Source organism: Chiloscyllium punctatum, chromosome 18, assembly GCF_047496795.1.
Source record: "Chiloscyllium punctatum isolate Juve2018m chromosome 18, sChiPun1.3, whole genome shotgun sequence".
Classification (NCBI taxonomy): Eukaryota; Metazoa; Chordata; class Chondrichthyes; order Orectolobiformes; family Hemiscylliidae; genus Chiloscyllium; species Chiloscyllium punctatum.
The window spans coordinates 78,176,244-78,248,332 of NC_092756.1; the positions used below are offsets into that span (position 1 = coordinate 78,176,244).

The 72,089-nt window shown below is 43.2% G+C and overlaps 1 protein-coding gene across 1 annotated transcript; it reads left to right on the top strand.

Moving 5' to 3' along the window:
• Window positions 1–20,954: 20,954 nt before the first annotated feature.
• Window positions 20,955–51,712, top strand: gcat (glycine C-acetyltransferase). The gene is made up of 9 exons (XM_072588512.1): window positions 20,955–21,177; window positions 26,415–26,545; window positions 27,214–27,315; window positions 31,364–31,510; window positions 32,400–32,554; window positions 33,426–33,508; window positions 38,146–38,317; window positions 48,154–48,275; window positions 49,301–51,712. Exons 1-9 carry the CDS (start codon window positions 20,976–20,978, stop codon window positions 49,450–49,452), a joined length of 1,266 nt encoding a protein of 421 aa, XP_072444613.1. The 5' UTR covers window positions 20,955–20,975; the 3' UTR covers window positions 49,453–51,712.
• The last annotated feature ends 20,377 nt before the right edge of the window (window positions 51,713–72,089 follow it).

Below are 72,089 nucleotides of genomic sequence, written 5' to 3' on the forward strand. Positions count from 1 at the left end.
TGCAACATCCCCCTTAGCAAAATGTAAATTCAAACACAGGTTCTTATAGGCTGGAGAGATTGCAGGTAGGGACCATCTGCTGAAGCATGGGACCCTTTCTCCACTGCAGCTTCTGACTGTCAGCTACCAGCAGTTTCTCTGTAACAAATAAACTAAACTAGAAAAAACCTGAACTGTAAGAACTGGCTATTCCCCTGCTATTGTTAAACTGGGCTCTTTCTGAGACATTTTGGTACCTCTACCTTTACAACCTCTCTCTAAAAAATATATGAAAAGACAAAATAACCTGGTTAAAGCGACTGCATTGTCACACCTTCACCCCTCCCCCCCAAAAAAGGAACCATGGGCGGCATGGTGGCACAGTGGTTAGCACTGCTGCTTCACAGCGCCACAGAGACCCGGGTTCAATTCCCAACTCAGGCGACTGACTGTGTGGAGTTTGCACGTTCTCCCCGTGTCTGTGTGGGTTTCCTCCGGGTGCTCCGGTTTCCTCCCACAGTCCAAAGATGTGCAGGTCAGGTGAATTGGCCACGCTAAATGGTCCATAGTGTTAGGTAAGGGGTAAATGTAGGGGTATGGGTGGGTTGCGCTTCGGCGGGGCGGTGTGGACTTGTTGGGCCGAAGGGCCTGTTTCCACACTGTAAGTAATCAACAAAATACAAAGATGGCTACATTTTAAAACCCCTTAGTCTTATTTTGTTAATACACTACAATACATATACACTACATTGATTATAACCATGCAAACATGCACTACCACATTCTACTTCAGTCCATTTACTCCTCCCACCAAACATCTCCATTTTTCATCCAAGTCTTGACAAAGCGTCAGTAATTATGTTTTCTCGTCCTGCCAAATGTATAAGTTTCAAGTTGAATGGCTGTAATAATAAGCTCTATCTCAATAGTCTGAAATTTTTGTCCTTAAATTTGTCCAAAAGCTTTAACAGGTTATAATTAGTACATAGCATTATCTCAGACACATTACTGGAAACATAAATGTTGAAATGTTATAACGCCAAAACCAAGCTCACAGTCTCCTTCTGAATTGTCAAATATTTCTGTTGATGAATGCTTAATTTCCTAGAGAAATATCCAATAGGTCTTTTTATCTTCTCATTGTCTTCTTGCAAGAGGACAGCACTAACACCCACATCACTCACATCGATAGCCATCTTGAATGGCTTTGTGTGACTAGGTGTGGCTAATACTGGGGCAGTGATTAACACAGCTTTCAGGCTGTCAAATGCCTTCAGACAGTCTGCCGTCCATTGAAATTTCCTGCACTTCTTCAGTAATTCAGTGAGAGAAATAGTCACACTTCTAAAATTCAGTACGAATTTCTGATAAAACCCATTCAATCTCAGGAATCGTAGTACTGCTGTCTTCGTTGATGGTATGGGAAACTCCCCAGTAACCTTTGTTTTCACATTATGTGGGACCATCTGTCCATGTCTGATAACATGGCCCAGAAACGTGACTCGGACTTTAACGAATTCACTCTTTGCCAGATTTATCATCTCATGAAGTCATAGAGTCATAGAGACGTACAGCATGGAAACAGACCCTTCGGTCCAACCCCTCCATGCCAACCAGATATCCCAACCCAATCTAGTCCCACCTGCCACATCCGGCCCATATCCCTTCAAACCTTTCCTATTCATATACCCATCCAAATGCCTCTTAAATGTTGCAATTGTATCAGCCTCCACCACTTCCTCTGGCAGCTCATTCCATACCCGTACCACCCTCTCTGTGAAAACATTGCCCCTTAGGTCTCTTTTATATCTTTCCCCCTCACCCTAAACCTATGCCCTCTAGTTCTGGATTCCCTGACTCCAGGGAAAAGACTTTGCCTATTCAACCTATCCATGCCCCTCATAACTTTGTGAACCTCTATAAGGTCACCCCTCAGCCTCTGGTGCTCCAGGGAAAACAGCCCCAGCCTGTTCAGCCTCTCCCTGTAGCTCAAATCCTCCAATCCTGGCAACATCCTTTTAAATCTTTTCTGAACCCTTTCAAGTTTCACAACATCTTTCCAATAGGAAGGAGACCAGAATTGCACACAATATTCCAACAGGGGCAAGTCGATCGAATAAGTCTGATAAATGCAGCAAATGTTCCTTCCACGTGTGACTAAAAATCACCAGGTCGCTGATGTATACCACACAATTAGGTAATCCAGAAATTACTTTAGTTGTTAGTCTTTGAAATGTGGCTGGTGCATTTGTCATACCAAATGGCAGGATTTTAAATTGATACAGTCCGTTTGGTGTTATGAAAGCCAAAATTGTCTTTGCTCTTTCAGATAATGGAACCTGCCAGTATCCTTAAGGTGGGAGGCCAACTCAGAAATATACTTTGCTTGTCCCATTTTCTCAATACAATCTTCCAACCACGGAATCAGATATAAATCAGACTTAGTAACTGCATTGGCTTTGCGCTAGTCTACACATAAATGTTGGGTACCATCTGGTTTTGGCACCATTACCATGAATGAGCTCCAGTCACTGCAACTCACTGCGAGTATGTTGTCATGAAGAATGTGTTTAATCTCATTTGAACCTGTGCGAATTTTAGAGTATTAAGTCTATAAGGATATTGCTTAATTGGAACAGCATTTCCTATATCTACATCACGTATAATTAGATTACTACTTCCCAGCTTATTTCCACATAACTCCCTATGTGATAGCAATAACTCTTTCAGGTCATTTTGATTTTCCTCTGGAAAGTAACTCAATAATTTATCCCAATTTTTTACAACTTGCTCATTGTCCAATTTAATTTGAAGAATGTCCAGTTCAGAATCCTCTGAACTTGGTTCTTCACCCTATGTTGTAACCAGTAACAGTCTGCTTTTACTTTCCTTCCCTATCAAAATACCCTTTGAGTATGTTCACATGATACTCTGATATTTATTTCTGTTTGGAGTCCTTGTCAATCAGTTCACCTGAGGGGAGATAGGTATAAGACAGATGTCAGAGGTAGTTTCTTTACTCAGAGAGTAGTATGGAATGCTTTGCCTGCATCGGTAGTAGATTCGCCAAGTTTAAGTGCATTTAAGTCATCATTGGACAGGCAAATGACATACATGGAATAGTGTAGGTGGGATGGGCTTCAGATTAGTATGACAAGGCGGCGCAACTTGACGGCCGAAGGGCCTGTACTGCGCTGTAATGTTCTATGTTCTACGTTCACCTCACTCAATCTCCAGTGCTGGGAGGGGTTGGGGGGCGGGTGACCGTGTTGGATGGAATTGGGGGTGGTTTTGGGCAGTATGGGGGCACGGTGTTGGGCAAATTGGGGGGCGGGGTTGGGGGGGACGGGGGTGGTATTGGGGGCAGAGGCTCGCGCCATTTGTGCTTGGGGGTGGGGGGGCAGTGTTGGACTGGGTTGGGGGGCAGGTTGGAAAGGGTTTGGGGAGGGCAGGGTTGGAGGGACGGGGTCTCATGCACTGTGTGCTGTTGCAGTCTCCTGAATGGGGAGCAGACTTTAAAATCTCCGAGCCCCAGAGGAAAGGCATTCAATTGATTAACCGAATAATTGATTATCCGTACATCTCATTCGGATAATCGAGGTTCCCCTGTACTGTGATATTTTAAATGCTGTCTAGACAACTCCCCCACTCCACTTAACCTTTCCCTGAAATTTGACACATTGTGCAAACATGTGGTCTCTGAATTCTGTCTTACCAATTTCTCCTTAATCAATTTTAGTAGTCTGCTCACTTCATGCCCAAACACTAATTCAATTGGCACTGAGTTTGGTCAATTCATTTGGTGCATCTCAAATGGCAAACAGTACAAATGTAATTCCTTTATTCCAATCATCTAGATAATCTTCACTGTAAGTCCTTAACGTGGTCTTTAATATCTGATGCCACCTTTCTAGTGATCCCCGCAATTCTGGATGGTATGTAGTGGATTTGAATTGTTATTCCTAAATTGTCTATAACCTCCTTGAATCATTTTGATGTAAAATTTGACCCTTGATCTGATTGTATCTCAGTGGGTAATCCGTATCAAGTGAAATATTTGAGTTACTCTTCTATAATCCTTTTAGCTGTGATATTCTATAATGGAATGGCCTCTGGAAATCTAGTCCATCATTGTTATCAAATACCAATCCCCACTTTTGTTTTAGGTAGAGTCCTACACAATCAATTAAGACCCTTGTAAAAGGTTCCTCAAATGCAGGAATGGGTATTCAAGGTACAAGTTTTATTACTGCCTGCAGTTTTTCAATTACCTGACATGTATGACATATCTGGCAAAATTCAACTACATCCTTATGCACTCCAGGCCAGTAAAAATGTTTCTGTATTTTACCTTGAATTTTTCTTACCCCTAAATGACCTCCTACTGGTAGTTCATGCACCACCTACAACACCTCCTTTCTATAATCCAATGATTGTCTTCATTTCCTCATCAAGACATCATTTTTAAGATACAAGCGTTCAGGTATACACACAGAGTCTTCTTCCATGTACGCTTTTTGATACAATTTCTTCAGTTTTTCATCTTTCTGTTGTAACTCAGTTAATTTCTCTGAGCTAAGGATATTCATGTTGTCCTCCACCTGCACGGGTTTTGTCTCAGCCATTTAATCAAACATGGTCTCTGATAATTCTACGTCAACTTTCTTATCTGTAGTCTTTGATTTCTCTTCCTGTTTCAACCGGTGACTTTGTGACCTTGATGACGCACAGTCAGGAAAAATTCCGGATATGCTTCCTGTACTACCTCAGTTGCCTGATTTTCTACTGGTTTTTCAACCAAAGCAAAGTAGATGGGTCTCCTACCTGTGACCCATCTATATCGTTGGTAAGGATAAATTGTATTCCTCAAGTTGAGAGTTCTTCCATTACAGCTACCATCCCTTTTCCACTTTTCACTGGACAGTCTAATCTCCCTTTACAAAATGGAGCACTTCTTGTCTCACCATGAATTCCACATAATAACACATTTCCTGGTAGTCGTCCTTCTGACATTTCTCAACATCCAAGACTGACATGACCCCGTATCTCCCAGTACTGGAACTTGTTTACCTGCTGCTCCTAGCCTATGCGAGTAAACCTTACCTTTGCAAGTAGATGTTTTAAGAAGATCTGGCACTTCCTCCTTAACCAACCTTCAACCAGGTGCACATTCTCGTGCGGCTTTTTACCCTCCACTGTGCTTTCTTTTACCACTTCAACAAAATTCACTGGCTTATCTTGTTTTCTTGCATCCATCTTCCCAGTGCTTTTTCTAACCCACCAACACTGTGATTTCACATGGCCTACTTTGTTGCAGTGAAAACATCAGAGCTTTTTAACTTCTGTTTCCACTTCATAGGTTTCCTTTTTACCCTGTGGTAAGTTACCTTTGTAATCTTCATCATGATCTACTTTTCCCTTTCCACGTGAAGATTTCTCTTCTCACCAATTTCTATCCCTCATGGATTGAAATTGATTTTGGAAACCAAACTTTGAATTATGAAGCAACTCATAACCATCAGCCACTTCAGCTGCTAATCTTGCTATTTTAATTTTGCTCTTCCACATGAGTTCTCACTAATCCTTAGATGGTTTTAAAGACAGCAGGAGCATACGCAAGGGGGAGATCAGGAGGGCAAAAAGGGGACATGCGATAGCTTTGGCAAATAGGGTTAAGGAGAATCCAAAGGGTTTTTACAAATACATTAAGGACAAAAGGCTAACTAGGGACAGAATATGGCCCCTCAAATATCAGTGAGGAGGCTTTTGTGTGGACCGCAGGAGATGGGAGAGGTAGTAAACGAGTATTTTGCATCAGTGTTTACTGTGGAAAAGGACATGGAAGTTATAGAATGTGGGGAAATAGATGGTGACATCTTGAAAAATGTCCATATTACAGAGGAGGAAGTGCTGGATGTCCTGAAACACATGGATAAATCCCCAGGACCTGATCGGTGCACCCTAGAACTCTGTGGGAAGCTATAGAAGTGATTGCTGGGCCTCTTGCTGAGATATTTGTATCACCGTTAGTGACAGGTGAGATGCCAGAAAACTGGAGGTTGGCAAACGTGGTGCCACTGTTTAAGAAGGGTGGTAAGGACAAGCCAAGGAACTATAAACCAGTGACCCTGAGGTTGGTGGTGTGCAGGTTGCTGGGGGGAATCCTGAGGGACAAGGTGTACATGTATTTGGAAAGGCAAGGACTGATTAGGGATAGTCAACATGGCTTTGTGCATGGGAAATCATGTCTCACAAACTTGATTGAATTTTTTGAAGCAATAACAAAAAGGATTGATGAGGAAAGAGCGGTGATCGTGACCAATATGGACTTCAGTAAGGCGTTCGACAAGGTTTCCCATGGGAGACTGATTAGCAAAGTTAGATCTCATTGAATACAGGGTGAACTAGCCATTTGGATATAGATCTGGCTCAAAGGTAGAAGACAGATGGTGGAGGTGGAGGGTTGTTTTTTAGACTGGAGGCCTGTGACCAGTGGAGTGCCACAAGGATCGGTGCTGGGTACTCTACTTTTTGTCATTTACATAAATGATTTGGATGCGAGCATAAGAGGTACAGTTAGTAAGTTTGCAGATGACACCAAAATTGGAGGTATAGTAGACAGCGAAGAAGGTTACCTCAGATTACAATGGGTTCTTGATCAGATGGACCAATGGGCTGAGAAGTGGCTGATGGAGTTTAATTCAAATAAATGCGAGGTGCTGCGTTTTGGGAAAGCAAATCTTAGCAGGACTTATACACTTAATGATAAGGTCCCAGGGAGTGTTGCTGAACAAAGAGACCTTGGAGTGCAGGTTCATAGTTCCTTGAAAGTGGAGTCGCAGGTAGATAGGGTATTGAAGAAGGCACTTGGTATGCTTTCCTCTATTGGTCAGAGTATTGAGTACAGGAGTTGGGAGGTCATGATGCGGCCGTACAGGACATTGGTTCGGCCACTGTTGGAATATTGCGTGCAATTCTGGTCTCCTTCCTATCAGTAAGAAGTTGTGAAACTTGAAAGGGTTCAGAAAAGATTTACAAGGAAGCTGCCATGGTTGGAGGATTTGAGCTAAAGGGAGAGGCTGAACAGGCTGGGGCTGTTTTCCCTGGAGATTCGGAGGCTGAGGGGTGACCTTATAGAGGGTTATAAAATTATGAGGGGCATAGATAGGATAAATAGACAAAGTCTTTTCCCTGGGGTCAGGGAGTCCAGACTTAGTGGGCATAGGGTTTAGGGTGAAAAGGGAAAGATATAAAAGAGACCTTTGGGGCAACGTTTTCAGAGAGAGGGTGGTACGGATATAGAATGAGCTGCCAGAGGAAGTGGTGGATGCTGGTACAATTGAAACATTTAAGAGGCATTTGGATGGGTATATGAATAGGAAGGGTTTGGAGGGATATGGGCTGGGTGCTGGCAGGTGGGACTAGATTGGGTTGGGATATCTGGTCAGCATGGATGGGTTGTTCTGAAGGGTCTGTTTCCATGCTGTACATCTCTATGACTCTATGACTATGACTACTTCAGGAAGTGAATTCTTGAACTCCTCCAAAAGCAATCGTCTCCCTTAGAGTGTCATATGTTTGATCTATGTTTTAATACCCTTATCCACCTATCAAAATTACTTTGTTTGCTCCTTTCAAACTCAATGTATTTTTGACCAAGGTCCCTCCTTCGATTCCTGAAACGTTGTCTATAGGCTTCTGGCAGAAGTTCGTGTACACTTAAGATGGCTTTCTTCATCTCCCCATACTCCTCAGTTACATCTTCTGAAAGTGATGCAAATACGTCACTTACTCTACCTACCAGTTCTGTTTGGATCAACAAAACTCACATAGTCACTGACCAATTCATTTGATTAGCCACCTTCCCAAATGAAATGAAAAAGGCTTCTACATCTTTCTCAAATTTAGGCAATGCTTGGATATATTTAAACAGATCCTCACCAAGCCTTTAGTTACCTTGGGTTTGTTCATCCTCACTATCTTCCTCACTAAGCCTACCTTCTACTTTCATTTCCATCCTTTTAAGCTGGCTTCTCTGTCTCAGTGCCAATTTATGAAATTCAAACTTTTTCTCTTTCTATTTTTGTACTGCTAAACTGATTTGTTATTTTTCTCTTTCCTCTGCTTTTAACTATAATTCAAACTGTTTCATTTCCTTTTCTCTCAGGGTGGCACGGTGGCTCAGTGGTTAGCACAGCTGCCTCATGTGATCAGGGTTCAATTCCAGCCTCGGGTGACTGTCTGTATGGAGTGTGCACATTCTCCCCATGTCAGTGTGGGTTTCGTCCAGGTGCTCTGGATTCCCCCCACAATCCAAAGATGTGCAGTTTAGGTGAATTGGCTGTGCTAAATTGTCCACAGTGTTCAGAGATGTATTAGTCAGGGGTTAAATGTAGGGGAATGGGTCTCAGTAGGTTACTCTTTGAAGGGCTGGTGTGGTCTTAAGAATCATAGAGTCATAGAGATGTACAGCATGGAAACAGACCCTTCATTCCAACCCGTCCATGCTGACCAGATATCCTAACCCAATGTAATCCCACATAATTTTGTAAACCTCTATAAGGTCACCCCTCAGCCTCTGAAGCTCCAGGGAAAACAGCCCAGCCTGTTCAGCCTCTCCCTAAAGCTCAAATCCTCCAACCCTGGCAACATCCTTTTAAATCTTTTCTGAACCCTTTCAAGTTTCACAATATCTTTCCAATAGGAAGGAGACCAGAATTGCATGCAATATTCCAACAGTGGCCTTACCAATGTCCTGTACAGCCGCAACATGACCTCCCAACTCCTGTACTCAATACTCTGACCAATAAAAAAAAGCATACCAAGTGCCTTCTTCACCATTGTATCTACCTGCGACTCCACATTCAAGGGGCTATGAACCTGCACTCCAAGGTCTCTTTGTTCAGCAACACTCCCTGGGACCTTATCATTAAGTGTATAAGTCCTGCTAAGATTTGCCTTCCCAAAATGCAGCACCTCGCATTTATTTGAATTAAACTCCATCAGCCACTTCTCGGCCCATGGCCCTTCTGATCAAGATCCTGTTTTAATCTGAGGTAACCTTCTTCGTTGTCCACTACACCTCCAATTTTGGTGTCATCTGCAAACTTACTACCTGTACCTCTTATGCTCACATCCAAATTATTTATGTAAATGACAAAAAGTAGAGGACCCAGCACCGATCCTTGTGGCACTCCACTGGTCACAGGCCTCCAGTCTAAAAAACAACCCTCCACCACCATCCTGTCTTCTCCCTTTGAGCCAGTTCTGTATCCAAATGGCTAGTTCTCCCTGTATTCAATGAGATCTAACCTTGCTAATTAGTCCCCCATGGGGAACCTTGTCGAACGCCTTACTGAAGTCCATATAGATCAGATCTACTGCTGTGCCCTCATCAATCCTCTTTATTACTTGTTGGGCTGAAAGGCCTGTTTCCACACTGTAGGGATTCTCTCTTTTTTCTCTTGGCTCTAACTCAGGCTGCTTCATTTTCAATTGAATTTTAGCTACTTCCAAAGAATCTAATAGCCTTTCCAGAAAATTTAAATGCCAAGCTGTGGCTGTAGTTATCGCTCCTTTTCTCACAGATGAAGTCAACTCCACTTCCAGCTTGTCTGCCAATTCCACCAGCTTTGCCTTGGTCACCTTTTGTAAAGCCCCCAAAGTCACTTCTTCCACCCCTAGAAAACTCTGAGTGACTGAAAGAGCCATTACTACACCAAACACTGTTTAAACCAACCAAATTCAACACCCGACAGAAAAAGACACTAACATCTACCACTCACTACCTTTGAGTCCAGCAACTCTAAACCCAAACTGGAATGATCGAATCAATCCCAACAAGAGCCCTAATCTGTTATGGATCAGGCTAGACCTACACTGAAATATTTTAAGGTAGCCTAGACCCTAATTTTTTTTTATTTTAATGGCAGATGTGGAGTGAGTATTCCAGGTGTGATGCAGCTGGTAAAACTATTTGGCTTTAAGCGAAACAGAATTTATTTAAACACTACAGTTGAAACAGCAACAAAGGAAAACAGAATTTAGAATAACTTAACTATTTGAAAACCCAACCGACTCCTTATAGCAAATTAACTAAGGAGTTGTTCCAATTCCTGCAACATTCCATAAAAATCCCTTAGCTAAAGGCAAATTCAAACACAGGTTCTTACAGGCAGGAGAGATTTCAGGGAGAAAAATCAGGCAGGGATCATCTGCTTGTGAGAAACAAAGCTCACACACTTCAATAATTTCAGTCCGAGACAAGATCTGAATCAATAGTGTCATTTATTTTACACTTGCAAGTGGGTGTGATGTCCCGTGTCTAAGAGGCAAAAGACATACACATACTAGGTTCAATTCATACATAATATTTATATGATTTAATGTCCATTGTTTTACATTGCTCCCTCCCCTACTTACATCATCCACTTCCCTAAGACCGGCCTCCACTACCCCTGTTTGCCTCTTGCCTTATCCGGCCTTGTCTGTGATAAAATGCTTATTTCTGGTCTCACAAGGCTGTTTGACCTTACCCTGTTATAGGTCATTGTTAGGCATATCCCTTCTTCATCATTATCTACCCCCTTCATCTGTGCCTTTCCCGAGGCCGTTCTGATCCCTATGACCCCTTTAATTGGGGTTTGTTCCTGTGTTTTCATAAAAGTGGGAAGCAGATGTTTATACCTACTGTTTGTACAGGCGTATCTAGCTTAACTTCATCCTCTCACAACATCTTATCTATTTGCCCACCGTACCTACTATTGTTCATTGGCACATTTCATTCTGACATACAATTTTAGCTAATACAAAAACAATTCTACATTTCCTCTACATCGTTTCCATTCTTGTTGACTCAGCTCTTGACTAAAACAATTACCCACTGGTGTGAGTTCACCTCCTTTGTAAAATGGAATTGCAGAAGTAACACTAATCCTACTGATATCCCACAATTCCCCCTCTTTCTTTTAATTACCATTTGTTATCTTCTGCAAATATTTTATTTTTAAGCATCGCTCCCGAAATTTGCAAGCATCATCCCGGAGATTTCATCCATCTTGGTCTCACTCATCTGCTCATTATTTAGTCGATAAAGTCCTTCAGCCTGATTCCCTTTTAGGGGCATCTGTTTCATTAAGGCTGTTTCAATCAACCTTTGGGTGAGTCCTCGTATACAGGGTATGATACAGCAGCCAATGGCTACTAATACCCCGACTACTACTATCAGGGAAGTAAGGATAGAAACCACCACCCCCTTCCATTTCCCAAACCATGATTCCAGCCATCCTGTGAGAGATGTATCTACTCCTGAATTCTCAGCCAGTTCCTCTGTTAAGGTAGTCAATCCCCTTAAGGCCCGAGTAATTGAACCATCAGGTGCAGTGTTATTAGGAATAAAGGTACAACAGCTTCCTCCTAACATCACACACACACCCCCTTTTTCTGCTAAAATCATATCAAGGGCTATTCTATTTTCCCATGCCATCCTACTTGTCGCATCAAGCTGTTCTGATATTCCTTTAATCGCATCTCTTGTATAATTTATAAATCGCTGTTGATTATAGAAAATGTAATTTATCCAATCTACATTTTTATTAATTGTTACCCACCAAAAGAGAGCTGACTCAAAGCCTGCTGCAATCTGGTTACGAGCCTTAAATTCATCCGGTACTCCCCTAGGGACTCCTACCGAATCAAGATAAATCCTGTCATCGAAAGAAGTGTCTAACAGTAATCTCTTACCCCTTCCCTTTTTCCCTCCTTTGTTTTCCTTCTCAAATGCCAGGGTAAATGGAATTGCCAATTGTACAATTGCACATATCCCTCTCCAATCCGGAGGTAGGGTGGGTCTCAATATTTTGCCTCCACAGTACCACCACAGATCCGCTCGGGGAACCTTTAATGCTGAGTAGTTTCCTCCCTTCTCCGTTTCGGTGACATTCTTAATCTCTGTACATAGTTTCAGCTCCCCCAAATCTTTCGACTGACTTGTACCTCGTCTACACACACGATGTGTGATTTCCAACTGCGGCAGAAAACAGGGGGGGAACTTTTACATCTTTCTTCTCCAAGGGAGGGAACATCAGAGATAGGGAGGTACAATTCCTATCATTCCACGCAGTCTCATCCTGATACAGGGCTATCATACATTTCATGCCCTTCCTGTCTCACTTCCACACGAGCGGAAAGGAAACCACCTGGGCCACTGGCCGACTGGAGGCACATGCATAACAATTGGTCTTGTTCAGACTTTTTACAGGATACTTTACCCATTCAACCCAGGCATTTGCATCCCCGTACCCAGTTTCTATTTCAATGGTCTGTTTCAAGTCCTTTACCTCTATAAATTTTACTACTTTAGGATCATCGGGAGGGGTGAAAGATTGTATCTTATTACCCAGTAGATCTACCCGTTTTCCCTGTCCTACACTAATTCAAAAACAATAGCCCAAGAAATCCTTCCCATTTGCTTTCATTTCTATCCCAAACATTTCATTTCATTGTATCTCATAGGTGCCCCACCCAGGATTGTTTCGTGCCATGTGGTTTTCCTTATTGTTAGGTATATTGGGTTACACTTTTTATCAGGGCAATCGCGAGCTGGTCGGAAGGGGGCCCGGTGTACTGTGACAAGACTGTTATACCAAGTACCGTCCCCAAGGCCATCCCCATAGGACTTAAGATGTATCTCAGAGCTGCGATACTGTCTCTGATTATCTACGTCCCCACAATTTACTAAGCTACATACATCAGCGTCTATTACTTGTGGGTTATCAGATTCAGGAACCGTTAATAATACATATGAAAATGATATTTGATGAAATGCCAATACTAAGAGAGCTAGCATCATAACTCTAAGCATTCACAGTATTCTAAACATCATGCTGAAGCACAAAAAGACTTAATATACAATCTTACAGAAATAATCCCGCGCTCGCGTCGCCACTGTATAATTAGTTACTCAAAGTCTCTTTAGTCTGAGTTTCAGCGGATCTTGCGTTGATTCGGCTGTCCAGACTTCTTTCTCCACGGGAGGGTCCACTGGCCCTTTGATCCGAGTGTAGTGAGTCCAGCCTTTCTCCGCTGTCCTTATTGCCGTTTCGGTAGTCAAAAGAGCCTGGTACGGCCCTTCCCAGTCCGGCTGTAATTTAGTCTCTGTCCATGATTTTACTAAGATCCAATCGCCCGGCTGGATGGGATGAACGGTGAATTCAAGGGGTGGAGTCTGTGCCAATAAACCCTGTTTCCTTAGGAAAGACAAAGAGGAGGACAAACCCAGTATGTACTTCTTTAAAAACAAATCTTTAGTTTCGGGAATTGGCAATTCTCCATTCGTTCCCAAGTAAGGTAATCCAAATAAGATTTCATAGGGGGATAGTCCCAAATCTTTCCTTGGGGCTGTTCGTACTCGCAAGAGAGCTATAGGTAAACATTTGGTCCAAGGGAGTCTGGTTTCTATTATCAATTTAGAGAGCTGTCGTTTGAGTGTTTGGTTCATTCTCTCAACCCTTCCCGATGATGGCGGGTGCCACGGAGTATGGAACTCCCAGGAAATTCCCAACCCTTTCATTACCCCCTGTAACACTTTAGAAGTAAAGTGTGTTCCTTGATCGGAATCAATATGGTTCACGAGCCCATATCGGGGAATTATGTGCTCCAATATTGTTTTAGACACTCCACTTGCAGTGGCGGTAGCTAGGGGGTATGCCTCAACCCAACCAGATAAATGATCTACTATGACCAACATATATTTTAGTCTGCCTACCCTGGGGAGTTCAGTATAATCTACTTGTATACTCTGGAAAGGTCTGAGTCCTGGGTCTCTTCCTCCCGGGGTCTGTTTTCTCAAGACTTTCTTATTTACCTTTTTGCATATGATACATCCCTCACATATTTGTTTAGCAATTGTATATATTCCTTTACATCCATATTCCCTAAGAACTAAATCACACATTGCTTGTACTCCCCAATGGCTGCCTTGGTGTAGGACGGCCATAATCTCTCGCATCATCATTTTGTTTAACATTTCCCTTCCATCAGGTAACCTCCAATGCCCGTCTGCTGTTTTTACAGCTCCTAAATCTCTCAATTCATTTTCTTCACTTTCAGTAAATATAGGAGCTTCCCGAGGACCTGGAACAGTAGGTATTAGGGAATGAATCACCACTTCTTGTGGGTTCAGGGCTGCTTCCTTAGCCACCTCATCGGCTAATCTATTCCCCCTAACTTCTAGTTCATTTCCTTTCTGATGACCATTTACATGCACTACTGCTATTTCTCGGGGAAGTAATAGGGACTCCAAGACCCGTTTAATCAATTCTTCATGTACTAATTCTTTCCCTCGGCTGTTGATCAGCCCTCGTTCCTGCCATATCTTGCCGAAAGTGTGCACAACACCAAATGCATATTTAGAGTCAGTGTATACTGTTCCCTCTTTATTCTCTAATGCTCTAAGGGCTCTTTCCAATGCATAGAGTTCACAAGTCTGAGCTGACCACCCATTTGGCAACCGTCCTGCCTCCACCACACTACTGTTTGTCCCGTCTACGACTGCATACCCATTATATCTTTTCCCTTCAATCACCCGGGATGATCCGTCTATAAAAAGTCTAACCCCTGCATGAAATGGAACATCTCTGAGGTCCATGCGGACCTTAGTTTGGTATTCTATAATGTCAAGGCAATCGTGCCCTGGATTCTGAGGAGAGTCTCCTTCCCCTTTCCAAAGAAAGGCAGCTGGATTTAAACAATTGTCAGTGACCAACACTAGATCATCCTTTTCTATTAATATTGCCTCATATTTCAGAATCCGCGAGTCTGTCAACCATCGCCCAGCTTTTTGGTTTAGGATTGTTCTCACTTGGTGTGGAGTGCTTACTATTAGGGCTCCCCCAAATGTAAGCTTTCTGCTTTCCTCCACCAACAGTGCAGTGGCAGCCACAGCCTGCACACACTCAGGCCACCCCCGGGATACTGGATCCAGCAGCTTCGAAAGATATGCTACTGGTTGTCTCATTCCTCCCCACCTCTGGGTCAATACTCCCAAAGCCGCTCCCTTATCCACGGTAACAAAGAGGTGGAAAGGTTTATCTAGAGAAGGTAAGGCTAACACGGGGGCATGGATCAAATCTCTTTTGAGTTTCTCAACTAGTTCTTTTTCCTCATCATCCCAACTTAGACATTTGGGTTCCCCCTCTAATAGTTTGAGATATAATTTCTTAGTCTTCAGTGCATAGGAATCAATCCACAATCTGCAATAACCCGTTAGACCTAAAAATTTGCGTAACTCCCTTTTAGTGCTGGGCAGTGGCATTCCCACTATTCCCTCTATCCGTTCCGGGCTTATCTTTCGCTTTCCCTCACTAACTAAATGTCCCAAGTATTTCACTTCTTGCTCCACATATTGTAGTTTGTTTTTAGATACCCGCAGTCCCTGCTGACCCAGGAAATTCAATAATTTGTTAGTGGCTTCTACTACTCTTTCTCTTCTTTTTCCTGTTACTAAGAGGTCGTCTACATACTGCAACAGGGTAGTCCCCTTGGGGCTGCTAAATTTCTCCAATACTTGTTCTAACATCTGTCCAAATAAATTCGGGGATTCCGTAAACCCCTGGGGAAGCACAGTCCATCGGTATTGCTGTTTTCGTCCTGTCTTAGGGTCTTCCCACTCAAAGGCAAACAAATTCCTACTTTCCTCTGCCAAGGGACAGGCCCAAAAGGCATCCTTTAAATCTATCACACTAAACCATTTGTGGTCATGAGGGATCTTACTTAATAAGGTATAGGGGTTTGGCACCACTGGGTGCCTGATCAGTACTATTTGATTTAATGTTCTCAAATCCTGCACCAATCGGTAAGTTCCATCGGATTTCCGCACTGGTAGTATTGAGGTATTATAAGGAGACATACATGGCTCCAACAATCCATCTCTAATCAATCCTTCAATTACTGGCTGCAGTCCTCGTTTACCTTCTATGGAAATGGGATATTGTCGCTCACAGACAACGTCCCCTTTCCTTTTTAAATTTATTTCAAGGGGGGGGGATCTGTAATTTTCCACGATTCCCTTCTCTAGCCCATACAATAGGGTCTATCTCTCTCTCCAGATCCTCTGTCAACATTGCCATTTGGACAACTAATTCTTTTTCCTGAATTCCAATCTCCAGTCCTAAGAGGATAATTAAATCTCTCCCTAGTAAGTTACTTCCTATATCAGGGATATACAACAATTCCCCTTTGACCCTATCCTTAGGACCTTCTATCATCATAGGTTCAAATACTGGAACAGTAAATCCCTCCCCTTTAACCCCTGAAACAGTAATTGACCGTGTCGACATTTCTACTTTCTTTGGTTTAAAATTCAGTGATGACCGTGCTGCCCCCGTATCTACTAGGAAGACTACCTCTTCCTTATAGGGTCCCACCTTCAAGTTTATCAAGGGTTCCAGGTGGGCCCCCGAGGGCAGGAACCCCTGACACCCCTATTCTTCATCAAAATTCATAAGCGGAATTGCCCTCTCTTCCCTTTTCAGAGCCGGACATTCCCGCTTAAAGTGCCCTATCTTTCCGCAATAATAGCATCCTGCCTGTGGAGACCTCCAGCTCTGCCCCTGTCGCTCGAACCCTCTATCAAATACTCCCCCTTGTCCTCTCTCTCTCTCTCTCCCTTTCCCCCTTCCTCTCTGTCCTACATGCTGCCACCCACCGCTCCAGTTGCTCAATATTGGTTCCACTCTTTTCTTTAACTACCTCATCAACCGCAGCTACCATCATTTTCACCTTCTGTTTCTGTCTCTCATCCTCTCTCTTTACAAACACTTTCTGTGCCTCTCTTAACAATTCATCTAATGGCTTTTCACTCCACCCTTCTATTTGCTGTATCTTTCTCTGTATGTCTGGCCATTCCTTTGTCACAAAAATGTACTTTCAAAAGACCCTGTGCCACTGGGTTCTCAGGGTTCATTCCAGAATATTTCCACATTGAGTCTCTTAATCTCTGCAAAAAAAAAGCTGAAGGAGTCTCATCTTTCTCCTGTCTAACTTCAAAGACTTTAGTCAAATTCTGTGACTTCGGAACTGCCTCTTTTATTCCTTTTAGAATCAGGTCTTTCAATTCCCTCATTTCTTCTCTATGCTCCGGATTTTGATTTTCCCACTGGGGGTCTCTGAGGGGAAACTTCACCTCTCCCTGTCCAGTATCCCCATCTCCAATCGGATGTTCCCTGTCCCATATTTTAATGGCTGCTCCCCATATAAGTCCCCTTTCTTCCCCAGTAAATAATATATTCAAAATAGACATTAACTCAGCCCACGTATACAGACTGGGCCCCAAAAATTGATCAGTTTGTTCAGACAACCCTACCAGATCCTCAACCAGGACCTTCATTTCTTTTTTTTTAAATGTCCTGACCTCCCCACTGCTGAGGGGGGCACTTACAAACCCAATCTCTTTATCCCCTATTGGTACCTCCCGAAGGGGATAAGTCATTACATTCTTCCCCTCTTTCTTTTTTTTTTAATGAAATATTGCAATATTTCTAGCTCCCCATAACTTCAAACACCAATTCATCAATTCATGCTTGACTAACTTTAAAGCCTGTTCCAAATTTGTAAATATATTTATATATTTACGTTCATTTATTCAGTATTTAATATTCAAAATGTAAAATGCATACAGTTCTCAATTTTGAAATCCACTGTAATCACCCAGTTTTAGTCCCTTAATTTAAATCCAAAATTAGTTTTCTTAAGTAGTACTGACCAATCATTGCTCAATTACAATACTATAGGTCTTGAAATAATCAGAGCTGCCTTAAAATTATTTGTCTATTCAAGTTTAAAGAAAAAACTTCTAATGCATGAACAATGGCCGAATCCAAGGTCACAGATATTAACCATAGGATCTTGTTTTTACTACAATCTAATGTTGAACTGAAACTTCAACTGTCCTCCATAAATCGCTTTCATGCAAAGATAAAAGAGATTAGTTAGAAACTGATAGTAAGGCAGTCGTGACCTGTAAGAAGAACAGGAGTTATCATTCTTTTTTTTTTCATAATCTCTATAGAATCCTTAACCTTTAAAGAAATCATGTTAAGTTTCCATAATAAGAATCAGATTCAAAACAGTCCTGGAACTCAAGCTCCAGGGAATAAAACGCAAACATTCAATCACCAACAAACAAATGTGCATTCAAACCAAATCACAAAGGGTTAAACTTTCGACCAGCTGTACAGCTCTCTTCATTCTCTCTCTCTCTCTCACTCATTGACAAATAAATTCAGATATTTACAAACCCAGTCTTTGTCCGACCTGAATTTTGGCCAAAAGAGGTGGGACGAAGAATGGATTCCTTAGTCCATATGAAGCAACAATATTTAATCATCTTTTTCCCCTGTACAAGTATTATTTTGCCAATTCCACAACATCCTCCCCAAAGAACTTTCTGGAGGTATGTTGTAATGGACCCCGCCTCCAATTCCATTGCTTTTTCCTTCTTTTGTTTTTCCCGGAGGCTTTTTCCTTACCCACGGCACAACCCATATTGAGTTCCTTCGTTAGTCCCTTATTAACTACTAAAACTCAATCCCGGCCACCAAGGCAATACTTAAAAGTCAGGTTTCTTACCTTGGTCTGTGCACAGAGTTGCCTGGCCCCTTTGTGCCGTATTGTCTATCGAGCTCCTATCACTGTCTGATTCAGATGTCTCTCTTGTGGGATTCGTACCAGTCGCCCAAGGGAGCAGACCAAACCAGGACACGAGACCGCTCCTCAATGGGGAACGGGACGCGTCTATTCCAGTGTCCAAGGCCAGCCACTCCCCCCGGTGATGGAAGAAAATCCCGGACGAGCCCCCAATTGTGAGAAACAAAGCTCACACACTTCAATAATTTCAGTCCGAGACAAGATCTGAATCAATAGTGTCATTTATTTTACACTTGCAAGTGGGTGTGATGTCCCGTGTCTAAGAGGCAAAAGACATACACACACTAGGTTCAATTCATACATAATATTTATATGATTTAATGTCCATTGTTTTACATTGCTCCCTCCCCTACTTACATCATCCACTTCCCTAAGACCGGCCTCCACTACCCCTGTTTGCCTCTTGCCTTATCCGGCCTTGTCTGTGATAAAATGCTTATTTCTGGTCTCACAAGGCTGTTTGACCTTACCCTGTTATAGGTCATTGTTAGGCATATCCCTTCTTCATCATTATCTACCCCCTTCATCTGTGCCTTTCCCGAGGCCGTTCTGATCCCTATGACCCCTTTAATTGGGGTTTGTTCCTGTGTTTTCATAAAAGTGGGAAGCAGATGTTTATACCTACTGTTTGTACAGGCGTATCTAGCTTAACTTCATCCTCTCACAACATCTTATCTATTTGCCCACCGTACCTACTATTGTTCATTGGCACATTTCATTCTGACATACAATTTTAGCTAATACAAAAACAATTCTACATTTCCTCTACATCGTTTCCATTCTTGTTGACTCAGCTCTTGACTAAAACAATTACCCACTGGTGTGAGTTCACCTCCTTTGTAAAATGGAATTGCAGAAGTAACACTAATCCTACTGATATCCCACATGCTGAAGCATGGAACCTTTTCTCCTATGCAGTTTTTAACAGTCTGCTACCAGCAGTTCCTCTACTACAACTAAACCAAATTACAAGAAACCTGAACTGGAATAACTGGCTACTCCCCTGCCATTGTTAAAATAGGCTCTTTCTGAGACATTTTGGTGCCTCTATCTTTACAACCTCTCTTAAAAAAAACCCAAGGACAAAGTAATCTTGTTAAAGTGACAGCATCGTCACAAGATTAATTTACAGTGAGTATGCCAGAAAGGTCATTTTGTTATAACTTACCTTTATGTTTCCAAATGTATTCCAGACTCCCCCTCCCCCTTCCCCAAGGAACATACAGATCCTGGGCCCCCTGCATCACCAAACCCTAACGACCCAACACCTGGAGTAAGAACGCCTGATCTTCCCTTGGGACCGTCCAACCACATGAGATGAATGTGGACTTCACCAGGTTCCTCATTTTCTCTCCCCCACCTTATCCCCATTCCAACCTTCCAACTCTGCACTGCCCTCTTGAATAGCCCATCTTCCTTCCCACCTAACTGCTTCACCCTCCTCTCTGATCTATCACTTTAACCCCCCCACCTTCATCTACTTATCACATTCCCAGCTACCTTCCCCCAGCACCACCCACATCCCATTTATCTCTCAGCCTCCTTGGGCCATAAGCCTCATTCCTGATGAAGGGCTTATGTCTGAAACGTCGACTCTCCTGCTCCTCAGATCCTGCCTGATCGGCTGTGCTGTTCCAACACCACAATCTTCTTCACTGTTTTGGAGTTCTTTTGAGAAGCCAGTGCCTGATATTTTTCAGCTATGGAGCTACACAAGGCTAGAGGACCTCAACATTGCTTTCGTTGCCTGAGCCATAGGTGCTGAAATTCCCCCATTAACCTCTCTGCTACTTTCTCGTCCTGGAAGACGCACCTTTAAACCTCCTTTTTTGAGCAAACCTTTCTCCACCCAATGTAACATCTCTTTATGTACTCAGTGTGATATGTTGGTCTATAACACCCCTGTGAGATTATTCGTATACTCAAGGTGCTACATAATTCCAAGTTGTTGTTGTGGGGGGTCGTAGGTTATGTGATTGGGTCACACCTCCGCAAAATGTAATTTGCCCCCGCCCTATCCACTGTCACAGGCCCCGCCCTTCACCTTACATCACTGGCTCCACCCTTCATTTTACCGCTTTTACCCCGCCCCCGCACACTGGAGGGACCTGCCCACACTACAGGCCCCGCCCATGATATGACGCAATAACACGGATGACCGTCCCGCCCGCCTCAGTGACGTAATTCCCCGCCCACCTCCCGGCGACGTGCCGACGATAACCCTGCCCGTCCCGGTGACGTAACGCCGCTGACCCCCCCCCCCCCCCCCGCCGCGGTGCCGTACCGTCGCCATGTTCCACACCGGGCTGTTTGCTGTGGTGCAATGTCCCGCTTGGAGTCGGGGTATTTCTCGGGCTCGGAGCGCCCTGGCCCAGCTCAACACGGTAGTGGCGGCCGAGCTGGAGGGCATCCGGGGGGCTGGCACCTGGAAAAACGAGCGGATCATCACCTCCAAGCAGGGGCCACACATCAGAGTGGAGGGCAGCTCCGGAGGTAGGATCTTGGATTGTGTTCAGGGGGGGGAGGGGATCGCCCCGCACTGAGAGGCCGAGTGGCCTTGTTGATATCCCACATGGGGACTACAGGCGGCTGTGAGTTACTGCCTCAATGGAGACAACAGCCCCTGTTAGGGACTAGCACATGGAGAAGTCCTGAGCTTCATCTGCGCCATTATCTTTAGCTGGAAAAGTCTGTTTCTTTGCCCATGTGCTCCCCATTGGCCCCTGACATTGCCAGGCTGGTTCTGGGGCTGGGGTTCAGATCCTTCTCCTCACGGTGTGGGGTCTGCACTTTCCGAAATCCTTGGGTGTTCTTCTTTATTGACTTTTTTTTTGGGGAGAGTTATCTCTTCTGCCAGACTCCGGGAGGACTCATTTGGTGAAAATCCTGCATTATCTCCACAGTTGACATTATTTTATTTTTAATCTTGATGTTGTCAGGAGTAGCTGTCGCGTTCATTTCGCAATTAAACAAAAAGGTGAACTGATCCCAGCCCCAACCTCAGTTGCAATGTGAGTTCACTCCATGCCTGAGTCACCTAAAGAACAATCCCTCCATATCTGTCCCCTCCCTATCTCTGTGACCTCTAATGGGAATGAAGTTTCTTCGCCCTGAATGTGGTGATCCTCTGGAATTCTCTGCCACACAAAGTGGTTGAGGCTAAAACATTGAATTCAAAGTTTGTGAGAAGATTTGTAGCTCGGGTGTTCATTGTTGTGGTTCTGTTCACCGAGCTGGGAATTTGTGTGGCAGACATTTCGTCCCCTGTCTAGGTGACATCCTCAGTGCTTGGGAGCCTCCTGTGAAGCGCTTCTGAAACATCACAGAAGCACTTCACAGGAGGCTCCCAAGCACTGAGGATGTCACCTAGACAGGGGACGAAATGTCTGCCACACAAATTCCCAGCTCGGCGAACAGAACCACAACAAAACATTGAATGTTTTTAAGAACAAACTAGGTATAGTTCTTGGGTCTAAGGGGATCATAGAGTATGGAGAGATGGTGACCACAAAGTTGGAGGATCTGCCATGATCGTATTGAATGCTAGGCAGGCTTGAAGGGCCTAATGGCCTACTTATTTTTTGTGCTTCTATGTAGCGTTCTTGTTGTAGGAGTAATATATTGGTGAGCAGTCCAATGTCACATAACCCCTGTTTTAAAACTTATGATGATGTGCTATCATGAATAGTCCAAATATGCTAGTTATGTAGAATTCCTGCCATAATAGAGCCTTTAACATTGCAAAACATTTCAAGCCTTTTCATAGGAGACAGAAGTGATGATGTGGAACTATTACGGTAAATGATCAAAACCTTGGTATCTGGGAACAGAGATATGAAGATTTGTGGAGGGAATTCCAGAGTTTAGGACATAGGCGTCTTAGTCTCGCTTTCATACTAACCCCTGACTTTGACTTCCTTGTTAATCAAGAATGTATCTAACTCAGCTGTAAGGATATTTAATGATCCTGTGTTCACTTTCTGGGGAAGAGAATTCCACACACCCATTAGGAACTCAAGAGATCTGAGACTTATCAGGTTTACGATTACAGTGAAATAGAGGGAAAAGGCAGTAGAGAGATTTGTACATGGTTTTCTGTTGGATATGGCTGCACAATTTTGGACAGGCTCAAAGGTAGAGCATGGGAAGCTGACCAGGAGAGAATTGGACAATTGAGTCTTGGGGAGGGGGTGGGCTAACGAAAGCCCAGTTCTGACTTTCAGCAGCAGGTTCTGTGAGGGAGTGTGAGGTTACAGAGTCCGATGTAACTGAAGAATGACGAGATGTAAACGTTTGACTGAATAGCTTGCCTAAGGATGAGGAATTTCTTAATTTTGAGGGTGGTGAACGTGTGGAATTTTCTACCAAATAAGGCCGTTGAGACACTAATATATTTCAGAAGGTAGAAGATTTCTAGATGTCGAGGGACAGAGTGGGAGTATGGTGTGGAGATGGGATCGCCCATGATAGTGCTGAATGGCAGAGCAATTCAATGGACCAAATGGTCTGCTGCTCCTCCCTCAACTTCTATGTTTACCAATCATTTTAACTCGTGGTCTATCAGCAAAAGCCAGGAGATTTGCTTCTACCTCCTTTATACAGCTTCTGCTTAGATCTACTGATGTAATTCCCTTCAATCACTCCTGTGGGAAAGGGTTCCATGTTCTCACCACCAGTGTTCCCTTTATGTAGACCTTGGAGGTCTGCACAGCAGCTGGACAAATCGGAGGGAAAGTAGTCTGAAAGTTAGGAATTTTCCTCTAAGTTCCCAAATTTAAATTATTTTAAATGGGTGCCCCCTTAGGTTTAAACTGAGATTAGATTCTCTACAGTGTGGAAACAGGCCCTTCGGCCCAACATGTCCACACCGACTCTCCGAAGAGTAACCCACCCAGACCCATTCCCCTACCCTATATTTACCCCTGATGACTGTACCTAACACTATGGGCAGTTTAGCATGGCCAATCCACCCTAACCTGCACATCTTTGGATTGTGAAAGGAAACCAGAGCACCGCAGGAAACCCACGCAGATACTGGGAGAACGTGCAAACTCCACACGGACAGTTGCCCAAGGTGGGAATCAAACCTGGGTCCCTGGCGCTATGAGGCAGCAGTGCTAATCACTGAGCCACCGTGCCAACCAATGTTTTTTGAGGAAACATTTTTTTCCTGAAAAGGAAGTGAATGTAGCAGCTTTAAATATTTTCAATGTCAAGTTAGATTCTTGATGACATAGCAGATGAAAGATTACCAGAAATATGCAGGAATGTAAAATTGAGATTAAAATCAGGTCAGCCATAATCTTATTGAATGGGGGATCAGACTTGAAGGGTTGAGTAGCCTATTCTTGTTCCTTGTTCATATGTTCAAATTCTTGTTGCCTGTTGTACACATGGATTATAATCTTTCTCTCCCCTACTGGTGGAAGCACATCCTTTGTGTACTTTTGTTCAAATATTTACAAATTGTGAAAGGACTTTATTAGCTAATTGATATACAGTGGTCTATATGTTACTGTAATTGGGTTGTGGCATATATTCAGCAGCTAACTGATATGGTATTTGACAATTTGAGATTTTCTGATTGCCTGCACTGGATTCACACTTGCTGTATGGAATGGCGAGCTGGCAGACTGAATATCTGACCGTGAACTCCAGAGTCAGGCTGGTTCTCTGGTTGCTCAGATAAACAGCCAGTGTGTACACTGACCAGAACTCTCCTTTCTCTTAGTTTAACTGCCCACTGAAAGACATCTGACTGGTTCAGCTGTTGCATCAGCCAATTTCCATACCACAATCCTCCTAATAAAGGCCCTCTCTCTCTCAGGAAATATGGTAAAGGGGTAAGCTCCGCACGAGCTATGTCAGAAGCACAAAATATTTTACAGCTCTGAAGAAGACCATTGTGTCTTTGCAACGTTAGTTTGGGTAACTCGACAAATCTGTCTCTCCAGATGCCTTTTCCAATTCCCTTTTGAATTTTACACCTGGATTTGTCCCATCACACACTTGGGCAGTGCATTCCAAATCTTGACCTCTTGCTGCATAATAAGATTTTCGAAGGAACTTTTGCTTCCTTTTCCAGTCACGTTAATCTGTTCCTTCTGGTTCCCATTCCTCCAGGTTTTTCCCCTGTCCACCTTATAATGATCCTTCATGATTTTGAATCCCTGTATCAAATCTCTTCTTGACTTTCTCTTTCCAAAGATGAAATACCTCATCTACTCCAATCAATTCAACTGAAGTTTCTTGTCCCTGGAGCTATTCTCATAAATTGTTTCTGTATTCTCCCTAAGCCTTTACCTTCATTCTGAAGTGTAATATTCTGAATTGGACACAATACTCCAATTGTAGCTGAAACCAGTGTTTTATTGAAGTTCTTTATATTTTCTTTGCCCCGATACACTGTCTCTTGTTACACCATGCAAGATCCTGAATATTTCTTGAATTAATCTTGAAGCCTATCCTGCTATTCGGTTTATGAGACCCTGAGCTGAGAGAAACCTGAATAGAGTTGGTCATGTTTACACATCAAGTGACATTGATTCAAAGTATTCATCAAACCTCAGCCACTTTAGGATGATCAATGCAGGTTCTCAGACTGTACCACCATTATGTTCATGTGGAGCCCTAGCCTACACACTGATGGTTCAGTACTGAGTCTCCCTTCATGTCGCTCATTGTCTGACTGACCAGTTTACAATAGTTTATTCCTGTCACTTCTCATGGTCAAAACCATTTTGCTGAGACATTTGGGTTCATGAAATCCTCAGCTGTATTCGTTCCTGAAGGTGCTGTTGTTCCAACCATGTCCCACAGGTGGCAACGTTGTGGTTCCCCGTGAAAGTGACCAAACTTGTACAAAGTCGATATTGTCAGCAAATGTTTTAACTGTGTTGGGCATCACAGCTTTAACCTCCCCGTCCAAACAGGGTGATCAGGAGATTTAATCCTGCTTCTTGATCCGTTTTCCATTCCTAATACTGATTCCAACTGTAATAAATGTGGAGTGCTCTGAAAGTACTCAGGTGTCGTAGATTCTGTGGACACTGGTTCCAACTGTATTCTGTAAACCGTATGTAGGGTGGGGCTGCATCAGACCACTGAGCTGAGGGTAGGGATGCCTTGGGACTCACTTATTCACCAATGACATTCCTAATCCCCTACCCTTACCAAGTACAACAGTGGTTGCACTGTCATGAGAACAACATTTTCCAGTCCCCCTCAGTCAGGGGGTTTCATTTCAGTGTGCACTTCGTGCTGCAGTATTTACTTTCTTTGCTCACTTTTGGAGGCTTGTTTAGTTTGATCATAGCAATGAACTTGTTTTAGTTGCTTTTTTCTTCACTGTCTTAGATTAATATTTTGTAATTGCCTAAAGCTCTGCTGTGGGCCAGGATATTGTGAAATTCAGATATCGTAGCATGCAGAACACCAGCCAGATGGGAACCGTTAGTAACAACGGTCATCGGCTGGGTGGGAGGTTTCGGGACTGGTCAGTAACTTTAGCTAGTGACCTGCTTGTGTTGTCAGTAAAGCTTCCAGTGTTTGCATGATACTACTACTCATTGAGATGGCAGGGGATCTCTATCTTGTCCCTTTGCATTATACTTTGTTTTGAATTATTCCAATGTGTTTGCTGTTAGCTGGGTAGTTGAATATCCAGGGAACAATTTACTGGTGTCCATTCTCTCTCATATACTTTCTCTCCCTCCCTGTTCTCCATTCAGCCATTGTGAATTTCTGCGCAAACAACTACCTGGGCCTCTCAAGTGACCCCACAGTGATACAGTCAGGAATCGACGCTCTGAATCAGTATGGAGCAGGACTCAGCTCTGTCCGTTTCATTTGCGGCACCCAGGTCAGTTCACCAGGGTTTCTTAGACCAGACAAAGGTGGTTGGACCCAACTGCTTTCTTCTATTTTCACAATTGGCCTAATGCAGCGTCCTCTTTCTGTTTATCCCTTAACACCAAGCAGAGAAGTGGGAACCAACTGCTTACCGAGGATGACAACTTCAAACACTAAAAACCCTCTGAGAGAAGGAAATCCTCTTCATCTCCACCTTAATTCAGAGACCCCTCATCTTAGAGCTGTGCCCCATGATTTCTGGATTCCCCAGTGAAAGGAAGCATTCTCCCAGCATGCACCCATGTTTTAATAAAATCACCTCTCTCTCCTCTAAACCCAAATTTGCTTAACAGTTGAGTGAACCTTTCGGAACTGCTCCCAATGCAAAGTCATAAGCTACATTTTCTTGTTTCATCAAACCACCTCGTTCTACAAGTCCCCTGTTCTCATCCTGCCATTTTCTTACAAAAGTCCCAAATTCTTTCACTGCTGCTGGGAGCACTAATTGATATGACTTTTGAATCACAACAGAACTCAGCAACAATCCTCCCATGAATGGAAAGGCTCCCTGTTTACTGATTGGGAAAGTATCTTGTGATTTCCTGACAGGATTAGTTTGGTTGATGTGAGCAGTATTGCCGATCTAACCTCAAATTTTTTCTTCTTTTTTTTCCCTAGAATCTGCACAAGAGCCTAGAGGCCAAGATTGCGAAATTCCACCAGAGGGAGGATGCCATTCTCTATGCTAGCTGTTTTGATGCCAATGCTGGAATTTTTGAGGTGGATTATACAAGAACCTCAGGCCTTTATCCATAAACTTGGTGGTATAGAATCCTTCCCAGAGGAGGTTCTATGGTTCCACAGCCCAGAACTGTCAAGAGCTTGATAGGAGGAGAGAGATTGGTGGTCACTGCGTGAGACAGATTATTGATTCCATATCAACACTGGATTTTCGTTCAGATGTGGAATTTGCAAGGGCACCATTTTGAGCTAGAATGAGGAAAATCTTTTGGGTCTAGGATCATAGGAAATAGGAACAGGAGTAGGCCATTTGGCTCCTCAGGGCTACTGTGTCATTCAGCTAGATCATGGCTGGTTTTTTTACCTCCGTGCAACTTTCTTGCACGATCCTGTATCCCTTGATGTCTTTAAATGTCTAGAAATTTATGGATCTCTGTTCTGAACGTACTCAACAGCTGCACAGTTAGCCAATCTATGTGTACAGAATATTATTGACCCATTTTCCTTTCATCTTGGCATCTTTGAAAGTAGCCATATGGTTATTCCAATGAACTGCATCAGGTAAATTTTAAGAGGTGAATTTAAAAAAAAATTAACCTATTTTTCTAATTAATCTGTTCAGAGATGTCATTACACACATCTGGGCCTGGCACTCTGGGTCCAGGGATAGGGACACTACCACTGTGCTGCAAGAGGGTCCAAAAAGCCTACTGCTGCTGGTGTTCCCAGGCAGACTCTCATCCAAGTACTAACCAGGTCTGAGTCTGCTTAGCTTCTGAGATCAGGCATTTTCAGACATGTATGGTCATAAGAGGTGATGCTGTCTTGCGGTGGTACAAGCGCAGCAGGTCAGGCAGCATCCAAGGAACAGGAGAATCGACGTTTCGGGCATCAGCCCTTCTTCAGGAATGAGGAAATCTTTCCTCATTCCTGAAGAAGGGCTGATGCCTGAAACGTCGATTCTCCTGTTCCTTGGATGCTGCCTGACCTGCTGCGCTTTTCCAGCAACACATTTTCAGCTCTTATCTCCAGCATTTGCAGTCCTCACTTTCTCCTTGCGGTGGTACGACTTGTTCCTGAAAGATACTGTATCCTGCAATCTTACTGATGTCATCTGGCCCCTTACTGAGCTGAAAATATGTTGCTGGAAAAGCGCAGCAGGTCAGGCAGCGTCCAAGGAGCAGGTGAATTGATGTTTCAGGCATGAGCCCTTCTTCAGGAATGAGGAAAGTGTGCCAAGCGGGCTAAGATAAAAGGTAGGGAGGAGGGACTTGGGGGAGGGGCGTTGGAAATGCAATAGGTGGAAGGAGGTTAAGGTGAGGGTGATAGGCCGGAGCGGGGGTGGGGTCAGAGAGGTCAGGAAGAAGATTGCAGGTTAGGAAGGTGGTGCTGAGTTCGAAGGTTGGGACTGAGACAAGGTGGGGGGAGGGGAAATGAGGAAACTGGAGAAATCTGAGTTCATCCCTTGTGGTTGGAGGGTTCCTAGGCGGAAGATGAGGCACTGTTCCTCCAACCGTCGTGTTGCTATGGTCTGGCGATGGAGGAGTCCAAGGACCTGCATGTCCTTGGTGGAGTGGGAGGGGGAGTTGAAGTGTTGAGCCACGGGGTGGTTGGGTTGGTTGGTCCGGGTGTCCCAGAGGTGTTCTCTGAACCATTCCGCAAGTAGGCGGCCTGTCTCTCCAATATAGAGGAGGCCACATCGGCTGCAGCGGATGCAATAACTGATGTGTGTGGAGATGCAGGTGAATTTGTGGCGGATATGGAAGGATCCCTTGGGGCCTTGGAGGGAAGTAAGGGGGGAGGTGTGGGCGCAAGTTTTGCATTTCTTGCGGTTGCAGGGGAAGGTGCCGGGAGTAGAGGTTGGGTTGGTGGGGGGGTATGGACCTGACGAGAGAGTCACGGAGGGAGTGGTCTTTTCTGGCCCCTTTCTGAGGCAAGTGTCAAGAAAGCATTGGCAGTCACAAATCTTATATCTGGAACAAAGATGTTTTAATTGAAATCTGGTATTGCACAATAAACATTCACTGCTTAGTGACCCTTGACATTTCCCCATTTGGAGGAGCCATCTGGTGTTGGGTTTTCATCCAGAAGAAAGCAGTTTACTGCCATGCAGTTCTCGGCTTGATATTACTTGATAATTGAGAGTCAAAGGCATTATCAATGGGTGGAATATTTCCTGACGTTCTTCATTCTTGTTCAATACTAGAGGAGTTGAAAAGTAACCAAAAGAGCATAAGACATAGGAGCAGAAGGAGGATTTTCAGCCCATAGAGTCTGCTCCGTAATTCGGTGAGATCATGGCTGATTTGATAATTCTCACCTCCACTTTCCTGCTTTGCCCCCAACAACTCTCCATTCCCTTACTGACTAAAAATCTATCTCAGCCTTGAACATACTTAATAACCCACCTTAACAACCCTCTGTAAATAATTCCACAGATTCACAACCTCCTAAGAGAAGAAATTCCTCCTCATCTCTGTCTTAAAATGTGCAACCCTTTATTTTGAGATTATATCCTCTGGTCCTAGACTCCCGCAAGTGAAACAACCTCTCCACATCGACCCTGTATTTCCCTAAGAATTTTGTTTGTCTCTTCAATAAGGTGGATTTTTTCAGCCCCTATCTATTCAACCTTTCTCCATAAGACAGTCCCTCCAAACCTGATGTCAGCTGAGTGAAAGCCCTCTTGGGATTTCAGGTGGGGCAGCAGGTGATTTGGAGTTCTTTGGAACTGAGCTGTGATCTCCAATGCACTGCCTGGCAGTGGATGGAAGCAGATTCATTTATAATTTTAACAGGGGAATTGGATTAACTGTTTTTAAAGGGATGTTGCACAGGCCTGTGGGAAAAATGTCACCTCATTTTTCAGGGGTCCTAGTGGTTCTCCCTAAACCAATGTTCATGTGCACACATGCTATCTGAACTTCCTTTAGTTCTGAACTCCTACTACATCACAACAGGTTGATTGACAACTTGGTGGGATAGTGCAAACCAGGAACAAGAGTAGTGCAGTCGGCCTTTCAAGTCTGCTTTGCCATTCGCTAAGATCATGGCTGATCTGATTTTGATCTCAACTCTCAATTCCTACGTATCCTTGATAATCTTTCATCCCTTTGGTAAGCAAGAATGTAAATACCTCTGCCTTAAAAATGTTTGAGATCTCTGCAACCACTGCATTATGTGGAAAGAAATTCCAAAACGAAACAACCCTCTGAAAGAAGAACAGTTTCCTTATCTCTGTCTTAAATAGGCAACCCCTTATTTTTAAACTGTGACCCCCCCCCTCATTTCTGGATTCTCTCAAGAGAAAACATAGTATAGCACAGTGGCCCAGTGGTTAGCACTGCTGCCTCACAGTGCCAGGGATCTGGGTTCGATTCCAGCCTCAGGCAACTGTCTCTGTGAAGTTTGTACCATCTCCCGTGTCTGCATGGGTTTCCTCTAGGTGCTCTGTTTTCCTCCCACTGTCCAAAGATGTGTAGGTTAGGTAAATTGGCCATGCTAAATTGTCCATAGGGATGTGTAGGTTTGGGAAGTAGTCTTGGGGTATGCCGGGTTACAGGTGGGGGGATGCGTCTAGGTGGGATGCTGTTCAGAGGGTTAGTGTGGACCCGATGGACCAAATGGCCTGCTTCCACACTGTAGCGATTCTATGATCCTCTCCACATCCAACAAGTCAAGTGCTGTCAGGTTCTTGTATATTACAGTTGAGTCTTGCTGATGCCCTGTAACACATAAACATTATCTCCCTATGCTTGCAATCACTTTCTCTTGCAATAAAACAAAACATTTTATTAGCTTTCCTGATAATTTGCTGTACCTGTGCATAATCTGAAAAGTAGTGTGTTTGTTTTTCCCCCAGTATACTCTCCCAAGACCCCCCCCCCCAGGGCTCAGTCAAGGATTTCATTCCCGTTGACTGATCTTTACTGAGAATCAGCAGGTAGATTTGTACCCCAGCAACTTTGCGGCATTGTATAATCAGGGCACTGAAACATCCTAAGCGTGACATTCATATTCTTGTAGAATGAGTGGATTCCGCAGTTCCAGGCTGATTAATCTCTCATTCGGCTGTGGCTTTTCTCAGGTCCTGTTAACCCCTGAAGATGCCATTCTCTCAGATGAACTCAACCATGCATCGATCATCGATGGAGTCCGACTTTGCAAGGCCAACAAATACCGATACAAACACCTGGACCTCTGTGATCTGGAGGCCAAGTTGAAGGAAGCCCAGGTATATTTGACTGCATTTGTTTCAATGCCTTCACATCAGCTCATTATTATCATTATTAAAATACTTACCTAACCTGGGGCAGATGACAGTTGGGTCCCTTCAATTTCTGTATCACTGAAATCATTTTCCTTCAACCTTTAATGGACAACCTGTAATCATGGGCCTGGATTTTTCCATTGGCCAGACAGTAATTATCCAGGCAGAGGTATGTCTGGGGATCCTGCAGAAACCCCATCAGAGCAATTGAAATTGAATTTTCACTGTGTATTCCTCTCAGTTTTTAACCCTCCAAAAGTGTCCATTTATATTGGAGATTTCAGATAGTTCTGATGAAATAAATTAATATAGTTACTGAGGAAAAGGTTGGAGTATTAAATACATAGAAACAGATCCTTCAGTTCAATTTGTCTATGCTGACCAGATATCCTAACCTAATCTAGTACCACTTGCCAGCACTTGGTCCATATCCCTCTAAACCCTTATATACCCATCCAGATGCCTTTTAAATGCTGCAATTGGAGCAGCCTCCACCACTTCCTCTGGTAGCTCATTCCATTTGCACACCATCCTCTGTGTGAAAAAGTTGCTCCTTAGGTCCTTGTTATACCTCTTCCCTCTCACCATGAGTTCTGGACTCCCCCATCCCAGGTTAAAGACCTTGTCTGTCTACCCTATCTATGCCCCTCATGATTTTATAAACCTCTATATGGTCACCTCACAGCCTCTGACGCTCCAGGGAAAGCAGCCTCCGCCTATTCAGCCTCTCCCTATAGCTCCAACCCTCCAAGCCTGGCAACATCTTTGTAAATCATTTCTGAACCCTTTCAATTTTAACAACATCCTTCCAATAGTTAGCCAGAACGTGTCAATTATGTGTATTTTCTTCCAGAAACACCGAATGCGTCTAATTGTTACGGATGGCGTTTTCTCCATGGATGGTGATGTGGCACCACTGAAAGAGATTTGTGACCTTTCGGATAAATACAACGCCCTGGTCTTCATTGATGAATGTCATGCCACTGGGTTTTTAGGACCCAATGGACGGTAGGGAGCCATAGGCATGTGCACGTTGTCGAATTGAGAGGGTTTGAGGGAAAGAGGGATTTGTTGACTTGCTGTTAATGTATGGTTTAATTTCAGCCTGACTCCTTGATTTCCCCAACAATGTGAAGTGTTATTTACCTTCCCCAGTCCTGGCTCTTCCCTGTGCTATCGATAGGAAGGGTTAACAGAAGTTGCCAAAAGCCACATTTTGTTTCTGTTGCTGGCACAGTGTGACTGGGGGCAACTTTCCTGTGTCATGGGTTACAGGAGTAGGCGCTGATCTGAAGTGAAGGTTCTGGATCATTGTTGGGGCAGAGCAGAGGAACTCCGTGTTGCACCAAATTTGACTGTCAAACAGGGAGTTCCTCTCATTATCTGTAAAGTCTGTCCTGTCCTTGAGGAAGAACATTTCTGTAATTCTGACAAAGACAGTTCCTTTCTCTTCCCTCCTCAGTGCTGTCCCAAATTTAAAACAGTGCAGATCAGAATTTGAAATATTTCAAAAATAAAAGTGACATGGTGGCTCAGTGGTTAGCAGTGCTGCCTCACAGCACCAGGGACCCAGATTCGTTTCCCATCTGTGTGCGGTTTGCACGTTGTCCCTGTGGATGTCCTCTGGGTGCTCCGGTTTCCCCTCTCAATCCAAAGGTGTGCAGGTCAGGTGAATTGGCCATGCTAAATTGCCCACAGTGTTAGGTGCATTAGTCAGGGGTAAATATAGGGTAGGGGAATGGGTCTGGGTGGGTTACTCTTCAGAGGGTCGGTGTGGACATGTTCGGCCGAAGGGCCTGTTTCCACACTGTAGGGAATCTAATCTAAAATTATAACTGTTAAATTGCAGTTCTGTTTTCGTTCTGTCTCTCTTGGACAGGGGAACTGATGAGTTGCTGGGAGTAATGGACCGGGTTCATATTGTAAACTCCACCCTTGGAAAGGCACTGGGTGGAGCAGCGGGTGAGTGCGCACAAAGTCCTAGGGGTGGAGAGCTTGTATTGTAGAGCAGAGAAAACATGATAAAGCGGTGCAGGATTCATTTTGGCTAACCACTGCAGCCCTGTACTCTTCTTCCTTCAATCACCTCTCTGCCATTGCTTAATGGTTTGAATTCTGGGTCCATTTTAGCCCTCACTACGAGTTAACATCTGGTTAAGATCTTTTTTGTATTCTTCTCTATTCGTTTTTTTTAAATGGGTGTAACCTGCAATTGTTGGCCATCCTTAACTGTCCTTTAATTGATTGGCTTGCTCAACCATTTCAGAAAGCATTTAAGAGTCAGCTGTGACTTTTGCTGCGTCTCTGGACTAAGCTGGGCCAAACTTGGTAAGAACTACAGATTTCCTTGCCTGAAGGGCATTAGTGAACCAGATATATTTTCATACTGGCGTTTAATGGCAGATACAAAGAACAAGGAAAATTTACAGCCCAGGAACAGGCCTTTCGGCCCTCCAGGCCTGAGCTGATCCAAACCTGTCTAAACCTGTTGCCCAGTTTCTAAGCATCTGTATCCCTCTGCTCCCCACCTACTCATGCATCTGTCCAGACGCACCTTAAATTAATCTACTGTGCCTGTCTATACCACCTCTGTTGGCAAGGCATTCCAGACACCCACCACCCTCAGTGTAAAGTACTTGCCATGAATATCCCCTTCAGACTTATCACCTCTCACCTTGAAAGCGTGACCTCTCCTTATTGAAGATTTAGTAATTGAGTTTAAATCACCTTGGTGGTATTTAAAGTCATTCCTGGAGCATTAGCCTTTTGGTTAGTAACTCAGTGACATCAACTCACTCACCCCCACAACAACCACCATCAGCACCACCCTCGTTTCCCTCAGTGAATGTTGAATCTTTTGGCTTTGGCTTCTCTGTGCGTCACAGCTATTCTTCTTCACCAGGCTAATTAAGACTTTACTGTTTTGGGGGGGGGGGGAAAGGGGTGGAAGGAGAGGGAGGTAAGAGGGTAGCAGTAGGGTGCACCTCAGAATTGTATCCTAGCAACCTGCCTCTTTGTCCCAGAACAGGGGACTAAATCAAGTAACCTATTTGACTGCAACAGACCAGAACCCGTCAGAATGTATCTATCCTAGCAGTTGGCCAATCAGTAGACTCATCTAGCTAGTCAATCTATATACAAAGTGTTGTCGGCTAAAATCCAGCACTTATGTGAACCCCTCAAATATTACTTATGAAAATTCAGTTGTTATTTTTGCCTAAAAAACCTTTACTCGGTTTTTCAATTTTTCCAGATTATCTGCCATCCTTCTCTAACCAGCACTGACCCTGCTGAGTCTGTGACTGTTTTTCAGTTACAGTCTGGTTTCTGCTTGAAGTTTCACACTCCTGAATGAAATATCTTTGTGCTGTTTCTGGATGTTTTTGTGATCATCACCTTTTTCTACGCTGAAATGGGTTCTCCACACCTCTTTGGAATTTCCTCCTCCATTGAGAATCTCTCCTCCTTCCACCACTCTTGCTTTTCATTTTATATCCACATTCGACACTGCCAACCCAAGTACCAAATAACTATTGTCACACAGATATCTTCACTGCTTTCCTTGCTCTCCTTTTGCACAGAATGACTGCTCATCCTCAGTGATCTCACCTTCCATATTAGCTCTGCCCATTCTCCCTTCCTCTGAGTTCACTGGCTTTTTATCCTCCCTAAATCTCTCTCTCTTCACAAACTCCCCAACCCATGGTTGTACATTACCACTTGATCTTGCCATTTCACCTGGCATTGCTGCTCTCGTTTGTCAAGTCTCTTCTGGACTGCAAATCGACTTCTTTAAACTCTTCTTCCCAGTGTCCTGTGCCCTTGCCTCCCATAAGCACAAGGAGCTCAAAGACCACCTTGCTTTTCTTGATCTGCCTGTAGCCTTCAGCATGCTATCATCCTCCTGCAACATCTTTCAATTGGCTACAGTTGCATTCAAAGAGTTCTATTCCTGCCTGTCTATTCAACAAATCGTAGAATGGCTTCACTTTCTCCTTATGCAACATGGCGTTTGGAGTCTCCCTGGGTTCCACCCTTAAATAGCTGTCCTCTTAGATACGTCTGTACTATTCACTTCAAATGTTGCAGTGAGTTCCATGTTCTAGATTAGATTAGATTACTTACAATGTGGAAACAGGCCCTTCGGCCCAACAAGTCCACACCGTCCCGCCGAAGCGTAACCCACCCATACCCCTACCCCTACATCTACATCTACCCCTTACCTAACACTGTGGGCAATTTAGCATGGCCAATTCACCTAACCTGCACATCTTTGGACTGTGGGAGGAAACCGGAGTATTCTCACTTCATTTGAAGAAGTTTTGTCTGAATTCCCTGTCAGATTTCTTGGTGACTATCTTAAATTAACAACTTCTTTTTAAGTTCTACCCACAAGAGAAAACATTCTTTTCGTAACCCCCTTGATCAAAGCGATATTTTAAACACCTCTATCAAATCACCCCAGCCCATTTTTTTTAAAAGATGAAAGGGACCCAGCTTGGCAATCCTTCCCAAATAGCTATACCCACTATTCCTTGTGTCATCCTTGTAAAGCTACCCTGCACCTTCTACTCTACTTCAAGATGTTTTTTATAATATAGTGACCAGAGCTGCCACAATTCTCTAAATTGCGTCTAACCAATTTTTAAAACCGGTTCAGTGAAGCATGCTGTTTTGTCAATTTTCTTCCTCTAGAAATAGAGCCGAGAATTTGGCTTACTCTGCTGGGGCAACTTTTGAGAATTGACGTAGATGGTCTCTGAGGTTGCCATGTTCCTCTTCTCCACCCAAAACTCCCCATCTATTCTTCCTACCAGAATTTGCTGCCCCGCATTTACTTCTGTTGAATCACCAACTTAGACCATCTGTCAAGTAACTGTCTGAGGATGAGCCAGACTGTTCAGTCTCCATGTCCTGTTTGACTCTGCAACAAACATCAAACTGTGTATCCACACTGTCATGGGGACTGCCTATTTTCATCTCCATTAAATTTCCTGCCTCTGCCCTGTCTCTGTTCATTTGCTGTTGAAGTATTCCTCCATTTCTTCTGGATCGCACAATTCCAACATACTTGTGGTTAGCCTCCCATTTCAGCTTCCATAAACTTTTTGGGTACTCCCGTCCTATTCCCCTGTCACCCCTGTGCTCAGTGACCACCACTGGCTTCCACTCTGAATTTTTAAAATTGATTGTTGTTTCCAAATCCATCAGTTACCTTCTCAGCGATCTCCTCCAGCTTTCCAGGATCTGCCTGCTTTTCCAATCCAAGTCTCTTGAGCTGCTTCAATTTTAATTGCTGTCCATTAACAGTTCTGTTTCAGTTGAATTCCCATCTTAAACACCTCTGCCTCTGATCTTTGATTTGTGCCATATCTGATGATTTCACAAAGTTTGATAAAGTTCACAACTCCTTAGAAACTCAAGTAGTCAACATTCCACAAGATATAACCACACCGTTGGCAGCTCCTTCCAAACCTGCAACCTCCACCAGCTAGAAGGACAAGGATAGTAGATGCATGGGAGCACCATCTGCAAGATCCCCTCCAAGTTATTCACCGTTCTCTCTTGAAACTCTCGTCATCGCTTTGGTGATGCTAGATCAAAATATTAGAACTCCCTCCTTGTAGGTAATCACACTGATGGACTGTAGCAGTTTAAGAAGTCAGTGTAATATCTCGTTCCCCAGGACATTAGGAATGGACGAGATATTGGCTTTATCAGTGATGCTCCAATCCTGTGAAAGAATATGGAACAATTATGTAGGGATTTTAAGTCTGTGCTTCTGCTAGTGGGAGATCAGGACCAGAAATAAAATAAGATAATCATTGGTAATTCCAATAGCAAGTTCAAGAGAAACCTGTTTACTTGAGATGCAGTGTAGTGTGAATGACACTGGACTAGCAATCCAGAATGCTAATGCTTTGAGTTCAAATAAAGCACTGGTAGCGGATAGAATTTAAATTCAAGTAATTGAGCAATTTAATTAAGTTATCTTTGATGGAAAACTATTTTCAGTAATGGTAACCATGAACCAACCATCATTTTTTTGTAAAAGCCCATCTGGTTCATTAATGCCTTTAGGAAAGGAAATCTCTTTACCTGATTTGACTTGACTGTGATTCCAGACTTTCAGCAATGTGGTTGACTGAGAAAATGGCCCAGCAAAACACTAATTTCAAAGTTAAATATGGATGGGCAACAATTGCTGGTCTTGCCAATGGCACCCACATCCCATGAAAGAAAAATAAAAATTCAGATTGTGGTTAGAGTGTGGTACTTGCTACTACATGCACCAGAGGCCGCAGATTCAAGATTAATTGGCAAAAGTACCAGAAGGATGGCACAGTTGTTTTTTGTCATTGAGTTATTTGATCTGGAATGCAATGTCTCGAAGGGTGGAGTAGCTTTTAAATAGGTTGGAATAAATGCTTTAAAACAAACACCAAGTATAGAAACCATCAAATAGCTGAGATATGAGTCTAATTGGATAGTTCTTTCGAAATTTCTAGCTCTGGCTTATTGGATCAAATGGCCACTGCATTTGTTGTAATGTTCTCTCGTGTTATAAAAATTTGAAACTTTCATGTCTTCTCTTCAAGGTGGATACACTGCAGGGCCAAAGGCTCTAGTTGACCTCCTGCGTCAGCGCTCCAGACCCTATCTCTTCTCCAACACCCTTCCCCCTCCTGTTGTTGGCTGTGCCTCTAAAGCCCTTGACCTCCTGATGGACAGCAACACGATTGCCCAGACCATGGCATCAAAAACTAAACGGTGAGTAACCAGTGAATCTCTTTGCCACACGCAGTGTTTAACAGAACTAACTTATTAAAGTGTCAAATTGTTGAAACAGATACAAGAACCAAGAATTAGGAGAAGGTCATATAGCCCCTCAAATCTGATCCACAATTCAATCAGAAAGTTATAGCCTCAACTCCTTTTTCTTGCATGTCCCCCGTAACCCTCGACTCTGCTACAGTTTAATAGAATTGTCTAACTCAACCTTTAGACCGTAAAATATAAGAATGGGAGTAAGCTGGTCATCCCTCAAACCTGCTCTGCCATTTAATAGGATCATGGCTGATCTGATGTGCCTCACACCTACCTTTCTATGTTTAATCCATGACCCTTGATTCTCTGAATGATCTCTAATCTATCTGTCTATCTCAGCCTTAAGCTGCTCCATTGTCTCAGTGGCACAGAATTCCAGAGATGCTCAACCCCCTGAGAGAAGAAATTCCTTTTTATGTCAGTCTTAAATTTGCATTCCTTTATTCTCAGATTATGCCCTCCGGTCCTAGACTCACCCATGAGGAGAAACATCATCTCAGCGTTCACCAGGCCAAGCCCTTTAAGGATTTTATGTTTCAGTGAAATTGAAACTCCTCAGTCTTCTAAACTGCAATGAGTAGAGTCTGATCAATCTGACCAATCTGGTCATCCCTTGCTCATAAGATAATCCATCCATTGCAGGCATCATTCCAGGGGACCTTCTCTGAACTGCCCCTTGTTAAATAATATCCTCCCTGAAATAAGGGAACCAAAACTGCTCACCGTACTCCACATGTGGTCTCGCCAACCTCACCTTGTCCAGACCTCTGCAACCTTCCCTACTCTTACACTCCAACTCCCTTGAAATAAGGGCCAGCATTCCAGTAGCCTTCCTGCTTACCTCATGTGCTAGCTTTCTGTGTTTTGTGCACGAGAACCCCTAAGTCCCTTGCGTTGTAGCTTTCTGCAGTTTTTCTCTGAAATGAACAACTTTACATTTTCCCCACATATATCCACTGGCCAATTTTGAATATAATCAATGATCGACAGACCCTTGGGGAAGAGGCTATGGGAAGGTGGTGACATAGTAGTAATGTTACTGGACTGGGAATCCAGAAGCCCGTTTTTAATGTGTTGGAGATGTGGGTTGTAATCCCATCATAGCAGAGTGGTGAATAAAAAGCTAACCTATATATTCCGGTAATAGTTGATTTCATGTAAAAGTTGACCCTCTATTTCCGGCAAAATTACCTGTAATTTTCCATATATCTTGCGTAAAGTTCGACCCTAATTCTTCACAGATAACAGATCAATGTTTGAGTCAGTGTGCTGGCCATCACCCCCCACTCCAGCTTTTCAGTCTCCCGGTTGTTCTACTCCGTTCCTGGTCTTCCAGTCCACTTGTTGTTGTGTTCCACTCCAGGTTTTCAGAATTAGCCGTAATTCACTTTTTTCCCTTTATTCGTTTAGCGATAAATTGGGCTTCTGCTAATGATATGGTAAGAATTTCAGCCCCTCAAAAGTAGTATCCATGTAATAGTCAATGCCATAACTTTATCCTTGGAAAGTAGTCAAAAAAATTTGACTATTACTTAAGTAAATATGGTAGTTCATTGGCATGTAAATACTGTCGGTTGTCATAAAAACCAATCTGGTTCATGAATGTCTTTTTTTTTAAGGAAGGAAAACTGCCATCCTTACCTTGTATGACCTACATGTTGATCCAGATCCACACCAACGTGGTTGTCTCTTAACTGTTCTTAAATTCTGACCTAGCCAGTGACATCTGCAATGCGTGAACAAATTTGTTTTTAAAATTCAAAATTCTTGATCCACAAGAACAAGAACTGCCCTCCTCATCCCTTCTTAAATGAGAGAACCTTTATTCTGAAACTGACCCCTAAATCTAAGTACCCTACAAACAGAAAATCCACTCAGCATGCACTCTTTCGAGCTTCCTCAATACCTTATGTGTCTCATTGAGATTACCTCTATCTTCTCAACTCCAAAAACTCTAGGGCCTACTTGCTAAAATGTTTCTCATTCTTTCATCACGGGAACCAATCAACTGAATCTGAACTGCTTGCAATGTAAGCATACACTTCCCTAAATAAGGAGACCAAAACTGTGAGCAGTCTCAAGGTGTCAACAGTCTATACAATTGTAGCAACATTTCCTGTACCTGCATAATAATGAGTGGTGTTTCATATATGTGGACTAGCAGATCACTGTGTATCTCAGCATTCTGTAGTCTCGCTCCATTTAAATAAACTGAAATTTTGCTTTTCTGTTTTTCTTGCCAAAGTAGCCAACCTCCTATTTCTCATACTCTACTCGCATCTGCTAATTGATTTCCCCTATTCACTCAATCTGTGTTACTCTGTATCCTCACAATTTTCTTTTCTAGCTATCTGTGTATCATCGGCAAATTTGGCTACAATATGCTTGGACCCTAATCCAAATCATTCATATGGATTGTCAATAATTTGAGGTCCCAGAGCTAATTCCTTTACTATATCATTATGGCTTGTCAACCTTAAACTAACTTGGTTCTCAATACTGCATTCCATCAGTTAGTTAATCCTCTGTCCATGCTGATATTATCACTCCCAAAATCATTAGTTCTTACCCTCTGCAAAACCTTGTATTCCCATCTTTTCAACTGCAAATGGAAATTCAAATATTACTAAATCCACTGGATTCCCTTTTATCTGCCCTGTCTGTCTCATCCTCAAAATTGAAAAATATTTTTTTCTCTTCTATAAAACCTTACTGAATCTACTTAATTGTATTTCAATTTTCTAAATGTCTTGCTATTGCTTTCTGAAAATGACTTCCACAATTTTCCCAATGACCAATGTTAGCTATCCTGGCTCCTTGTTTCCAGGTTTTCCAAGAATCTACGGATTATCACTGGAGCCAGTTTTTTTTTGGAGATTTGCTTGATTTGTAACTGTTAATATCTTTGGCCTAAGAACTAAGAATTTGGTTGGGGAGATGGGAGAGGAACCATTTCTCGCAAAACTGTTGATGTAGATGGGGGGGAGGGGTGTTTCTTTGTGTCAGTCGAAGTTAGACAAAGTTTTTAAAAATTACCCAATTGATGAGGACTGGCACTAGTATTATACAATATTTCTTTGGAACAGTATATTCCACATATTTTTAATTTACCTGTTCTAACATATCTTTGGAACAGGATCTAGTAGTAGTGTCTTCAGTCTAAATACAGGCAATTAAAAGTGTGTGAAGACAGAATCAACCAACTTGGATTGGAAAAATAAGTCAAAAAATAACCTGGCAGTGAGGACAGTGGCTGATATTTTAGAAGATCTTTCATAAATCAACAAAGGTATATTCTATTGAGAAAGAAAGACCCTACTGATGAACGTGAGATCTGTGGCTCACGAATGAAGCTACATAAACGATTTGGATGTGAGCATAAGAGGTACAATTAGTACATTTGCAGATGACACCAAAATTGAAGGTGTAGTGGACAGCGAAGAAAGTTACCTCAGATTACAACAGGATCTTGATCAGATGGGCCAGTGGGCTGAGTAGTGGCAGATGGAGTTTAATTTAGATAAATGTGAGGTGCTGCATTTTGGAAAAGCAAATCAGAGCAGAACTTATACACTGAATGGTAAGATGCTGGGGAATGTTGCTGAACAAAGAGACCTTGGAAAGCAGGTTCATAGTTCCTTGAAAGTAGAGTTGCAGGTAAGGAAAGCATACCAGAGTACTGAGTATAGGAGTTGGGAGGTCATATTGTGGCTGTACAGGACATTGGTTAGGCCACTTTTGGAATATCGCGTGCAATTCTGGTCGTCTTCCTATTGGAAGGATGTTGTTAAAACTGAAAGGGTTCAGAAAAGATTTACAAGGATGTTGCCAGGGCTTGAGCTGTAGGGAAAGGCTGAATAGGCTGGGGCTGTTTTCCCTGGAGCATCGGAGGCTATGGGGTGACCTTATGGAGGTTTATAACATCACAAGGGACATGGATAGGTTAAATAGACAAAGTCTCTTCCTTGGGGTGGGGGAGTCCAGAACTAGAGGGCATAGGTTTAGGGTGAGAGGGGAAAGATACAAAAGGAACCTAAGGGGCAATGTTTTCACACAGAAGGTGGTGCATGTATGGAATGAGCTGCCAGAGGAAGTGGTGGAGGCTGGTACAAATGCAGCATTTAAAAGGCATCTGGATGGGTGTATGAAAAGGAAGGGTTGTGAGGAAAATCATCAGCCTCTGAGTCAGAGTCGGGGTTCAACAACAGAGTTTATTGTACAAGGAAATCCCGGAGCTCCGGGGAGAGAGCAGCACCAACAGCACAGTGGTCAGCTGTGATTCTTCTCTCAACCCGGAGCACATGTCAAGATACTGTTATACATTTTGTAATATAATAGGTCAGTGATGAGGTTAGTCTCTGTAACATGGCTTGTTTATTGTAAACATTGCAGAATCAGTTATAATTTCGGTGCAGTCATTATCACTTCCAGTTCAGCCTTTGTTCATTTCAGTGTGGTCGTTGTCAGCTTCAGTGCAGACATTGTCAATTTCAGCATCTGTGCAGAAGTGCATTGCTGTAGTAATGGGCGCTAATCGCTCTTCCTGAGAAGGACGATTACCGCAGCCCTGGTTATTATCACTCTGTATTGAGTTTGTATCAAAGGTGTTGGCTGGACCCAGACACTTTGGCGGGCAATGTACGTTACTCATGTGTACTCCCTCCCCCACCCATCTTAAACTAATCAACTAGGTTGAGAATGCATTGTGCTGGCATTCTGATGGCCCCAGGCAGTATCTGTGTTTGCTCTGCTGTCTCTCTCCATATTGTGGTCTGGCAGCCATCTTGTGTGTCAAGTGGCCAACTTGTGACTCAGATGCCATCTTGTGTGTCCGTGTGCCTAGTGTTACCCTGTCCCGGGCCATTTTCCAGTTTACTCCCCCTTTGTGGTCAAGGAGATGACTTCGGAGATCTCCTGCAGACCACCCTATTTACATTGGGAGGTAGGTCATCTCTAGGAGCTCCTCCCCCCGAGGGGTATCATGGAGTGTCAATTTCACTGGGGGCTCTTCTGTGGTGACACTCGCTGCTGGTACAGTTCTTGTCAGCAGTACCTTACAGCAGAGCTTTGAACACCCGAGGCCCACACAGAATACCAGCATGAGTACAATGAGGAGAACTATCCCGTGTGCCAAATAGGGTCCCCAGGATTTACCTATCAACTAATTTAGCCAGCTGTCTGTAATTGTGGCTCCCTGTGGAAAATTATCTAGTTTGGTATGGGTGATATAATTGTCACCAATAATTGTACAAACTTTCACTTGCTATGCTAATTGATAATCCACTGTGTAATGTGTCTGCTGTGTGTCGAGTCTGAGTTCAGCCAACTCTGTAATAATTGTTTCCAGAACTTTTGAGGTATTATTGCCCAAGATAGTCAGGCCACATACAAGGTAATTTTGGTTTTTAGCGCTGATGACCCCTGCTGCCAACCCACCAAAAGATATCTATATCCCCACAGTTGTGGGGTTCCCCTGTGTCTAGAATTCCCATAGCTGGGTTTTCTCCCATATCCCTATTACCACAGACTGACCTGGGGGTAAAAAGAACTGCTTTCCACTTTGCCCTTCTCATATTGGAGACGGCCCTCAGTTTCCCTATGTTTAGCATCTCTACTAGGGTCTGTTTACTGTGGAGGATGACATTCCCTACCATTTCTATGGGTTCACTAACACTAATGGTCCAAGCAGCATAGTCTAAGGCTGCTATGCAGCTGGACAACCCGGTGACTACTGGCCCTTCTGTAGTTGAGTAGTACCCTATGGGCCTTCTCCTGCTACCGTGTTCTTGAGTGACCACTTCAGAGTAAAACCCTCCCTCATTATTACAGTGGATGTGAAAATCCTTGCTGGGATCTGGCAGCCCTGGCCCGAGGGCCAATATGAGCCGAGGTTTAAGCTGACTGTATGCCTCCTCCTGTTCTGGTCCCCAGGTTATAGGTTCCAAGGTGGGCTTGCCTCCTTTAGTTAACCTCTGGATTGGTTCAGCCAGTTTTGCAAATTTGGGTATAAAGCTCTGACTGTAGTTGAATAGCCCCATGACCTTTCTGACCCCATCCCCTGACAGTGGCAGGTCGTGGCATTTGTTAGATTGCCTTCTTGTGGTCATTGGGCATTCCTTTGATATCACCTTATATCCCTGTGATATAAGGTGTCCCAGGTACAAGGCGTGTTTTGCCAATTTGTGCCTTTGTCAGGCTGACTTTTAACCCTGCGGTTCCCAATTCCTGTAATACTAGCCCTAAAGCTTCCTGATGTCCTGACTCGGACTCTGAGGCAGTTAGGATATCACCTATGTATTGGAGGGCGGTGCTACCCTCTGGTAAATCTATTCTCTTCAGAATGTCACTCATCACCCTGTGAAAAATAGTGGGGCTGTAGTGGGACCCTTGTGGTAGGCGAGTCAATGTGTACTCCCTGTCCCTTACTGTAAAAGTGAATTTATTCTGGGACTCCAGCTGTAATGGGCCAAACCAGAACCCGTTGGCTTTGTCTAAAACAGTAAACATCTTGTGTTCGGGGGCCAAGCCGTTTAAAATGGTGGAGGGGTCTGCTACAATGGGATGCAATTTGAGGGTGAGCTTATTTAGTCCGGTATAATCAATGGTGAGCCTGTCAGCTCCCATCAGGTTTTATTACTGGCCACGTTGGGGAATTTATTGTACTTGTGGTTGCTTTCAGGGTTCCCTGTTTCACTTGTCCTTTCACTATCTCCACAACTGCTTTTCTGCTTTAGGTTTTATTGGGTATTGCTGGTGGGGCTTATGCTCCGGTCCGGATACCCTCATGGAGTCTATGTTAACCTGACCTGTATCTAACTTCGTTTCTGCCTGTGCTGTGGGGACAGAGGTGCAGATGGCTTCGAATCCCCCCTCACCTTTTCGAGATTCCAGTCCTTACTGGTGACTGTAGCCACTTTAATAGTTTCAAGGTGATTTGTAAGCTTCCCAGTCTCGGCCCAGAAACCTACCTGTAGGCTGGTATGCTCTCTACCGGTGGGACTTTTTACCCTCCCAGCCACCACCACTATTCCAGCTCTGTCATTCTACTACGGCCTAATAGGGTGTCACGGTTACTCACAGTGCCCATACTCCCCACCTTGGTAACATGCGCTCCACTGAGGTTTGGCTCTTGGTCAGAGTGATCAGTTCCTCTTCCTCACCATATTGGAAATTAAAAGTACAAACAGCACCCAACTTTTAATTTAAACACCAACTGGACTCTGCGTTGTTTGCCCCTGCCAGAGTCCGATGTTACCTGATTTTGCCACTTGTGCTTCACAGCTCCTAGTGCCCTCGGCGCCTCAATTCCCACTTCAAGTCCAAACTTTGCATGGGGGGGGCTACCCCTCTTAACAACCGGTTTAGGGCAGGGTTTTTGAGACAGGCACTACATTGTCCTCTGGCTGTTTCAGCACGAGCAGCTGGTTCTTAAAGCAGTTAATACAGTTAATACGTATTCTCCACAGACTGGCACTTAAAAATGTTTAACTCCGTACTGTAGCAAGTTAGATATGACAATCAGTTTACCTTTTAAACTGTGTCTTCGGCCCAGTCTGATTCTTCCCGTTTGCAGGTACAAATCGATTCTTATCCCGGTCCCCTGATCATGGCCTTTGACAAGGGCACCAGTAATAAGAACCCTGCTTGCAGCGCCAATTGTTGTGGGGAAAATCACCAGCCTCTGAGCCAGAGTCGGGGTTCAACAACAGAGTTTATTGTACAAGGAAATCCCGGAGCTCCGGGGAGAGAGCAGCACCAACAGCACAGTGGTCAGCTGTGATTCTTCTCTCAACCCGCAGCACATGGTCAAGATACTGTTATACATTTTGTAATATAATAGGTCAGTGATGAGGTTATTGTCTCTGTAACATGGCTTGTTTATTGTAAACATTACAGAATCGCTGATAGTTTCAGTGCAGTCATAATCAGTTCCAGCGCAGCCTTTGTTAATTTCAGCACGGTCATTGTCAGTTTCACTGCAGACATTGTCAATTTCAGCATCTGCGCAGAAGTGCATTTCTGTAGTAGTGGGTGCTAATCGCTCTTTCTGAGAAGGACGATTACTGCAGCCCTGGCTATTAGCAATCTGTATTGAGTCTGTATCAAACAGCATTTCTATCAAAGGTGTTGGCTGGACCCTGATTTCGGCAAGCAGTATACATTACTCATGCGTATTCTCTTCCCCCACCCGCCTTAAACTAATCAACTAGGTTGTGTGTGCATTGTGCTGGCATTCTGGTGGCCCCAGGCAGTATCTGTATTTGCTCAGCTGTCTCTCTCCATATTGTGGTCCGGTGGCCATCTTTGTGTGTCAAGTGGCCAACTTGTGGCTTAGCAGCCGACTTGTGTGTCCGTGTGCCTAGTGTTACCCTGTCCTGTGCCATCTCCCACTTCAGGAAGGGTTTAGAGGGAAATGGGCCAATTGCTGGCAGATGGGACTAGATTAGATTAGGATATCTGGTCGGCATGGACGAGTTGGACGGAAGGGTCTGTTTCCATGGTGTATATCTCTGACTCTATGGTGGGGGTAGGTTTTGTTTGATCTGTTTCTTAACACTACCTGCTTGAATGGTGTTTGGAAAAAACCCAAAGGGGCTGAATGGCCTCCTGATCCCATGTTTCCAGTGAATGTGTCTCTGAAGATGAATAACCATGGAGTATTCAAGCATTTATTTGGTTGGCATTGTAAAATATTAGCTATTTTTTAAAATACTTTTTTTGCTGGTTTGTTTCTTTTTCTTATTCGATCTTAAACATTGTCTCTTTCAACCTGGTCAGTTAGTACAGTAGGCCCTCCCGTACCTGCGGGGATGTGTTCCAGGACCGACCCCAGAAGCCCGAAACCGTGGATAGGAGCGAACCCATTCATTTCAATGGGAAATTTACCTTCCCAGCAGCCCCCAGTCCCTGGTTCCAGAATATTCCCTGTTATATGATCAGGCTGCGGTAAACCCCGGGTAACTGAAACCATGGAAAATGATTCTGCGGATACGGGGCTCGCCCTGTATGATAAATTCTCAATGAATCGGTGTGCATCCAGCTCCAGACATCTACACGTATGTGTACCCCTGGATCCGTCAATGATAGCAGTCAGATATTGGGATTTTTGGCTGTGCATCCTGTTTGAGCCTCAGCTTCATGCTTTCATAATCCTTCCACAATATTGCACCGTTCCACCGAGTTCACCTTAGCACGGCCCATCCCAAGCCTGCTTTGCTCAGTCCCGTACCCAGCTTCTTGATTCCTCTGGAAGGGTTGGGTGGGCTCTCATTACTCCTTGCTGGCTGCCCATCCGCCAACCTCCAACTTGCCTAAAAGCTCCTGTTGCCCAGGCATTGTCCTCCTCTTGCTCAGGTCCCAGACTGCATTGGTCAACAACCAATCATTCCACACTCCCATTGAATTCAAAATGCATTTTGTCTATAAATCTTATCCCTCCTGTCTGTGCTATATCCTCAAGCATTATGTTCACCACCCCTCACTCTCAATCAATCTTTCCCTTGGCTTGGCCTTAAACTCTGAAGTTACATCCCTGAACATCATTGTCTTCATTAAGATGCTTCTTTAACCTTCCTCCTTGACCAAGCTTTTGGGTGCCTGATGGAATATTTCCTTGTGTCAGGTTTAGTTCAGCACTTGAGATGCAACCTTGAAATGTTTTGCCATGTTAAGTGGGCAATATGAATATAAGTTGATGTTGGATTGATCTCAGATACTGAACACTTGTTAAACGGTTTCCAGACTGATTTGAGTTGACTCCAGTTGGCTGTTCTGTGCAGGTTCCGCAGTCAGATGACAGCTGCAGGATTCACCATTGGTGGAATGGACCATCCCATTTGCCCGGTGATGCTGGGAGATGCACGATTGGCATCATCCATGGCAGAGGACATGCTGAAAAGAGGTAACCTGTCGACCAAGACCTACAGTATTTGAATGAACTGGTTTTTAGGCCACTTCGTGCTGATTTGTTGGATTTTGCCAGTTAATCCCTTCACTTTGTTCCTGGACAAGAATGGGACCTCCACAGCTTTCCACCCAATATATTTTTTAGTTATTTGGAACCGATGACTGTTCATATTGTAACTGCTCTTAATCTGCTGCTGTTTTCTGTCATTGCCTGGCAGTTGTGTGACATGACCATCTCCAACCAGAGAGAATCTAACCTTGACATTGCCATTGTTAAGCACTTAACCACACTCTGAACTGCACTAGCCATTTAAATACTGTGACTAGAAGACTTGGTCAGGGGTTAGGAATTGTGCAATGAGTAACTCCTCATTTGCATTCCCCACACAATTGACAAGGCACAAGCCAAGCATGTGATGAAATACTCGCCACCTTCTGGATGAGTTCAGCTTCTATAACCCTCAAGAAGCTTGACACTATCCAGGACAAAGGAGCATACTTGATTGGCACTACATCCTCAAATGTTCACTGCTGCTACCACAACGCACACTGGCAACAGTGTGTACCCTCTACAAAATGCACTACAGTTACTATTGTTCTGGTTCCTCTGATGGCACTTCCCCATCCATGACAATGTCTGTTGAGAAAGATTAGGACAACAGGTGTATAGAAACACCACCACCTGCAGGTTTCCCCCTATGCTAGGTAATTGAGCAGCCACTCAGTGAGGGTGGGTGGGGATGGAATTCAATATACAGAGGAACCTCAATTATCCGAATGACCCGGGCAGGGAGTATTTCGTCTGGTTAATCAAAATCCGGATAATCAAGTGCTGGATAACATTGTTTAGCTAAGCATCGGGACCTTATGAACTGGTAATGTATTCTATCGGTATGTTTTTAAATAGATTAGTTCCTCATTTACTTGAACCTTGAGTTCAGTTGCTTGGCAGATTTTTTTTTCAAGCATTTCTAATCCATCAGGAGTTCTTTTCTGATCGGTGTTCTTTCTTTAACTCAGGAATATACGTGATTGGATTCAGTTACCCTGTGGTCCCCAAGGGCAAGGCACGAATCCGGGTGCAGATCTCTGCTGCCCATAGTGACCAGGATATCGACCAATGTGTGGAGGCCTTTGTGGACGTTGGGCGCAAACACGGCGTGATTTCCTGAAAGACATCTGAAGCCTTGCAGCATACACTTTGCAAACCAGCTTATCCATAACATGAAGGATGTCACCAATGAGTTGGATTTTCCATCTCTCTCAAAAACACAAATTCTGCATAGAATACTTAACCAACGATTGTGAGGAGGTTTGATTTAACAAGTGCCTGTTTTCTAAAAGATGTACCAGACTTGTATGAAATCATTGCCTATCTTTTATTTCTAAAACCAAAATACTGAGGCCACTTGATCTCCTGATTCAAATATGTTACATTGAAACAAATCTCAGGATATTGAGCATCTGGGATTCCTCTGTATGACATATGTATTAAGCTGAAACGTGTGTGAAAGGTTAGTCCCGTGCAGATAAGTCTCTGTCTGTTGGAGGTTTTTTCTTTGACAGAGATCTGTTGTTGCTGTATTACATTGAATTAACAACATGGAAACAGGTCACTAATCAATCTGTTTCGACATTTGTGCTCCACACAAGCCTCATACTTCATCTGTAGACATAACTTCCCAAATATTGATCCTTCTGGGTGAATCAATGAGTAAGGTTGTTTGTTGACCTCACACAGATAGATATAGCTCTATCTCTGGGTGTGCAGTGTCATGGTTCAGTCAGTGAACTGGCTGGCATGAAGGGTGGTTCCATAAATTGGCATACACATTAAATTAAGGTCATCCAACCTGTTGAGTGCATGCTTGCTGTCTGGACAGCAGTCCAGTCAATCATATTTCCCCATTTGCTGTATTCCTCGAGCTGAAAGTTTGTTTATTTGGTCCCCAACCAGTCTCCTTTTGAAATATTCACTGTCTCCACATACACCACCTTCGTAAACAGAAAGGTCTAAGTCACACTCACTCTGTTTATTAAAAAAAAATGCTGCTTCTCACATTGTCTATATAACTCTTACCCAAAACCTTAAATCTCTTTCCTAAAGTCCTGTGCCTTTAGCCATTGGGAGTAGCTTTATTCTACATCTATCATAATCTTGTTGTCCTGTTAGATTTCCTGCCAGTCTCCTTTTCTGCAAGAAGAATGACTCCAGCTTCTGTATGACATATGTATTAAGCTGAAACGTGTGTGAAAGGTTAGTCCCGTGTAGATAAGTCTCTGCCTGTTGGAGGTTTTTTGTATCACTAATGTATCACTAAAACCTCTTCATCCCTGGAACCATTCCGATAAATTTCGTTATGGATCCACATTACTCTGTTCAATGGGGAAGATGCACAAAAACAGACCACAATACTTGTCAACCCTTTCAAAGAAATGTCCAATTCAGCTCCTTTTTTTTTACCCCTGCTGTTCCCGCACAGATCTGAAAACCTTTTCCACTGCCCCTTCCTTTTGAAAGTTATTATTGGAATTCCTACCACCACCTTTCAGATCTTTGTCCTCCTTTTCTTTTTAGCATGAGGTAATCTGGTTCGCTAATGACCTTGGGAAAGGAGTTCTGACTGTAGTGATTCCAGACGTATACACAATATGTTTGAAATGACATAAACCATACTAGTCAGCACCAAGACAGTTAGGGATGGGGAACAAATGATCCATTACCACTGATGCCCAAGTTCCATGAATGAATAAAAAAATGTTGCTTGTTGAGGGTAAATGCTGGCATGACTAGTTAGGCTGAATGGCCTGTCTCTTGTGTTCTGTTATATGTTACTATACAATGTGAGTGTTTTCAGCACTGAAATGTCAAATCATGACTGAATTTATAATCAGGTGAAATATGAGTATTGAATCTTAGGAGTATTATGAGTATTAGAGTATTAGGAGCAAAATATTTGTTTTACATCAAATGAAGTTTTTCTTTGTATAATCTGAAGTAGCGTGTGGAATCTCGCATAAAAACTAAGTTTGATCGAGTGGATACAGAAAGAATGTTTCCTCTTGAGGATGAACTTTACTATAGGCCATCAATATATGATAGTCACAAGGCGTCAAATTGAAAATTTTGAAAAACTTTCTTTGCCCAAAGAGTGGTGAGAATGTGGAAGTAACTACCATAGCAAATGGTTGAAGAAAATACTGTCAATTCATTTACAGGGAAGCTGGACAGATACTTGAGGGAGAACATAGTAGAGGGCTATGATGGAGCTGGGTTGAATGGAGCATAAGAGCCATCATAGACTGGTTAGGCTGAATGGCCTGTTTCTGTGCTATATATCCTCTGTAATCACTGCTTGCTTCTTGAAAGAAAGAGTTTTGATGCTTATTTTTCTCTGCAGGTGAATAAACTGTTACAGGCTATGAAAGAAATTGCAGTGTGTGCACTTTGTATCAGTTTTGAAATCCAGTAAAATAACTTGAGCATGTTGACGAATAGTCAGTGTGTATGGAATGCAGGAAATATTTGAGGGCAAGCAGGTTACTTAGTACAGGAGAAGTGACTGTGCTGCCAAATTACTCTAAATTGACCTCAATATTTTCAGTCATACTGTTTGTATTGGAATCTCCAGGTTGCTGATAAGACATGGTGAGCTACCAACCCAGAGAATCGTGTTCAGTGAATCTCCATTCTCTGCACATGCGCTACTTAAACTGAGGGATTTACTGAGGCACCGACTGTTGGGATTAAGCAACATCACTATCCACTCAAGGCTAGGGTGGAGCTGTGTTTGAGCAATGCTTTGTCCTCAGGTTAAATGTGCTCTAGTAGAATGAAGTATGTCTGAAAAATAATACTTTAAATAACAAGTTGCCTTCTCAAATACCCATGTTCACTGCTAACTCTGCATCTCCATTGATAAATTGGTATCTAAATGTGCATGTGCGAACTGGTGTTGGATTAAAAAAGAAATGAGTTTTCAAACACACTTGACAGGGAGCACGTGGCTCACTGGTTAGCACTGCTGCCTCAGTGTCAGGGACCTGGGTTCGATTCCACCCTCGGGTGACTGTCTGTGTGGAGTTTGCACATTCTTCTCGTGTCTATGTGGATTTCCTCCCACAGTCCAAAGGTGTGCAGGTCAGGTGACTTGGCCATGCTAAATTGCCCATTTGTTCAGGGATGTGTAGGTTAGGTGTATTAGTTAGGGGTAAATATAGGATAATAGGGTAGGGGAATGGATTTGGTTGGGAATATTCTTTGAAGGGTCAGTGTGGACTTCTTGGGCCAAAGGGCCTGTTTCCACACTGTAGGGATTCTATGATAAACAACATAGTGATGGATACGTTACAGTTCACACTGGGAGTCCAGTTTGTTGTGGTAACGTACATTTTTACAAGCATGCTGTAGCTGGGCGTTATGCATATTGATGGGAGAGGCTCCAATATTATTTCCATCTGTAGGGTGGCACAGTGGCTCAGGAGTTAGTACTGCTGCCTCAGTTACAGGGGCGTGGGTTCAAGTCCATCGATGAGGGTGACTGTCTGTGTGAAGATTGCACATTCTCCCTTTGTCTATATAGGTTTCCTCTGGGTGCTCCAGTTTTCTCCCACAGTCCAAAGATGCACTGGTTAGGTGGTTTGGCCATAGTATGTTATCCCAGTGTCCAGGGATGTGCAGGCTAAGTAGATTAGCCAGGGTAAATGTAAGGTTACAGAGATGGGGCGGTGCGTTTAGGAAAATTGGTGAAAACTCAATGGGCTGAATGGCCTGCTTCCACCCATAGGGTTTCTATGATCCCATGATTGACCTGGAACTCCTCACCCTCTAGCTGTCAGCCTTTGGTGTATATCAGAAGGATTTTCAGGGTGATGCTCAACTTGTTTGACAGTGCTGTAAACACCTTCCTTAGCTTACAGGTTCTGAGGTGGGATTTGAACCTGAAGCTTCTAGCTCAGATAGGGACACTGCCCACTGAGCCCTAGAAGGGTAAGAGGTGTTCAAAATGACAAGAGGTTTTAATAAGAATATGGAAGAAGGAAACTTGGATAATTAGGCAAAGACCAGGGCCCCTTACGGATCACTGTTCTGATGATGCCACCTTTTGCAGGGGGCCTCAGAAATGTTCATTTTTTTTTCCTTTACCTAAGGATTCCCTCCTACTGGTTCACAGAGCTGAAGCCATGTTTGATCCATTTCCCACACTTCTGCCCTCGCCCCCTTCTCTTTCCTCCCACATCGCCAATAGGATCCCTTCTGGACCTCACTTTCTATGCCACAAGCATCCACATCCAAAGGACCATAAACTGCTGCTTCTCCTACTTCCACCACCAGATACTTCCCACCCACCCACCCTGTCAGCATTTCTAAGGGACTGTTCCAGCTGGTCACTCTGGTCCACTCTTTCTTAACTCCCAACACCTTCCCATGGCACCTTCCCCTGCAATTGCAGAAGGTGCAACACTTGCTGACGTACTCCTCTCTCACTAAGGCTCCAAACACATCTTCCTGGTGAAGCAGCAACTTACCTACACTTCACTCAATCTGGTCTACTGTATTTGCTGCTCAAAATGTGGTCCACTCTGTCGGCAAGATGATGTGCAGACTGGGTGACCACTTTGCAGAACTGTGATAACCTTTATAAGGCCCATGGACAACACTCGTTAATCTCTTTGTAGAGCTCATTGCTGAGCTGGAATTCATCACATTAGCCCTTTTTAAAAAGCAGTCCCAAGGATGGATTTACAGAATTGTTTGTCCCAGAATGGTACTAGTCTATGTAATGGCTCTACTTCAGTGTTCAATATAAACAATGTTCCCTTCAAGTTGGGTTTTCTGAGTCATTACACAGATGTTCTGTTTGTGAAAATAACCCTGAGCTCCCAGTTGACTACCACTTCAACACATCCTCATGTTTCCTGGCCAACTTTTCTGTTTTGGTCCTATTGCAATTCCCCAGTCCAAGCTGGAAGAACAGCATCTCATTTTCCACTTGGGGACGCTGTATCCTTCAGCAATTCATCGAATTCAATACTTTTAGAGCCTGAACACCTCTTTCCGTATCCTGGATCCAGCCCTAAACCCCAGGCCTTGCTATGAAATGGTTGCTTGCAACACAACAAACTTATTTTCTTTGTATCATTATGCTTTTTTTCTTCCCTGGCTTACTATCAATAATCTCTTTGTCTGTCAAACTTTCTCCCACTCCCTGGCCCTGCCTTCACCATCCACTCAGTCCTCCATCACTTCCCTCTTTCACTCTCCTTCAACTGTATAAAAAACACCTTTTGCTAGCTATTTTAGGTTCTGAAGAAGGGTCACTTGTGTCTAAGCATTAACTCTCCATAATGCTGAGTTCATCTAGAAATTTGTTCTTGTTTAAGGCCTCAGTGGTAAATTTGTGTTGAGTAAGTGAATGTAGAAGGGGTCTAAATTAAATTTTGTGTAGTGTTCATGAGTGGGAAGGAATAGTGTGGATATAGAAAACAGGAAGGAGGACTGTGATATAATTAAAAGAAATTAGCATAGACAGTAAGGAGGTTCTGTGTGGTCTGGAAGGCTGAAAGGTTGATAAACCTTCAGGGCCGGATGAAAATTATCTCAAGCTGTTGAGTGAGCTAGGAAGGAAATAGCAGAGACGTGGCAATAATTTTCAATTCCTCTTTGGCCACAGGAAAGGTGCCAGAGGACTGGAGGACAGCCAATGTGGTACTATTATTCAAGAAGGGAGCAAGGGATAAACCAGGAACTAGACTGTATAAAATATAGAAACTGAGGTTATACTGACCTCAGTGGTGGGAAACTATTTGATGCAATTCTGATGAACAGAATTAATCTGCACTTGGAAAAGGTCCTACTTGGGAAGTTGATAACTAAGCCCATGGAATCCAAGGAAATTTGGTGGATTGGATCCAGAATTGGCTGAGTAGCAAAAAACAGAGGGTGTTATTTGAGGGGTATTTTTTGGATTAGAAGCCTGTGAGTAATGGGGTTACAAGGGATCAGTGTTCGGGCTTTTTTCTATTTGTGCTAATTGTAAATGATGTAGACTTGAACAGAGGGAGGTTGAACAGTGAATTTGCTGATGATATGAAAATTGGTGGATGGTAAATGGTGAGTAGGATAGCCTTGAATTACAGGAAGATGTAGATGGGCTAGTTAAATGGATTGATCAGTGGCAAATGGAATTCAATCTGCATAAGTGCGAGGTGAGGCATCTGGGTAGGACAAACAAGGCAAGAGAATATATGATGAAAATAGAACCCTGGGTAGTATTGAGGATCAGTGGGACCTTGGTGTGCATGTACACTGGTCCCTAAATGTATCAGGACAGGTAGGTAGTGTTTTAAGAAGGCAAATAGGATACTTGCCTTTATTAGTCAAGGCATCGAATCCCTAGAGTTGGAGGTAGGCAGTTGAGTCCACACTGTTCCTCTGAAGAGCATCCCACCGCTCCCACCTCCCATCCCATGAATGATCCACCTAACTTGCACATCTTTGGACAGTGGGAGTAAACTGAAACACCTGGAGGGAACCCATGTAGACACAGGAGAATGTGCAAACTCAACATGGATAGTCGCCTGAGGCTGGAATCAAACCTGAGTCCCTGGTGCTGTCAAGCAGCAGTGCTGACCACTGAGCCACCATGTCAGGTTTAGGGAGACTATGCTGGAGCAGTATAAAGCATTGGTTAGGCCACAGCTAAAATATTATGTGCAGTTCTGGAATCAACATTATTGGAGAGCTGTGATTGTGCTGGATAGGGTGCAGAGGAGATTTATCAGGATGTTGCCTAAGCTGGAGAGAATTTTCTTTATGAAGAGAGATTGGACAGTCGGGCTGTCTTCCTTAAAGCAGAGGAGATTGAGAGGAGACATAATTGAGATGTATACGTTTATTAAGAACATAGATAGGATAGCCAGGAAGGAACTTTATCCCTTGGTAGGGGGATCAAATGACTGGGGGTAGATTGAAGGTAAGGGGCAGGAAGATTAGAGAGGATGTGAGGCAAGATATTTTTCACATAATGGGTGCTGGGAATCTGGAACTCGCTGTGTGTAAGGATGATAGAGGCAGAAATTTCCATAACATTTAAGGAGTACTTAGATATGCACTTGCAATGCCAAGGCATACAAGGCTGTGGGCCAACTGCTAAAAAATGGGGTTTGATTAGAATAAATGTTTGTTTTAGACCAACGCAGACTCAATGTGCCTAAAGGCCTTTTTCTGTGCTATAAACCTCTGTGACTCAATTATAATTACAGAGTAGATTTAAAATATTTGGTACTAAAACCAGTGGGTGAGGTTATGATTTCTTCACTCAGCAAGTTATAATCTGGTGCCTGAAAGGACAATACAAGGCATTTCACTATTACCTTTCAAACAGGCATTGGATACATACTGTCAAGAAGAAGAATGTGCAAAGCACCAGGAAAGAAGAGTTGGACTGATTGTGCATCTTGTAGATCAGTCAAAAGAACAAAGAGAGAAAGGGAAGTACAGCACAGGAACAGGCCCTTCAGCCCTCCAAGCCTGCGCCAATCATCATGCCCTAACTAAACTAATAAACAAACCTTCTGACCTTATTTGGTCAATATTCCTCTCTTTCTCCCTACTCATGTAACTATCCAGATGCCTCTTAAATGTCACCCATGTGCCTGCTTCCACCTCTTCTGGCAGTGCGATCCAGGCTCCTACCACACTCTTGTCTGAAAACCTTCCCTCACACATCTGCCTTAAACCTTCCCCCTTTCACCTTTAACTTGTCCCCCCTTGTAATTGAAATTTCAACCCTGGGAAAACGCCTCTGACTATCCACCTTTCATAATTTTGTAGACCTCTATCATGTCTCCTCTCAGCCACCATCTTTCTAATGAAAACAATCCTAGTCTTTTTAACCCTTCTTCATAGCCAATTCCCTCAAGACCAGGCAACATCCTGATGAACTTCTTCTGCACTCTTTCCAAAGCTTCCACATTCTTCTGGTAATGTGGTGACCAAAACTACACACAATACTCCAAATGCAGCCTAACAAAGGTTTTATATAACTGCAATATGGTTTGCCAACTCTTGTACTCTATGCCCCGTGTGATGAAGGTAAGCGTACCATACACCTTCTTAATCATCTTGGCCACCTATGTTGCCATTTTTAGGAAACTGTGGACCTGCACGCCCAGATCTGTCTATATATTAATGTTCCTTAGCATTCTGCCACTTATAGTATAATTCACACCTAAATTTGATCCTCCAAAATGCATCACCTTGCATTTTTCTGAATTAAACTCCATCTGCCATTTTTGTGCCCAAGTTGCCAATCTATCTATAACCTGTTGTATCCTTTCACAGTCATTGGCCACTATCAGCAACTCCACCAATATTCATGTCATCTGCAAACTTACTAATCAGACAGCCACATTTTCCTCCAGATCATTTATATACAAACAACAGAGGACCTAAGACTGATCCTTGTGGAACGCTACTGGTTACTGGTTTCCACTCTGAAGAACACCATTCTACAACCACTCTCTGTCTTCCATGACAAAACCAGTTTTGTGTATCCATCTAGCCAGCCTACCCTGAATCCCATGTGATTTCAATTTTTGTAACAATCTGCCATGTGGGACTTTATCAAATGCCTTACTAAAGTCCATATAAATTACATCCACAGCCCTTTCCTCATCAGTTATCTTTGTCACCTCTTCAAAAGGTTCAATCAGGTTGGTGAGACATGATTTTCCTCGTACAAAACCATGCTGCCTATCATTAACTAGTCCATTTTCTTCCAAATGTACATATATCTTGTCCCTCAGTATCTTTTCCACCGCAGACTTCAGGCTCTCTGGTCTGTAATTTCCTGGATTATCTCTGCTTCCTTTCTTAAACAAGAGAACAACATTGCCTAATCTCCAGTCCTCTGGAACCCTGCCTGTGGCCAAAGAGGATGGGAAGATATCTGCTCATGTCCCAGCTATTTCTTCCCTTGCTTTTTGCACAACCTGGAATAGATCCCATCTGGCCATGGGGACTTGTCTACCTTAATCTAATTTAGGGTACCCAAAACTTCCTCCTCCAATACATTGACATTCTCTAGAGTATTCACACACATCACTGACCTCAAAATCAGTCATGTCCTTCTCCTTGATGAAAACTGATACAAAGTACACATTAAGAATCTCTCCCACTTCCCGTGTCTCCAAACATACCTTCCCTCCTTTGTCCTTGAGTGGGCCTACTCTTTCCCTTGCTACCCTCTTTCTTATATATGCATTAAAAAGCTTTGGGATTCTCCTTGACTCTGTTTGCTAAGGATATTTCATGGGACCTTTTAGCCTTCCTAATTCAGCATTTAAGCTCCTTCCTTATTTCTCTATACTCTTCAAGGACTTCATCAGTTTGTAGCAGCCTAGACCTATCCTTTTTCTAAGCATACAATTTACTTTGTTTTCCATGGTTCCTGAATCCTGCCACTCCTTCAGTTTTGCAAGGACATGTATGTCCTGTACTTTAATCAACTGATCTTTAAAAGCTTCCCACATGTGGGCGGCACGGTGGCACAGTGGTTAGCACTGCTGCCTCACAGCGCCAGAGATCCGGGTTCAATTCCCGCCTCAGGCGACTAACTGTGTGGAGTTTGCACATTCTCCCCGTGTCTGCGTGGGTTTCCTCCGGGTGCTCCGGTTTCCTCCCACAGTCCAAAAAGATGTGCAGGTCAGGTGAATTGGCCATGCTAAATTGCCCGTAGTGTTAGGTAAAGGGTAAATGTAGTGGTATGGGTGGGTTGCGCTTCGGCGGGGCGGTGTGGACTTGTTGGGCCGAAGGGCCTGTTTCCACACTGTAAGTAATCTAATCTAAAAAAAATGTCAGACGTAGATTTGCCTTCAACTGCTCCCAATCCACATTCCCCAGTTCCTGTCTAATTGTAATTGGCCCTTGCCCAATTAAGCACATTCACCCAAGAGCCACTCTTGTCCTTGTCCATGACTACTCGAAATCTTATGGAGTTATGGTCACTAAGCCATTGATCACATAACTTCTACTGAGTGTTGGCAGTGAAGTAACTGAATGTTTGTGGATGTGGTGCCAATCAAGCAAACTGCTTTGTCCAGGACGGTGTCAAACATCTTAAGTGTTGTCAGAACTGCACTCATCAAGTGGGTAGTACTCTATCACACTCCTGACTTGTGCTTTTGAGATGGTGGACAGACTTTATGGAGTTAGGAAGTGAGTTACACGCTGCTATTTGTGGGGGCACAGAGGTTGGTGAGGTCAATTAGAAGTTTTGTTAACACCTTAATGAAAATGAACTATCGATATTCAATTTTCATCATTTGACTTTATACCTGAGACTGCCATAGACTAAAAATGGCTTTCAAAAAAGGACACTGCTAACCTAAAATTACAAGCCCAGGCAACACCACACAGAATATGTTTGAGATTGGCTGTCTCAGAATGACCATTTTAATAAGACGCACTGAACCTCAGTGAGGTTTTGAGAAATTCTCATCTGGTTTATTCACACTTGCGTGATAAGCTCACATATTACAGATGTTTAATTTCAAAAAGACAGTGGAGCTAAACTTGAAATATTCACGTGAATAATATTTTCACAGCTTCCTTTCAGCAACAAACAGAGACAAAGCAATAGGGACTGAACATAGCAAGACTATGGAAAGCTCATTTCTCCTTTGATCTCAATTTCAGCAATTCAGTGGTGTTGGGGGAAAAAAAAAAGCATAGACTGAGATCTCAAAAGTATCTGTAAGCTTTGCCAAACCTGAGGAAACAGCACAACCACTGTGCAGTTGGGACTTAGGTTTCACCCTCAGAACACAAGGCTCTAAAAAGCCTGTAAAATGCAAGTGACTTTGTCTGTAATACCCTTCATCTCTCTGTAAGCTTGTTACTAGTGTTTAGTGTATGCGTGTTTGCTGTCTCTTTTCAAAAAAAACTCCAGCATACCACTCCACTCTCTTTCACTAAAGAGAACTCTGGAATTGACTATCCTTCATTTTGAATCTGATTAACTAAGATTAATTGAAATGTGAGAGCTACCTACTACAAAGGAAAATAAAATGTTGCTATCAATCAAGAGTGACTTTAAAAAGAGAAGAGCTTTGACCCATCGTCACTTGGTCATAACAACTTCTAAACTATGGTTATTAGATTTTTATTTGGTCAGGGGATTCAGGGTTGCATAATTAAAGTGGGCAAATGGAGCTAAAGTTCAGATTAGCCATAGCTTGAATGACAGAATAGGCTTTGGTTGAATGGCTTCCTCCTGTCCCCATGTTTCAAAATTGTGCAAAACCATGTCAAAAGATGTGCAGGTTAGGTGGTTAGCCATGTTAAATTGCCCTAAGTGTCCAGGGATGTGTAGGATTATAGGGATAGAGGGATGTGTTTGGGTGGGATGATCTTCAGAGGGTAGGTGTGGACCTGTTGGGCCAAATGGCCTGTTTCCATACTGGAGGGATTCTGTTCTCATTCTAAAATATTAGACAAATGAGGTCCCAGGTTTAATTACTAGTCAGCGATCCTACTAACACTGGTTAGGCAAGGGTGCCATAGGAATAGGTGGAGGCCATTCAGCTCCTCAAACCTGTTTCATAATTCAATGAAATCATAGAAACAGGAATGTATAATAAATGCTGGCTTTACCAGCAATGCCCAGATTTCCCGAAAGAATAAATGACAATCGAGTGACACCTGCTGTCGAGTGACTCAGCTGAGTGATGACGCACCGTCAGTGCTAAAGCTGCAGCCTAACATGTAAAGAAGGTGCCTTGACAAAGAACAGTTGGCATCTGTCAGTCCCTTAGGGTTGTCAAACCCTCCAAGGCTACCCTGGGGAGATATAGCTGTCACCTGACTATGGTGTACAAAATTATGAGGAGCATAGATGGAGTAGATAGGGAAAAACTTTTTTCTCTTAGTAAAGATATCAACCAGGGAGAACAATTTTAAGGGAAAGGGACAGGTGGTTTACAGGGGATTTAAGGAATTTTTTTTAAAACTCAGAGGGTGGTGGGTATTGAACTCACTGCCTGAAAGGGTGGTAGAGGCAGGAACCATCATAATATTTAAGATGTGTATAAATAAACACTTGAAATTGCATAGCATAGAAGTTTACAGTCCTAATGCTGGAGAATAGGTCTAGAGTAGCCAAGTGCTTGATGACCAGAATGGACACAATGGGGTGAAAGACCTCCTTCTGTGCTGTAAAACTGTATGACTCTAATTGGCTAATGAGTCTATGTGCTTTCCAATTGGTATAGAAGGACAACAAGTCACAAGGATGGATGTGTTGACTGAGTACTGGTTGGAGGGTCATGTGAAGAAACCTCCAGGAATAATCAGAGTTGGCAAATCATAAGTATCATCCCTGGAGTCTCTAAGATCATGGGGTGAATTAAACATAAATCATTTATTAGTCTTAAGGGAGATGGACATGGAGTAAGAAGGGTCTGAAACAGCCATACGTGATTAATCCAATTGACAGTTGCCCAACTGGCAGTCCATCCAGAGAATGCACCCAATAGCAGGGACAGGAGGTCATGTGTTCAGGCATACACCCAACCAGAGTTGGCAACTTTAATCCATGCTGGAACAACCACCAAAAGGATAAAAATTGGGACAAAAGAAACAATAACTCTATCAAGATACATCTCCCTTTTCTTTGCTAGAGTTTCAGGGCTTTGAACAGATTGTTCTGGCACTGAATTTAAAGCATTCAGTGTGTGCTGTGCTGGCACTATAGTGAACTTTCATAGCTCAGCGGTCTCAAGGACATGGCTCGTCTAGCGGGTCACCTTGACATTTCCCCGATCTCAGCTCAGAGATAATGGTGCTGAAATGACTATTACAGGAGTCCAAAGGCAGGTAGGAGACATTTCTCTCCTTTGCAAGTATTTTCCAACAAACTCCATTTACAGAGACATCTTCAAGAGAGATAAAAGCCTCGTGGAGTAGGATATATCCAAATGGGGTTTCAGTGATGTGCGAGACCCAGGAATCTGAGATTACTGTTATTCAGAATAGGGGTGACACAGAGGGGGTCTAACAAAGGTGATACAATTATGAAAGATTTGCTAGAGTTAATAAGTTCCCTTTCCCTTGGTTTCAGGCTCCGTAACTAATGATACTCAGACAGTTAGAGGAGAAATGAGAGGCTTTTACTTTATACTGGGGTTTGCTGTGTTTCCAGAATGTACTGCATTCAAAGGAGGTTGAAAAAGGACTAGTGTTATATAAGCTATAACATTTAAGATGTAGGAGCAGAAGAAGAATCATTGAATGAGAGCCTAGCTGCTCTGATAATCCTCAATTCCACTTTCTGCATAAACCTTAACTTTTATTGATCAAGTAAGGATGTAGGTCCTGAAACCACCCCAGCTGAGTCAGCGATCAAAACCTGTGCTGTTGACCCCAATTTGGCATCCAGCAGCTGCCTAGCTAACTGAACCAACCAAACAGTCTATGCTGCTATGCAGGGTATATGTATGTTTCAGTTTGAAGCTCGTGATAGTGATGATAGGAGCTTCAATATATTTTCCAATACAAAGCTGAGCACTTGTCCTTCCCATTCTTACTGCCTGCCATTGGCATTTTTATTAAAAAATTCACTTGTAAGACATAATCGTCATTGGCTGGACCAACATTTATTGTCCATCACTAGTTGCTCTTGAGAAGGTGGTGGTGAGCTCTCTTCTTAAACTGTTGCAGTCCATGTGCTGTAGGTAGACCGACAATGCTATTAGAGGAGGACTTCCAGCATTTTGATCTAGCGACACTGAAGGAATGGTGGCAATTTCCAAGTCAGGATGGTGAGTGACTTGGAGGGGAACTTGTAGATGGCAGTGTTGCCACATATCCCATACGTGCTTTTAGATGGCAGTGATCATGGCTTTGGAATGTACTGTCTAAGGATCTTCAGCAAATTTCTGCAATGCATCTTGTAGGTAGAACACGCTGTTTCTACTGGGCTACTTTGTCCTGGATGGTGTCAAGTTTCTTGAGTATTGTGAAATCTGCACTCATCCAGGCAAGTGGAGAGTATTCCATCACATTCCTTACTTGTGCCTTGTAGATGGAATCATAGAGTCCCTACAGTGTGGCAGCAGGCCATTCGGCTGATCGAGTACACACTGACCTGTCCAAAGAGCATCCCAACCCTGCTACCCTATCCCTGTAACCCTGCATTTCCCATGGCTAATCCACCTAGCCTGCATATGCTTGGACCTATGAGCAATTTAGCATGGTCAACCCATCTCTTTGGACTGTTGAAGGAAGCCGGAGCACCTGGAGGAAATCCATGCTGACGTGGGGAGAATGTACAAAGTCCACACAGACAGCCAGAGGGTGGAATCAAACCCAGGTCCCTGGTGCTGTGAGACAGGAGTGCTAAACACTGAGCCACCTTTCTGCACCAATGACAATGGTGGACAGACTTTAGGAAGTCAGGAGGTGAGTTACTTGCTGCAGTATTCCTAGCCTCTGACTTGTTCTTGTGGTTACAATATTTATATGGCTATTCCAGTTCACTTTCTGGTCAGTGGTAACCCCTAGACTGTTAATAGGATTCAGTGATGCTAACACCACTAAACTTCAAAGGATGGTAGTTAGATTGTCGCTTATTGGACATTATCACTGCCTCGCATTTGTGTGGCGCATATGTTACTTGTCATTTTTGAGCCCAAGTCTGGATTTTGTGTAGATCTTATTGCATTTGAACTTGTTCAGTATTTATGGACTTGCGAATGTGCTGAACAATGTCCCCTCATTAGTGAACAGTCTCACTTCTGACGTTATGATGGAGGCAAAGTCATTAATGAAGCAGCTAAAGGTGATTGGGCTGAGGACATTACCCTGAAAACTCTTGCAGAAATGTCCTAGAGCTGAGTTGGTAATCATAGGTTCTGAGTTATGATGACATTAGAAAAGAACTAATCCATCTTCTTCAAATACTCATGTGAGTCTTTCTTCTTCCAAATGTTGTAGCATTTTCGAACTCCACCCATGCTACTTGATTTATACCCAGTGACGTGCAGCTCTGTGACATCATTGCAAAGTTGTTCTCGGATCCAGAAGCCCTTACATAACTCAAAAGAGCTCTACATAATGCGATTCACTTTAATTTCAGTCAGATTTAAAGATTTCAGCACTATCTTGATCCTGGATAATTATTAAGTAAAACTACCTTCAGTGTGCTCATTTACCTCATGGCTCCAGACCCTTCAGCTCTGTTTGCACAGCTGATATGACTGAATCTTGTTATACCAAGAGCACACAAAGTCCTAAAATGTCTTCAGCAACTGACTTGCCTTCAAACATTGGATTGATGTTTCACCTTTCTCTAATAAAACTGGAGAGAGGCAGCTCTGAGGTGGGTTAGCTCAGTTTTGAACTTTGTAACATATTAACATCCCAGCCAAGCCAACCTACAATTTTTGGAGTTAAGGTAACTGCCATAGTCCACAGCACAGAAACAAGACTATTCAACACTACACTCAATGTCAATGTTTCTGTTCCATGCAAGCTTCTTCCCAAATGTCTTCATCAAATCTATGTTCTTACTTTATTTTTCCTTGTGCACTTGTCTTGTTTGTGTGCGGTCACTGTTGCCCTTGATATGGTCTTGCTCCTTCTCTGGATTTCCACAGACCTTGCTCAGTCCACGCTTCAATATTATCCATGCATCCTATTTCATTTCTTCCACTTCTGTTTTAACTCTCGATTTCTTCTTCACCTGTTACCAAGTCAAGGCTGCCAGGTTTTTGTTTCCAATGTGTGTAATTGTCCAATTTTCTCTTTCTGATTGTACATAGTGACTATAATGATAACTGGATGTCTACTCTTGATCAAATCTCCTTATTAATCTTTCTTTCCATCCAACTGATTCTGAGCACTCTCTGCCAGACCAACATTTCAAAACTTATCTTCCTTCCATTCTCTTTCTTCAGAGTCTGACCCTCACAGCTTCTAAACTAACTTTCCCTCTAAGTAGACTTTTAATTTGCTCAATAGTGACCTTCAAAAGAATAGGGAAAATATTTGAAAGAGATATTTAAGATTCAGAAGTGTGAGGTGATACTTTTGGCAGATTTGATTGAAGTGTTCAAGAAATTAACAGGTTTAGATAGGACAGTAAAAGAGATGCTGTCTCCATTGGCTGATGGAGGTACCATAGAGTGACACAGATTTAAAGCTTTGGGCAAACAATGCCTGGGAATGAGGCATATGCATAGGGAATTAGAGAGGGGCAATAGAGACTCAACAGCCCCATTCAAAAGTGTGTGCATGGGAAAGGGGCCTGGGAGTTCACGTGCATGATCTGTGAAGGTGTTTGAAGATATTGAGAGTCATGAGAAAAGCATATAGAATCCTGGAGGTTTTGCAAAACCTTTATAAAACTCTTGAGTATGTGCCACACGTTAGGAAGGATATGAGGGTCCCTGATAGGGTGCAGAGGGAGATTTACCAGAATGGTTCAAGGATGAGAAATTTTAGCTGTGAGGTTAGGTTGGAGATACTGAAGCTTTTCTCCTTGGAAAACAAGGCGGCGAAGGGGAGATTTGATTGAAGTGTTCAAGAAATTAACAGGTTTAGATAGGACAGTAAAAGAGATGCTGTCTCCATTGGCTGATGGAGGTACCATAGAGTGACACAGATTTAAAGCTTTGGGCAAACAATGCCTGGGAATGAGGCATATGCATAGGGAATGTACAGGAATTATGAGAAAGATTCAGAGGTTATGTGTGGAAGATGCACTTAAAAGATGATTAGCAACTTTTACACAGGACTGTTAACTCATAGCTGCATCCCATTCCAATGCACTTCAGCACGATCAGAGTTGCTGACGGGTATGAACTTCAGTGTTTTCACATGCCTCTCTGCATAGACTGAGCTCTCCATCCTACTAAAGGTATTGACCCTACATTTATGCTGAAAGGACTATGACAACTTCAATAAGGAGTAGACTGATTGTGCACAATAAGCACACAATACAATACATGCTACCATGCAAGATGTTTGTCACATTTAGGACCAGGCTGCAGCTGAAAGTCAAGAAAGGCAGTCATCTAAGGAGTTGTATGCCAGCAGAGATCATATTTGTACTGACCACAAGGTCATACAAGGTAATACAGGAACATTAATCTTTTTCTATGGGAAATTTGATAATGTAGAAGACCTGCAGACCTTAGACTATCAGGAAAAGAATCAAAGTCAACAGTCTTCAAACCAAGCAAGCTACTAGTCTTTAAAGTCAAAGAGAGTGCATTCTGGGAGAATAGTCGAATCCTCCACATTGCTGGAAATTGAACAGTCAGGGACTTTGTGGGTGATAGGAAGGGGAAAGAGACAGCATAGTAGTAAATGTAATTACACAGATAAATATATTACAAATAATGGAAAAATTGCTTGGGTAAGAGATTTGTATAGGACTCTAAAAGGGTTTGAAACGGTAGTGTGGGGTACTATAAGCTCCACCATCGTGATAATGTCACATGGACTTGTGGGCAGACAGCTTATGATGTAGGAGGAGTGAGACTTAACATCTTGTCCTCCTTAAGATCTCTATAATAACGTCCACCATATCAACATAATCTGCAACTAATTAGTAGCATGCAATAAAAGTTCATCTTGTTCAAGTCCTACCAGTTCTAGAGGTGTGTAATAACATCTCCGAACAGATTAATTAGAAAAAAAACTTCATCTTGCTAATCACAAAAGACATTTCTAGCTAGACCCAGCATGTGGTTTTCCTTTGATTAAGATTAGAATAATGAAGTCAGGTATTCTTCTACACTAAAGAGGATGGTGGCAGTAACCTTCCACTTGAGCAGCAGCTCATTCATAGTGAATATAGTGAGATGGCATGTCTGTTGCAACAAGAGATGACAAGAATACACCACAGTAGCCACATCTAGAGGTAATGAAGGGTTGAATGAGGGTTTGAGTAGCACAGTTGCTGAGACAGGGGTGAAGTCAAGGAACGTAATGGAGGTAGAGTGAAAATGAGGTTTGAAGATACTTCTGGTACAAATGTGACTCAAAGGTTGTGAACAGATTATTCAATTCAGCTACGGAGATGGAGATAGTAGCTGCAGACTTGTTTCTGGAAACGAGGTAATGATATCCACAGTCACAATGAACTGCTGGTCATAGAGGCATATTGCAGTCATTTGTCCCTGACTAGTTTTGTCCAGTTTTTGTCTCCAGCAGATGACAGATTGGGTGGATGAGGACGGTTTAGATTTAAACATTAGGCTCCTTACTATTATCTTCTGGATTTTAAAAAATATATACTTTTATTGAAAAATAGATTTTTTAATATTACAAATACAAAACAATACAATTCAAAATAATATGAAGAAAGAACTCAAAAAAGTTTAAAAAACTCAATGCACCCTCATGTACAAATGTATAAGTATAGATCGAAAAATATATATTTTTAAAACACAACTAACTATTTAACTAAATAAATAATAACCAACAACAAACTAATAAATAGTAAGAACTCAACTCAGCCAAAAAAGACACTCCTACGTTCGCAGTTCCAGCTCCCTGGATATTAGACTCATAAAGCACAATTGTTATGGTTATATAAAAGCCTTTATAAGTGCGGCAGATAAATTTGTGTCCAGGTGTTCCAAAAAGGGCTACCATGTCTTATAAAAATTCTTAGTTTTGTGGTGTACCATCCTTGTGAGAAAATCCAAGGGGATATGCTCCATAACAATCTTCTGCCAATCCAACAGGCCCGGGGGTTTTCGGATATCCAACCTAGCAAGATATACTTTCATGCGCAGAAAGTGAGGATGTTGAAAAGTTTTTCCTTATGCGCATCTGCAGGGAACACACTGGGCAGGCTGAGGAGAGGAGAGATCGGGTCCTTCTCCATCCTTACACCCAAAATCCTCTCCATGGCACCCACCACAGCACTCCAGTATGTTTGAAGCCGACCATAGGACCAGAGACAATGGGTAAGAGTGCCTGTACTGACCTTGCACTTCGGACATGTAAAGATACAAACGGTCCGGAGCCAAGTGGGCCCTGTGGAGAATCTTCAACTGTAAAGCATGGGTCCTATTGCAAATTGATATTTTTCTTGCGTTTTCCCAAATATCTTCCCATTGCTGAGGAGACCTCAATGCCTAGCTCTCTCTCTCACACCCTGCAGTCGATCGAATTCATCTGAGGGAGCACCCCCCCAACTGATGATATAAAGAGCTGATAGAAAGTGTACTCTGAGCACTAAGCACCCTCCTCTATATGTCGGATTTGTAGGGATCAGTCAAAAGAGTATTTTTTTAAAATTAAATCCCTAACGCGAAAAAACGAAAGAGGTCCCTGTTAGATAGCTAGTGTTTACATGCTAATTGATCAAAGGATATCATTGTGTCTCCCTCAAATAAATCATCCATAAGACACACCCCTAGCCGCCCAATGTTTCAATGTTCATCCCCGGTTGAAAACCCAACATACCCACTATAGGTGTAAGAGAAGATGTCTTGCCAATATTGCTTTCCCTCTGCCAAATTGCCCTCCATGCTTTAACAGTATTGATAATTATTGCGTTATGGCAATATTCTCTAACTGTCCTCATTTTGTCCAAAAACCGCAAGCAAGTAAGGGGACATCTTGCCTGGGAAGTTTTGATATCTAACCAAATTGAAGAGGGTCCTCACAAGCCCAATCAAAAGCAAGCTTAGTTGGTTCCTTGTTTGCTGCAGAGTCAAATGCTCAGTATTTGTGGTGAAATTATGTTTTAATAAGTTACAAATTTGCATCCAATTTGTTATTTTGTAGTTTGATGCCACATTATCAGTTTGGGTAAAATATACTATCCAAGATATAGCAGTCCACATCCACAAACACCTACTCCCTCTACCAGCAATGGTCAGTAGCAGCAGTGTGTATTGTCTACAAGATGCACTGCCAAAGTTCACCAAAGATCCTTAAAAAGCACCTTCAAAACCCACAACAACCTCCATCTATAAGAATAAGGGCAGCAAATACACAGAAAACCACCACCTGCAAGTTCTCCTCCAAACTCCCTGCAGAATTTCTAACCTCTGGCCTGTTCCTGTAGCCACAGTATTTATATCGTGGGTCTGTGTTTCTTCTCCTGGTTTACAGGTAAAAGCTCAAGCAGGAGACCCCCTCGCGGATAGAGGTTCAGTGCTGGTCGGAGGAGGCAGAGGATCAACTTCAGCGCTATCTGGAATTGGTTGATTGAGCCATGTTCAAACAGTCCGCAGGTAACTTGGGCGAGTACGCCACCATCACAGACTTTATCAGCAAGCGTATGGAGGACTGCATACCGAGGAGGTCAAACTGGGTGTTCCCCAACAGGAAACCCTGGAAGAATCAGGACATACAGAACCTGCTAAAAACCAGGTGTCGGGCCTTCAAATCGGGAGACCCACTCAAATATAAGAAATCCAAGTATGACCTTCACAGAGCCATTAAGAAAGCCAAGGACCAATAACGATCCAAACTAGAGACCCAGATATACACCTGGCGACTTTGGCAAGGACTGAATGATATCATAGGTTCTAAAAAGGGACAGTGCAAGATAGCAGACAATGATACATCCCTCCCAGATCGTCTCAACGCCTTCTATGCCCGCGTTGAACAGAATTTCAGCTGAGAGGTAACACCTATTCCAAGCAGTCCTGACAAACCTTTCCCAACAGTCATTGCATCAGATGTCAGATCAGTTGTCCTTCGTGTGAATCCAAAGAAAGCGATGGGACCAGACAGAGTAACAGGCTGTGCACTCACAGCACACGCAGATCAACTGGCAGAGGTCTTCTCGGACATTTTCAACTCTCCCTGCAGCGGGTCACTGTCCCTGCCTCTTTCAAGAGGGTCAACATCATCCCTATGCCTAAGAAGGTTATGCATCATGTCTCAATGGCTACCGCCCAGTGGCCCTAACTTCAGTGGTCATGAAGTGCTTTGAAAGGTTGGTCATAGCATTAATCAATGCCAGCCTTCCCACAACTCCTGACCCACTCCAATTTGCCTATCAGACCAACAGATCCATGTCAGATGCCATATCACTTGCCCTTCACTCCTCCCTAGAACGTCTTGACACCAAGAACAGCTACATAAGAATCCTACACATTGAAGACTGAACTGTAGTCAACACTATTATCCCTTCAAGACTGATTACTAAACTTAGTGATCTCGGACTAAGCCCCACTCTCTGCAACTGAAGCCTCAGTTAACAAGTTTTGAGAAGATTTGTAGCTCATGTTGAGGTTCTGGATGTAGCTTTACTGGCTGAGCTGGAAAGTTCATTTTCAGACGTTTCGTTGCCCTACTAAGTAACATCTTTAGTGACCCTCCGCATGAAGCACTGCTGACATATCTTGCTTTCAATATGGTGGCTTCAGGATACGTGAACTAGCCACAAAACGACATGACCCTCTCTCACTAGTATCCTTACATACAGATAAGGAGGACACCACTTTGACTGGGACAACACATCCATTTTTGGACAAGCCACGAGACCCGCACGAGAATTTCAAAAAGCATGGCATTCCAACCGGAACTCTGTCAACAAACATGTTGACTTGGACCCATTTATCACACCCTGAGAAAAAGAATAGGAAATGACATCATCAACCCAAAGAAACCCAAACATATAAAAAGAAAGCAGGAAACATCAGTGGTGCTTCATCCGGAGGCTCGTTGAAGACGTTACTTAGTATGGTGACGAAATGTCTGAAAATGAACCTTCCAGCTCAGCAAGCAAACCTATGTCCTGAATCTTCAGTTTCCTGACCCACAGGCTACAATCAGTGAAGATTGGGGACAATATTTCATCCTCACTAACACTCAACACTGGAGCTCCCCAGGGGTGCATACTCACCCCATTACTGTACTTACTGTATATCCATGACTGCATTGCCAAATTCAAGACTAATACCATTTACAAGTTCGCTGATGACACCACCACAGTCGGTCGAATCTCAGATGGCAATGAAACAGACTACAGACGGGAGGTAGAAGACCTGGAAAAATGATGCACTGAGAACAAACTAGTTCTCAATGCCAGCAAAACCAAGGTACTCAATTATTGACTTTCAGTGGAATGTTACTCATGCCCCCCGACACATTAACAGCACAGAGATGGAATGAGTGGAGAATGTCATGCTTCTGGGAGTGGTCATCAACAACAAGCTTTCTTGGACTCTTCATGTGGACGCACTGGTGACAAAGGCTCAAAGATGTCTCTTCTTCCTTAGACAGCTGAGGAAATTTGGCATGGTAGCAAATACCCATGCCAACTTTTATAGTTGTGCCATTGAGAGCATTCTGTCTGGATGAATCACTACCTGGTATGGTAACTGTACCATTCAAGATCGGAGACGATTACAGAGAGTGGTGAACTCGGCCCGGACAATCATAAAGGCCAACCTCCCATCTGTAGAATCCATCTACCTGGCCCGCTGTCAAGGAAAGGACGCCAACATTCTCAAAGATCCATCTCACCCTGACAATGCTTTTCTACAATCTCTACCATCGGGGAGAAGGTACAGAAGCCTGAACACAAGCACCAGACTGTTTCAAAACAGTTTCTACCCTACTGTTGTTAGAATACTGAATGGACTCTCAAAATCTTAGCATTTGCCTGTACCTGTGTTTTGGTTTTTGCTGCTGTTTACCTATTATTTAGTTATCTATGCTATTTAACTATGTGATCTGCTTGTAATACTCGCAAGACAAAGCTTTTCACAGTGCCTCAGTAGACGTGACAATAAATTCAATTCAGTGCGATTGCTGGCCAACGGTAAT

Coding starts and splice junctions, on each gene's coding strand:
- gcat (XM_072588512.1), top strand. CDS start 20,976: ATGTTCCACACCGGGCTGTTTGCTGTGGTGCAATGTCCCGCTTGGAGT. Junction 27,316..31,363: donor CCAATGCTGGAATTTTTGAG/GTGGATTATACA, acceptor GGCTTTTCTCAG/GTCCTGTTAACCCCTGAAGA. Junction 38,318..48,153: donor ATGGCATCAAAAACTAAACG/GTGAGTAACCAG, acceptor TGTTCTGTGCAG/GTTCCGCAGTCAGATGACAG.